The sequence below is a fragment of the Muscardinus avellanarius genome (genome assembly GCF_963383645.1).
Source record: "Muscardinus avellanarius genome assembly, chromosome: 7".
Lineage (NCBI taxonomy): Eukaryota > Metazoa > Chordata > Mammalia > Rodentia > Gliridae > Muscardinus > Muscardinus avellanarius.
Window position 1 is genome coordinate 45032211 of NC_137793.1, and position 72089 is coordinate 45104299.

The 72089-nt window shown below is 39.1% G+C and overlaps 1 protein-coding gene and 1 pseudogene across 2 annotated transcripts; one reads left to right on the top strand and one right to left on the bottom strand.

The window, feature by feature from the left end:
- Nucleotides 1–26279: 26279 nt before the first annotated feature.
- Nucleotides 26280–32139, bottom strand: FAM170A (family with sequence similarity 170 member A; the record flags this gene model as incomplete). The annotated part of the gene is made up of 3 exons (XM_080699338.1): nucleotides 26280–27052; nucleotides 28265–28405; nucleotides 32070–32139. 3 exons carry the CDS (start codon nucleotides 32137–32139, stop codon nucleotides 26280–26282), a joined length of 984 nt encoding a protein of 327 aa, XP_080555464.1.
- Nucleotides 32140–33786: 1647 nt separating this feature from the next.
- LOC308265544 (histone-binding protein RBBP4-like) lies at nucleotides 33787–37486 on the top strand (annotated as a pseudogene). The gene is made up of 2 exons: nucleotides 33787–33845; nucleotides 36482–37486. The product of its transcript is annotated as a histone-binding protein RBBP4-like (transcript).
- The last annotated feature ends 34603 nt before the right edge of the window (nucleotides 37487–72089 follow it).

Sequence of the window (72089 nt, forward strand, 5' to 3'; positions counted from 1 at the left end):
GAGATATCACACCATAGGAGAACGTGCAACCTGGCACCCCCCACAGTCTACAGCAGCCTCTATTGACTCTCTGGGTTGGAGACTCTGTGATACAACCCAGTAAAGGAGTAGTGGGGTCTGAGATACTACTGACTCGAGATCCAGAACACCTTAAGTGAAGTCATAGAGACCCAAGGGAAGAACCCAGAGAAGGCACAAACTTCCGAAATCATGGGAAAGAGGAATAATACTGGAGCAATGAATGCCCACAACCCCACAACATCAGAACCCGATAAAACAGAAAATCAGAGATTTCTAGAAGATCAAATCAGGAAAATAACTGTAGAAATAATAGAGCTGCTTCGAAAAGAACTCAGAGAGAGCCAAAAAGAGATAAAGGATGCAATTAATGAAGTAAAGGCCTCAATTCAAAGCACAAACAACGGATTAGAACACATGGAGAACAGAATCTCGCTCTTAGAAGATGATCATTCCAAAAATGAACGCATAGTTTCTAATCTAGAAAAAAATATCCAAGAGCAGGAATCTGACATTGAAGAAATATGGGCCCATTTTAAGAGAGCTAACCTAAGAATAATTGGAATCGAGGAGGGAAAAGAAAGTGAAACCAAAGGGATCAACAATCTCTTCAAGGAAGTACTAGCAGAAAATTTTCCAAACATAGAGCAAGAGGTTGATACACAGGTCCAGGAAATTTATAGAACTCCCTTTAGACAGGATCGGAGAAGAGGATCCCCACGCCACATAATTGTCAAAATGACCAATGTGGAAGCCAAGCAGAGAATCTTAAAGGCAACAAAAACAAAGGGCCAAGTGACATTCAGAGGCAAGCCAATTAGAATCACTCCAGACCTCCCAAACCAAGTCATGAGAGCCAGAAGGGCTTGGAGTAACATATTCCAAACTCTGAAAGAAAACAACTTCCAGCCAAAAATTTCCTACCCAGCAAAACTTTCTATCAAATTAGATGGAGAAATAAGAAGCTTCCATGAAAAACAGAAACTGAAGGAATTTATGTCTTCAAAACCAGCACTAGAGAAAATACTCAAAGAGATTAACTACAAAGAAGAAATAGGTAACACACACCAGAAGCAGAGAAACAAGAGTTTCCATCCAACAGTCAACTAAGATTGGTTATCTGTGGAGATTCATTACTTATGTTAGTCTTTTACCTATCTCTAAATGGTATTGTTTGCCTTTATTGTTGTTAATTTTTAGGATTTCTAGTTGGAATATTAATATACCTTCAGATATAGCATTTGGAAATATTTTATCCCATTCTATTAGTAACTGTTAACTCTCTTTACATTGTCTTTGGATATACAATATTTTTTTTTATTTTTTAGGAAGTTTGTATACTCTTCTGTTGCCTGTGCCATTGAAACTATATCCAAGAAATCACTGCCAATTTCAGTGTTGTGAGGTTTTTATGACCCAGATTTTCTTCTAAAAGTTTATAGTCTTAAGATTTATATTTAGGTCTTTTATCTATTTTGAGTTAATATTTGTATATGGGATTAGGTAAGGGTCCAACTTTATTCTTTTCCATGTAATTATTATGTTTCAACAATATTTAGTTAAAAGATTAATATTTCCACCACCAAATGTTCATGGAAACCTTGTCAAAAATAACTTGACAATATAGGGAAGAATTTAGCTCTAGGCTTTTATTTATTTAACTCCAATGGTTTATATATCTGCCTTTAGAATAGTACTACACTGTTTCAATTATTGTAGCTTTATATGGTTTGAAATCAGAAAATATATATCTTCTAGCTTTGTTTTTTTCAAGATTGTTTTGGGTATCTAGAGTCCATATTCCATATTAGGATAGAGTTTTTTTCTGAAAAATAAATATATAAATATATGATAGTTTCACCTAAAAAAATAGAAAAAAAATATTCTCTGGTAAGAAAGAAAGTAAAAAGAAATATTGAAATGTTATCTTTAAGTCATCAAAAGCTTGGTATCAGACAAATGAAACTGTTATGTGAGATTACCTTTTTTAATTTTGGATAAATTGCTATAATACTAGATGTCAACCACTAAGCCAAGCATGGGAGAGAGGGATGGGGAGAGAATGGAGTGGGGATCGGGTGGGGGCTGACTGGGCAATGTGTGCATGTATGTCTACAAAAGTTTGTATCCCACTATGATGTATGAATACAGTGCACCAATAAAAAAAAATTAAAAAAATCCAAACATTTTGACACTCAAAATTATGAAAATGGATGAGCTTTTGTTGGTGGCAAAGCAAAAATAAGAGAAAAAAAGAAATTAAGAATTATACTTTTTCTTGTCCATTCATATAAAATGTTGCACAAACAAGCCCTGTCCAAGATAGTATTCTTAACTGGATCATCTCTGAAAATGAGATGATTATCTTTGACTTGCATTGTTAAGTAGATTCACCTAGGGGATATCTACAATTGATTGAAGGAAATTCTAGGAACAACTTATGTTGTCCCAGGGCAACAAAATATTGATTTCTATTTGGCAATTATCAATTTTGGTTTATAATTTATGCATTGATAAAAGCATATAATACTTTGGCCTCTGGACATTTTAAAGATTTTCTCTTTGCACTTGGTTTTGAAAGACTTAATGTGCATGCATGTTTGTGGTTTACTTTGTAATTATTCCACTTAGGGTTCATATCTGTGACTTCATATATTGTTATCAGTTTGGGACATGTCTCAGTCAGTATGTCTTAAATAATGTATCTACTTAATTTTTCTTTCTCCTTTTGGGTTAACAAAAGTATTATTACTTTTAGCTATATACCATTTACTATTTACACATTTTTCTGTATTCTGCTTTATTTTTTCCAGACTGTGGATTATATATTTTTCTTTCTTCCAAGTCACTAATTCTCTCTATAGCCATATTAATACTGTTGAAACCCATATACTGATTCTAGAATTTCCATTTGGTTTCTTTTTATAATAGCTTTAGTTATTTACTCAATTCAATTTACCTGTTTATATGACATTTATCTTAATGCTCTTATCTCTGATTCCTTCAAATGACTATTTCTGTCACCTGGTATTTTCCTTAGGTTTATACACACTATTTTTCTCCTTGTTGCCTGATCATTTTTTTTATCAAATATAAATAGTACACATCAAAAATAGATAAAATTTGAGGATCATGATACATTATCTTCTACATGAGAGAATTTATATTTGTCCAGTTAACAACACTAGCAATTTCATTCCACTTTAATTCAATCAAAGGTTAAAATAATTCAAAATTGTTCTTCAGACCATATGAAAATGTTTTTTTCTTTTACTTTTCCACTGTTTTGTGCATCATATTGAAAATGGCATACATTCAGACTGTGCTTGGTTCCCTCTCCCATCCCCAACTTCCCCTTCCCCCTCCCAACAATGAGTGTCCAAGTTAACCATGCTACATTCATACTTTTACACATACTCAAATGTAGCTCCTCCATTAATCAACCTCAGCCTTCTTTGTCTCCTATCCTTCCATTTCAGCTTTGCTGAGGTTTCCCCTCCAATATCTGGAGTCCCTCTGGTATTCCTTATACTCCCTAGTTTGGGCATATTAGAGAAAACATATGTCCCTTCTCTTTCTGTGCTTGGCTGATCTCACTTAATATAATGGTCTCTAGGTCTTTCCATCTTCTTGCAAATGACATGGCTTTGTTCTTTATAGCTGAATAGAATTCCATTGTGTGTATTTCCCATCATTTTGCAATCCATTCATCTGTTGATGGAGACCTAGGTTGGTTCCATATTTTGGCTATTACGAATTGTGCTGCTATGAACATGGGTATGCATTATGTTACTGTAGTTCTCTGATTTCAACCCCTTCGGAAAGATACCCAGGAGTGGTATAGCCGGATCATATGGAGGATCCATTCCTAGTTTTCTAAGAAATATCCACACTGCTCTCCATAGCGGCTGAACTAGTTTTCATTCCCACCAACAGTGTAAAATAGTTCCTCTTTCTCCACATCCTTGCCAACATTTGTTGTTATTTGATTTCTTTATGCTTGCCACTGATTGGGGTTAGATAGAATCTCAGCGTAGTTTTGATTTGCATCTCCCTGATGGCTAATGATGTTGGATATCTTTTCATGTATCTATTGGCCATCTGTATCTCTTCTTTTGTGAAGTGTCTATTCAATTCAGTTGCCCCTTTCTTGATTGGGTTATTTGTTTTATTGTGCAAGGAATCAACTCGAGATGTATCAAAGACTTAGAAATTAGACCAGAGACTGTGAAGTTATTAGAGGAGGGCATAGGCTCAACACTACAACATATAGGCATAGGCAGTAACTTTCTCAACAAGACCTCCAAAGCGCAGGAAATTAAAGGAATAATTAATAAGTGGAATGGCACCAAACTAAAATTTTTTCTCGTCAAAGGAAACCATCAAGAACCTAAAGAGAAATCCTATAGAATGGAAGATCTTTACCAGCCACCACTCTGATAGAGGGCTAATATCCAGAAAATGGTTTTATTTTTAATTCCTACTTATTTCTAGAATGTCAAACTTTGCAGTCATGGCCCACTGTCTGGATGGTTTATCAGACCACAAAAATCCCCTTTTCAGCTGGGCATAGTGGCGCTGCTTGTAATCCCCGCTCTTGGGAGGCAGAGACAGGAGGATCGCGCAAGTTCGAAGCCAGCTGCGCTGGCCGAAGAGACCCTGTTTCCAAATAAAAACTATAAAATAGGTCTGGAAAGATAGCTGGAGGTAGAAGGGCTTCCAGAAACCCTCGTACCACCAAAAAAAAAAAAAAATTCCCTTTTCTGCCTTGGTTGGTCTAGGATTTATTGTTGACTTCTTTTAGTCTCATGAGTGTAAAGAAAGTTCTCAGCATTATAGTCTTTTCTATAATAGACAAGTATCCTTTAACACAAGCAATCCACAAATCCCAAGTTATCAATCTGGCTTTCCTTCTTCTCTTAGATTTTGTCACCATAAGTCTTTACTTTCTTAGTAGTTTTTTTTTTAAATGTCATTACACAGATACTGTTTTATTTTCTATTTTTCTTTTTTTCTTTCAGCAAGATTGGTTCAATTTATCTAGTATTTCATTACTAGATGTCAGTCTTCCAAATTTTATCTTTGAAACTTGTCACACTTTCATGTAGTTGCAACTTTTCATTTTTTAACCACCAGGATTTTTTTGTGGAGGAGGGAATTGCTGTGCATTATTTCCTCTAGTGATACAGAGCTACAGCATAGCTAAAAATAAATTTAACTTAGCATTTTTACTACATTTTTTCCAAGGTTTATAGGTAGAAATGTAGTAGAATCGTTGGAAGTCAGGAAAATTTGATATTCCGTATCAAATGAGTCTCCAAGACTCATTTAATACCAGGGTTGCTTCAGCAGCTATCATATGGTTTTTCTGAAAACACAAGTGATATTTTTACTTTCTGATTGAATATTTGTGTCATAGAATACATTTGGCAATTATAGAGTTCTTCTATATGAAGATATAATGAGCCTTGTATAACATTAACTGAAAACCTTTTACAAATCAACTTTTACATAATTAAAATACCTTATTTCCAGTTTTCAGAATTTTACAAATGAAAGCAAAAGTTATCTGCTATTCTAAATAATTATTAGTACATATAAACTATATATACATGTATATATTTCTTTGGCTGTGCTTTATGTACACAAATTGAATTACTCAGAATAAATTAGGTTTCATAAAACTACCACCTCACCTGAAAATTAGAACATTAACAATAACTCCTATCTACCTATTTGTTTACTCCATCCTGTTTTTCTTTCTTTTATCCTACTGTAACCACTTTCCTAGACTTGTGTTTAATGTATATCTGCCTAAACAACACATTGTTTAATTTTAGTTGCTTTAAAATTTTTAGAGTCTTGACCTTTAAAAAGTAAGAATGTCTTCCCAAGTGTTTATTGCTAAGCTAACTGAATAGAAGGCTAGTACTCCAGGCATCTCAGGTTCATTGCTGATTCCTATGCAAGAAAAAGAGTACTTTAACTGCTTGTTCAGGCTCATGTCAAAACAGTTAGAGCTTCTGCATACATACTTAATAAAATTTTGTGGTGGAATAATTATGCTGCTTTTGTTGTATTTCTTAGCCACGTCTATAGATGGTTTGCAAAGACAGCTAAGTCCATGTGGGCTACAAATAACTAGTATGAATTTTATGCCTGGCATAAAAATGCTGCACTTGATCAGCCGCCCCAAATTCCATTCCTATTTATGTTATTCTCGACTGCATTCAGCACTGAAGGAGGGAACTGTGGAGGCTCTAACTGAAAAGAATCACATGTATTGTGCTCTCAGAGTTTCAACTCCTAGCCAGCCTATTGGGCTCATTTGGCCTCTAAAAATGATAACTATATCAACTATGACAGTGTGTTATTATTTCAGAGCTCCAGATTTTGGGTTACCCATATAAGTTTGGAGAAATTTATTAAAAACAAATAAAAACAATAAATGCTCTTAGCATTCAGTGAATAGTGCCAGAAGCCAATCAAATTACTGTGAATCCAAAGCATAAAATGGCAATTAAAATAGACTGTGCTTCATATATTCTGTTTCTGAAATGGCTTTATTCAGAATTCAAGAAGAATGCCTTGGTTTAAAAATATGCTTTGGCTTTATTATTAGAACAAGTAATTTGGGAATCATGATGAAAAATGAAGTAGAACTGGCAAATTCAATTAGAAGGACACATTTTTCTCTTGAAGAAGGTTGAATTCTTAGAGGACTGACTAAAGAGTTATGACAAATTAAAGAAAGCAATCCCCAACTTAACTGCTTTGAAAGCAAGACAATAGAGATGGAATTGTTTTCGTTATAGGATTAGGAAGGATAGTTGGAGCCTAAAAACGAATAGTCCAAGCATAGTGTTAGTGTTACATAGGGTGTATTGAAATTGTTATACTGAAGGGTCTCAGTCCTAACAAAAAGAGTCTCATTAACAGTATAGACAGTGATAGACACAGTGATGCACATCTGTAATCCCAGTTCTTAGGAGGACTATAGGTTTAAGGCCAGCCTCAGCAATTTAGTGAGACCCCCAGACACTTAGTGAGACTCCTGTTTCAAAATAATAAAATAGAGCTGGGGTATAACTCAAAGGTAGAGCACCCCTGGGTTCAATTCCCAGTACCACAGAAACAAAATATTAAAAGTATCGATAGACTTTAATGAAAATTAACCATGCAGGTATAAAATATTTGAATGTATTTGAAAAAGAAAAATTGAAAAGTCATTCCAAATTACATACAATTTAAGTTCAGGGTGAGACAGTTATTGTGGATGAAGGTATTCCTTCTCTCCCAAAAACAAACATGAGTAAAGATTGAAGGAAAGTGATTGTAGCTGGGTATGATGGCCTTGCCTAAAACCTCAGTATCGGAGAGGCTAAGACAGGCAAATCACAGGTTTGAGTCCAGCTTCAGGAATTTAGCAGGCCCTTCAGCAATGTAGTTCAAATTAAAAAATAAAAACAGAGATGAGGGTGTCTCTCAAAGGTAGAATGCTCCTGGGTTCAATCCCTAATACCAGAAAGAACAAAGAAAAATAAAGGAAAGTGATAGTAAATAACACACCTTGAAAGGAAAACCAATATCACATCTAATTCAGCCTGAGTGAAGATTTGTCTGATGAGCTAAAGAGGCAATAATTGGGATGATTCAGCCCACAAGGCAGAGGTGGACAAGATTTGTTTGAACAGTGGACATTTTGGATGCACTGGGACTCACTGACTATTATTCTCTCTAGGCACCCTATTGAGACCAAGCCTGGAGACAATTATGTCATACAAGCAGATACTGAGCTTTAACAAAGGGAAAAGAAAAGAAAAGACAAGACAAGAAAGAAAAGAAAAAAAAGAAAAGAAAAGAAAAAAGAAAAGAAAAGAAAGGAAAAGAAAAGAAAAGCAGCCTCTCAGGTCTAGTGGTGGCTATGTATATGGTGGAGAAGGAAAGAAATCAATTAGAGGATGGTGCTAATCGAGAGTCTTTCCAAAGCAGAACAGAACAGTAGGAAGAAATAAAGCACTAGTGACCTTCCCTGTTGGAGAAACCTATGCTGCAGAAAGGATGGCATGCAAAGTTAAGACCACACAAAAGCTGAGGGCTGTAGAGTCTGACTGACGCAGCTGAGGACCGAGGGCCACTGCCCACAGAAGCAGAGTATTCCAGCCGATGGCATTCCTGCACAGGCAGGACTTGCATCCTGGACAGATTTCCCCTGCAAGTGCTTCTTGGGCCAGGGGCTCAAAGCAGAAAATTGATGTTTCAAAGATGAGGAGGAAAGAAACTTCAAAAAGACCAGATACATTTGCTTAATATACTATTCTTTCCCAATTGACAGTCTTCATGGGAAAAAGCTAAACTGGCTGGCAACAAAGCCATGAGCACTCCAAATTTTGAAACTGTCAAGAATTTTTCCCCACTTTCTGATGAAGGACAGAGAAGGCAAAAGTGGATTTTCTTAGCCAGGTGGGGTGCCGCACGCTTGTAATCCCAGCATTCAAGAGACTGAGATAGTACAATCGCTGTTCGCGGCCAGCCTCAGCACTTAGTGAGGCCCTTTGCAACTCAGTGAGACCCTGTTTCAAAATAAAGAATAAAAAATAGGGCTGGGGTGTAGCTTGGAGTTAGAATGACCCTGGACTGCGAAAAAAAAAAAAAAAAAACTGGGTTTTCTTCTCTTCCGTATATGCTAAGAGTGATTAATCTCCTACTAAAGACTGCAATTCACTGAGTTTTTGACCATGGACAAGTGAAACTGATCACCTGGGAGTCTAGTACAGCAGAAATTAGGTTTTCTGCATTGTTTTCTTTCCATACAGAGCTCTAAATATTCGCAGTGTTCTTTGGGGACACTACACATTGGCTTCTAGTTCTAGGATTTTTTTAATTGGAGATAATCACTTTGGAGCTAGGATTTGGTTGCTTTTAAGCTCCAATTATAATAATTTTATGTGTACAATTAATTTTTATACTTTCCTGATAGTGGTACCCATGAGGAAAAGAATTTAACTTCTGATGTCGGGAAGGTACAATACCCATTTCTATGAAATACAACTCAGACTATAACACAAATTGAGCCTTTTCCAGAAGATACACAAAGGACTTGAGGAATCAAATTCTTATGTTTGTTTACTTATTTTTCTTTTACTTCCTTTTTTCTTTTTTTGTGCTTTTACTGATGTATTATAGTCTCACATCATAATGTAAATCATGTTGACAATGACATACATGCACCCACTCTTGTTATACACGTAGTTTATGGTGGTATTTCTATTAATGAACCTATTTTATATTTTTTTATATTTTTTTATTTGGAAACAGGGTTTCTTAAGCTAGCACGGCTGGCTTCAAACCTGCCTGATCCGCCTGTCTCCGCCTCCCAAGCACAGCATGGGCCACCACACGGGGTTCTATTAATGAACCTAAGTCTTCCTCTACTTTTATATCTCCTCCCTGCTCTCCTGAGGTTTCTTCCTCATCATCTGGAGTCTCTCTTGTATTCCAATTACTCCATATCCTACACATATTAAAGAAAACATATGACCCTCACTCTGTTCCTGGCTAATCTCACTTTAACATTTTCCCCAGGTCCTTCCATTTACTTGCAAAGAATGTGATTTTATTTTTCTTTATTGCTGAGTAGAATTCTATTGTGTGTAATTCCCATAATTTTGTAAAGGCATTGCAGAAGGGATAGAGGCACAGACCAAGGGTGTTCATCATCTCTTCAGAGAAATGTTTAATTCTTAACTTTAATTTATAAACAAGAATTATATATCATTTGAGCTTTAATTTCTTCCTGAGAACTTGTAAGGGAGAGTACTTATATTCAAATTTGGGTAACTTATAGATTATTGGTACTATATTATTGGAGAAAGTTATACTTCTGCTGAATTTCATCAATGTAACCCCTAGTGCAGTATGAAGGATATTAAAGCTAAAACAAATTAGAATGTGAAACAAAACAAGGAGAATATTTTTAGTTTAGAGTATAATCGAACTTTGGAGTAAATTTACATAGTATTCTAGTCTTTCCCAGTTCATTTCTTTCATAGGAAAACTACATCTGCCAAAGTGGACTAAGAACTGGTATTTTTGGAGAAACCTCACAAGGAAGAAAGAGGCCTGTCCTGAAACTCATCTCCTTCCAGAAGGATGAAGCGATCATTTCCTCAATTGTTAAACCAAATAGGTGACAAGAAAGGAAAACAGGGACGCATGTATATATGTGTGGGAAATTTATTCCCTGGTCTCCATTTTTCTATAAATGGGAAGTCATACATATCTTATCGCTAGCAAGGAAACTTTTTGACTTCTGAGGTTCAAGAGATGACTTTTAGCATTAAAAACATTTGGGGAAAGTACTCTATAATTAGCTCATTTTATCTCTGTGACCAAGATACCTGAGGAGGAAAGGTTTGTTTTGACTCATTTTGGTTTCAGACGTTCAGTCCATGGTCAGGTGGCTCCATGACAGAAACATCACAGTGACAGGGTGCAGCAGAGAAAAGCTGTCTGGGCAGCCCAGGGTGAAGGAGAGGAAAAAGAGACATATATAGCCCCCAAGGCCATCCATGCCCCGAGCTGCCCACCTCTGAGCCCTTTTGCATGGGGACCATGCTTTCAATATATAAGATTTGGAGGATTGTTCAACCCTAAACTGTAACACGTACTGAACATGACCAGTTCTGTTCCACATGGTCTCCTTTTCTTGGTGTCAGCCTGACTGAAGTATGTACCAGAGAGTTTACCAGAGTGGGTTGGTGATACACACTTGTAATCCCTGCACATGAGAGGCTGAGAAAGAAGGATCATAGGTTTGCAGCCAGCCTCAGCTACCTTAATGAGGCTCTCCACAACTTAGTGAGACCATTTCAAAATAAATAATAAAGAATAGGACTGTAGGATGAAGCTCGGAGGTAGAATGCCCCTGGGTTCAACCCCTAGTACCAAAAAAAAAAAAAAAACAAAATAGCTACCAGAGACTACCAAATCTTATTTTTAAGAAAAGACAGAAGCATTTTTAAAGAAAACTTCTCATTTGTAAAATGTTGACCTAAATTTAGATAAATAAAATATCTGGGCAGTTAAAATGGGTCTATAGACAGGATATGGCTTTTGCATGGTTATAAGAGAATGATTACTGGGGGTTGAAACCAGATCCTTGTGCACAAGAGGTGAGTGCTCTACCACTGAGCTACCTAACCCAACCTACACTCCCCCTTTTTTTATTTTATTTTGGGACAAAATCTAATAATGAGATATCTAGGCTGCCCTCCATCTTGCAGTCTTCCTGCCTCAGCCTCCCAAGTAGCTGGGATAATAGGAGTGCACCACCCTGCCCTAGCTAGAACTAATATTTCTCTGAGCATGTTGGGAACCTGCCCCCTAATTCCCTTAGATTTGCATTTCTTTATTAAGAGTTTACTTTATCCCAATCGGCTAAGGTATTTTAGTTTCCTGTCTGTTTGCTGTATTTAAACTTCTGCTCTACCTCTTTTATTACCACTGATTTAAGAATTTATCATATACTGCCCTGGACCAAATGTAGAATTTACAACTCCACTGTTGGTGAGACTTGATCAGATCCAAGGAAGCACATATGGTGAAACGTGCCATCTCAACATTTTGTCAATTATGCCAGTGTACTTGTGCCAAGGAAAGTGATTTCTGCCTCCTAAAGACATATGAGCCAGAAAGAAGCTCTTTGATTTCTTGTTTTATGTGACATTCTGTCTGCAATTAGCAGGCTTCCAGATGTTCGTGAATTTTATATTCAACTTATATAGTCATTTATGTTTCCCACCAGAGTGCAGAGTGGTTTATGATCAAGAAACTCAATAGAAAAACATTTCTTCTAACCTGAACTTGAAATGACTAAATATTTCATGGTATAACTTCTAATTATAAATGTTCTGTGATATTACAGGACTTTTTGTTTATCTGAGTAAAACATTTGAGGAAAAAATTATTTCAAGCAGTTTTCACCTTTCACTTTTTCGTTAATAGGATATTCTGCTAAACTATCAACACTTTATTTGTAATTTTGAAGCCCATTATTAAAAAAAAGAAAAGCACAGTGGTTCTGTATTATAATTGTACATTTTACCTTTTTATTTTCTCAGGTCTGGGGAAGGAACCCAGTAGCATTCGACCTCAGAGCTACACCCCTGCCCTATTTTTTTTATTCTTTATTTTGAAACAGGATCTCACTAAGTAGCTGAGGCTGTCCATGAACCGCAATCCTCAGTTCTCAGCCTCCCTAATGCTGGGATTACAAGTGTGTGCCACATTTTACTTTTGACTAGGCTCAGAGATCACCTAGACAGCCCGTGACACTCAACACAGGACTTTCTTATGGTAGGTGCCCATCGTTTGTCCTAATTCTCTCTCCCTTAAAATTCAGAGAAAGGAGCCAGGCGTGGTGGTGCACTCTTGTAATCCAAGTGCTTGGAAGGCTGAGACAGGAGGTTCACATAGGTTCAAAGCCAGCCTCGCTGGCTTAAGATAACCTGTTTCCAAATAATATAAATATATATAAAATAGTTGTGGGAGTGTAGCCCGGAGGTAGAAGGGTTTCCAGGAACACCAGTGCCACCAAAATAAATAAATAAGTCTGGGAGTATAGCCGGGAGGTAGAAAAGCCCCTGGGTTCCACCCCCAGTACTATCAAAAAATAAAATAAAATCAGAGAAAGGTCAGTTTTTTAAGTGATTCGCCTTTTAAAATATGTGAGCAATCATCATCCATGCTTTAATGAAACTGAAATTTGCCTGGCCAAATTGGCTCAAAACAGGAATCCGTTTAGCATGAGGTCTTGTTGGATTAAGGCAGGAAAGTGATCAAATATACCACAATCCCTTGAGGAATGAGTTTTCTCTAAAATCAGTTTTATTTTCATAAACAGCAGTTTTAGTAAGCTAATATCAGGAATCATCAGATGCATAATATCACAACTTTGGGAGACATCTTGACGATAACGTACTATAGTTTTCTTCCTAGAGTGATTTAGTAACATTCTCTATAGATGATACTAATTTTCCAGGGCTAAGGAGCAATCTTACTATGTAAACCAGCTCATATGGCAATTACTCTGGCGCCGGAGAAGTGGACTGGAGCCTTGCACCGGTGCATCGGGAGAGCGGGCGTCTGGAGCTGGGGACGCTGGGGAGGCTGCTCCTGGGGCTGGAGGACAGCGTAAGGCTGGAGGATGGCGGTTCGAAGTAGCTGAACAGTAGTTGCTTCTTAGGAAGGAGTGGGTGCGGCATGTCTGCTCTCTGGGGTTCCTTGGTGAAGATAGCCGTTGGCTACTTTAGTAGCAAAAGAAGCCGGGTCCTCTAGGGAGCGGAGAGCTGAAACCGTAATGGTTCCTACTGTGTAGCTGGCACTGATGGCGCCCACTTTTCCTTCTCTGATGATTTCCATCTCCTAGAGTCTCCGTTATGGCGATCTCACCAGAGATCCTTATGAGGCCATTTTGATTGACTGACTGATGGATTGATTGATTGTTCTGATGTGTTAGCCCCTTTAGTTTTCCCAGAAATATTTTGGTCTGTGGGTGTCCCTGTATTTGTTTTTGTGGAGGGGAGGAGGTAGGATGGCATCTCCTAGTCTACCCTCCTGATGACCTCTCTTTAAGGAATACACTTTTGAATATCAGTTTGAATTCTTCACTTTTTCAAAATATATTGATGGCATGCTTAGGTAATGAATTAGGAAAGCTAATTTCATTCTGAATTTGTATTTAAAACTTTTCCATCCACTCCCTCAACTTCTTCTGTTTTGAGCTATTTGTATACTATTATAGAATCTGGGGGTCATCTCTATTGAAAATGTGTTTGCACTGTGAAATTCCCCTAGTTAGTTTTGGATTATTTATACCAGGAGTAGGCAAGATCTGATTTGTCAAAATTATTCCTTTTGAAAGTCTATCATTATTTTTTTAAAATTAAAAATTAGAACCAAAATTGCTTATGGTGAAGGGAATATATGTTAAAATAATAATGTAAAAATGTCCTTACTGAGATTAAGGGTATGTATGTGATGTTATTAAGTAAAAATTGATGTTTTAGTGTTTATAGCAGAGAGTAATCCCGAAAATTTATGTGAGCTGTTTATATGAGCTGTGTTTATATGAGCTGTTTTTACATACATACACATATACATACATATAGTTTAATTTACATATTCTTCCTCCTTCTTCCTCACATCAGCTGAATTAGCTTCCTTCTTAAGTTATTACCAAACAAAAAGGTTGAAGTTCCCAGATTGCTCCTCCCTAGGTACAACTGTAGCCTGTAAAATTGGCATTGAACCAGTATTGCAATAATTCATGGCTTCATTTCCAAGAATCCTGTGAATATCCACTTAGAGAATATCCACTTATATAGACCTCTCTATACACTGCATACAAAATCATGATAGTTCTTTTACTTGTAATAGCACCTATTTTTGCAGAACTTGTACTGTTCAAGGGTTTGTAATTTTATAATTTTGTCTAAAGCCTTTGATTTGCTAGTCTTCATTACTGCTATTAATGACCAGGTACCCAGAACTATAATTTTTAAATTGTATATTTCAGTTCTGCCTAACACTATTATATTATGCTCAATAGGTATCTGTGTGTTCTCAATTATTTTACAGATTGTAAATATGAAAAGAACCAGTGTCAGACATTAAACACAGCTAGGATATTTATAACTAGCTTCTATACGGCATTAATTTATCCATTCAAAAGTCTCTTATGAAATGTTTACTATATCTTGGACACTAGGAGAACAAAAATGAACAATGTTCTGTGTCAAAGCCCTCCAACCAAAGACCACCTTTAGAAACATACCAATAATCAAATGTCATTATATTTATTGACTTTCTCCAATAAAAGAGAAAATACATGCCACAGAAAACTCTGTGGATTCATAAGAGGAGAGTGTTAGGAGTGCTTTTCTACAGGATTTGTGCTTCTGTCAGGTGATTTTTGAGGAGCATTCAAGAAAATTGAGTGTCTCTGGATTGGGTACTGCCAGGCAGAAAGGTGACTATATAATATATTATATATAAAATTAGATATTATAATAAGTATTACCTAGATAGTGGGAGGAATAAATATGGTGAGCCTATATTTTGAAAAGAAGCAGTCATTTATGTCAGCTGGAAGAAGATAATGTTTGATAGTATTTGTTGTTTGCACTGTAATCCTATTTTCATCTGAGCTCTGACATGAACATGAATATCAGATAGTCTTCTTTTGGGGGGTAAAGTCTTACCTTACTACAGTCATAGAGCCGCCTTGCCTGATGTCAATGCTCTGTGTGGTTAGTTTCAACAGAAGCATGCCACAGCTTGGCTCTGAGTGTAAGGTTAGCTCCCAACAACATGATGTTTTTATGTTGGGGTCTGTTTTACTTTTTATTATCTGATTCATTGTCTAGATAAAACCATCCCTTAATCTGATAATTAATAGCAATAACAACAGCAGTAGCAATGACTAAAAGAATAGCTACTATACATTAAATTATTATATTCCAGACACTTATCTGAGCATTTTTATATGTTATTCATTTAATGTTTATGAAAATTCTATAAAATAGGTATTATTTCTATCCCTATTTATGATGTAGGAAATATGTAGATCAAATGACTTACCACAGATACATAGCTATGTTCTGCATGCTATCTTAAATGTATACTACGATGCAATCTATGTCACATGATATAGTAGTTCACTCTCCACCAGTTGCTAAGTGCTTTAGCTGCCAGTGACTCAAGGATACCTTTTTGTTCTAAGAATTGTCAACTTAAACAGGAAGGCATCTCAATAGGCACCTCTGTGTTCTCTCTCTTCCTCTCTGTCAAGCACTGATTAATTATGTCTCTGTGGGTCAATTCTGGACAGATTGTTGTTTTTGTAACATCTCTTAGTGCATCCACACTTAAGATTATTATCATTAGGTAAAACCAGCCTCATTTCATTAAATGGCACATATTTTTATCATATAGGAAACAAGATAAAATAAAAACCAATTTGAGAAACATAGTAAATACAGTAATGCATGCTTAATAATAGGGATACGTTCTGAGCAATGTGCCACTGGGCAATTTTATCATTGCATCCACATCATTGTATATTTACACAAACCTAGATGGCTAGAGGTCAATCACTTGATGTGGCCTCTTCATGCCATCAAGAGGAACCGTAAGCTGGGCATGGTGGCGCACGCTTGTAATCCCAGCATTCGGGAGGCTGAGACCAGAGGATCATGGTTCACTGACATTCTCAGCTACTTAGTGAGGCCCTTTGCAACTTAGTGATACCCTGTTTCAAAATAAAGAATAAAATATAGGGCAAGGGGTATAGCTCGGAGGTCAAATGCCTCTGGGTTCCATCTCCAGACTCCCCCAAAAAAAAAGAAAAAGAGGAGCCATAAACACAAGTGGTGTAAGGCTGCTGCTGGCATAATAGGGCATACTATTTTACAGTAGACACTTTTATAAATTGAAATACACTCTAAAATAATGATGAGTCTAGTACAGTATACATAAATAAAAAATAGAGTTGTTATCAAGTATTATATATATATATATATATATTGTATATAATTGAATGTACTATATAAACAAACTACCCAATCAAGAAATGGGCAACTGAACTGAATAGACACTTCACAAAAGAAGAGATACAAATGGCCAATAGATACATGAAAAGATGTTCTACATTATTAGCCATCAGGGAGATACAAATCAAAACTATGCTGAGATTCCATCTAACCCCAGTCAGTGTAGCAATCATAAAGAAATCAAATAACAACAAATGCTGGTGAGGCTGTGGGGAAAGAGAAACTCTTTTACACTGTTGGTGCAAACTAGTTCAGCCGCTATGGAGATTAGGATGGATATTCCTTAGAAAACTGGGAATAGATCCACCATATGATCTAGCCCCTGGGTATTTCTCAAAAGAGATTGAAATCAGAGAACTAGAGTAACATATGCATACCCATGTTCATAGGAGCACAATTCTTAATAGCCAAAATATGAAACCAACCCAGGTCTCCATCAACAAATGAATGGATTGCAAAATTATGGGAAATACACACAATGGAATTCTATTCAGCTATAAAGAAGAACAAAATCATGGCATTCGCAAGAAGATGGAATGTCCTGGAGAACATTATGTTAAGTGAGATCAGCCAAGCAAAGAAAGAGAAGGGACATATGTTTTCTCTAATATGCCCAAACTAGGGAGCTTTGGGGATACCAGAGGGATTCCAAATAATGGAAGGGAAATCTCAGCAAAGTTAGAATGGAAGGATAGGAGAGGAAGAAGGCTTAAGTTGATTGATGGAGGAGCTACATCCGAATATATGTAAAAGTATGAATATAGTATGGTTACCCTGGACACTCATTGTTGGGGAGAGGAAAAAGAGGGGTGGAAGGAGAGGGCACCAAGCACAGTTTAAATGTATGCCATTTGTTTTCAATAAAATACTCTAACCAGACTTAAAAAAGAATGTTGGCTTATTTTAAATGTCTTTAATATATTTAGTTAGATTCCTTCCCTACTTAATTTGTTCAGATTTTTATCATAAATTATAATAAATTTTATCAAATGCCTTTTCACATTTATTAAGATGATCATGTTTTTGGCCTTCATTTATTAATGTTGTGCATCATGTTTATTGATTTGCATATGTTAAAACATCCTTTCATTCCTGGCATAAATTCCACTTGATCTTTTAATATACTGTTGGGTTCATTTTGATAGTATTTTGTTGAGGATTTGCATATTTACCTTCATCAAAGATGTTGGTCTAAGCCAGGCGTGGTGGCGCACGCTTGTAATCCCCGTGCTTGGGAGGCAGAGACAGGAGGATCGCGCAGGTTTGAAGCCAGCCGCGTGCGCTGGCTTAGGAGACCCTGTTTCCAAATAAAAAATGTAAAAATAGGTCTGGGAGTGTAGCCCGGAGGTTGAAGGGCATCCAGGAACCCCAGTACCACCAAAAAAAAAAAAAAAAGATGTTGGTCTATAGTTTTTTCATTGTTTTGCTTTGTTTTGTTTTGGTTTTTACATTATGTTTTTACCTACTTTGGGTGTCACTGTAATAATAGCATTGAGTAAGGTGTTTAGAAGAAGTCCTTTCTCTTCTATTTTTAAATTATTTAAGGAGAATTATTATTAGTTCTTTTTTAAATTTTTGGTAGAATCCAATAGTGAACCAATCTGGTCCTAGGCTTTTCTTTGGTGAAAGCCTGTTTATTAAAAATTCAGTCTTGTTACTTGTTGGTCTGTTCAGATTTTCTGTTTCTTCAAAATTCATTTTTGATTCTATGCATGTTGTAGGATTTGTCCATATTTTAGATTATCTAACTTGTTGGTCGTTTTTCATAATACCCTCTCATTATCTTTTGTATTTCTGTCAAGTGTAAGGTCTCTTTCATCTCTGCTTTTATTTATTTGAGTCTTCTATTTTTCTTAGTCTAGCAACTGGTTTGTTTTTGTAATATGACATTAATAAGATATTATCTTTTCAAAGAACTATTTCTTTGTTTCACTGATGTCTTAATTTTTTGTCTCCAATTTCATTATTCTGCTCTGATCATTATTTCTTTCCTTCTAGTAACTTTAGGTTTGGTTTGTTTTTCTAATTCCTTGAGGAACTTGCAGTGATAGGTCATTTATTTGAGTTTTTTTATTCTTTTGATGTAGACACTATTCTATAAACTTCCATCTTAGTACTGCTTTTGTTGTATCCCATTAATTTTATTAGGTTGGGTCTCCATTTTCATTTGTTTCAAGAAGTTTTTAAAAAGTCTTATTTGTTTCTTACTTAATCTTTGAGTTTTTCAAAAGTAAGTTATTAATTTCCATATATATAGTTCCCAAAGTTATTATTGTTGATTTTTAGTTTTATTGCATTTTGGTGAGAAAAAACTCAGTTTTTTTTTTTTTTTTTTTTTTTTTTTTTTTGGTGGTACTGGGGATGGAACCCTTCTACCTCCGAGCTACACTCCCAAACCTTTTTTTTTTTTTTTTTTTTAAACAGGGTCTCTTAAACCAGCAAGGCTGGCTTCCAACCTACGCAATCATCCTGTCTCTGCCTCCCAAGCATGGGGATTACAAGCATGTGCCACCATGCCCAGCTATAATTTAGTTTTTTAAAAATTTGTTGAGCCGGGCATGGTGGCTCATGCTTATAATCCCAGCGCTTGGGAGGCTGAGACAGGAGGATCACACAGGTTCAGAGCCAGCCTCAGCTACTTAGTGAGGCTCTCAGCAATTTAGTGAGACCTTGTTTCCAAATAAAATATAAAATAGGTCTGGGAGTGTAGCCAGAGTTCTCCATCCCCAGTACCACAAAAAAAAAAAAAATGTTGAGACTTGTTTTATGGACCATCATATGATCTATTCTGGAAAAATTTTTTATGTGCTAATGAGAAAAATATGTCTTAGGTAGCTATTGGATGAATAATTCTATAGATGTTTGTTAAGCCCATTTGATTTAGCCATTAAATTATGTTTCTTTGCTGATTTTCTGTCTTGAATATCTGTACTTTGATGAAAACAGGGTATTAAGCTCCCAGCTATTACTATATTCAAGCATACGCTCTTTAAGTATACTAATGCTCACTTTATTATTTGGTTGTTCCAATATTAGGTACATGTATACTTAGAGTTGTTATTTGTTCAAATTTAATAGAGCTCTTTATCATTATGTAATGACTTTTTTGCTGTCTCTGTTTTTGATTTGATGTCTACTTTATCCGATATAAATATTCTAGCTTTCTTTGGGATTTCACTTGCATGAACTCTCTTACTCTATTACTTCACTTTCAGTCTCTGTGGGTCCTCAGATGTAAAATTAGTTTCTTGGGATTAGTAGGGGAAAGGTAGGTTTGAGTACCAGGGTTTGAGCCCAGGGGCATTCTACCTTTGCGGTACAACCTTCGCTTTTATTATTCTTTGATGTTGTTTGGGGGGGTTGTTGTTGTTGTTGTTTGTTTGTTTGGGTGGGTGGGTATGTGTTTGTTTGTTTGTTTGTTTGTTTGTTTGTTTGTTTTTGCAGAAACAGGGGTTGATCCCAGGGGCATTCTACCTTTGAGCAACACCTCCAGCCCTATTTTTTATTCTTTATTTTGAAGCAGAGTCTCACTAATTTGTCAAGGGCCTCACTAATAGCTGAGGCTGGTGTGAACCACAATCCTCCTGTCTCAGCCTCCCAAGTACTGGGATTATAAATGTGTGCTACCATGCTCAGATTGCTGAGGGTCTTGCTAAGTAGTTGCTGAGGCTGGCCTCAAACCTGCAATAAAATAAGTTCCTCTGATAAAATACATTTCAAAATAACACATAAAGTACAATACTATGTGTGTTTTTTAAATATTCAAAACATTTTATACGTATATATGTAATAGTGTAAAACATGCAATAAAGGGGAAAAACAAAGTAAGCATATGTATGACCATTGAACAGGGAACTTTGTTTTTACTTTAAAGCCATCTGAAGCAAAAGTGGTAAAATACTAAACTTAAAAAGTTCTAGCATGGGTCCATGGGTATTTATTTTACTTAATACAAATCTTTGCCCCACTTGAAATATCTCACAGTACAAACATATTCATATAGCAAGCAAAGTCCCAGGGCAAATTTTGGTTTCCAAGTTGATTATCTGGGAACCTGGCACCTAGAGTACAGTAGTGATTAGAGATGTGTCCTAAGTCACCTGTCCCACGGTGGAGAAAAACAGAACCCATATACATCTCACCATCTTTCACTCAAAGCTGTGACAGAAACCTTACCTCATATCTAAAAAATTTAAATCTGTTTTTTGTGTGTATGAAGTAGGAGAATAAATGCAAGTATTTTACCTCCTGAGAAAATTTCAATTAAACATTCTGATAATATGGTAAACTGTCCCCACATTAGTGGGAAAAATGTAGACAGTATCTGAAGTGAAAATCAAAATGAATTGGTAAATTAGGAAACAAAAACTGTCAGCTGAAAGAGAGAAAGAAAGAGGAAGAAAGGAAGGAAGGAAGGTAGGAAGGAAGTAAGGGAAAGAGAGAGAGAGAAAGAGGAGAGAGAGAGAAAGAGAAGAGAGAGAAAGAGAGAGGGAGGAGGAAAGCCACACAGGAAAGAAGGAAAGGGAGAACAAAGAGAAAGCAGACTCTACCCTGCCAGCCAGCATCTCAGGCACACAACAGCCTGCGGACTCTCAGTGCAGGCGTCCTCCTCTAGCACTCCCATGCCCCCGGGGGGAAGCATGCAGAGAAGAGAGGCCCTGAAATGACACATACCTCAGTGGGATTTGTGTGAACAGGAGACCCATGAGCAGGACCCCTGTCCCCCAAAAGTGTCTATCCAGAAAGCCACACTTGCCTGTGCCTCCTAGGTAGCCTGTGTAGCGTGGGTTGTAGCTATTGTCTCTTGGTGAGGCATCCCCAAACCCATTTTCACTTCAGTGGATTTCAGGGCGGAGAGTTTAGTTACATTTACTTTAGCTGAAGTCCTACCAATACCTCAAAACATGCACTCAAATATAGTTTCACTGCTCTGAGGTTACCCTATTCTGAACAGGGCTTCAGAGGCCTATTTGTTCTATCAGTGGTGCCACATGGAGAACCTACTGTGATTTATGTGTGCAACTGTCTTGGTCAGAAAATCACTCAACTAACAGGACTCTGGTTCCTGTCTGTTATAGTTAAGATACAGAATGTATTCTGTAAAATCTCATGTACTGGCAATACAAAAATATTCAGAGGTGCCAGGCATGGTGTCACACGCTTGTAATCCCCGTGCTTGGTAAGCTAAGACAAGAGGATCGCGCAGGTTGAAAGCCAGCTTCAGCTGGTATAAGAGACCCTGTTTCCAAATAAAATATAAAATAGGTCTGGGAGTATAGCATGGAGATAGAAGGCCCCTGGGTTCCATCCCCAGTACCAGCAAAAAAATAAAAAATAAAAATATTCAGAGGTAAACTGGATATAGTAGTACACACTTGTAATCCCAGTACAAGAGAATCGCAGGTTTGTGGCCAGCCTCAGCTACTTACTGAGGCCCTCTGCAACTTAGTGAGACCCTGTTTCAAAATAAAGAATAAAAATAGTACTGAAGGTGTAGCTTGGAGGCAGAATGCCTCTGGGTTCCATTCCCAGTTCCTCAAAAAAAAAAAAAAAAAAGTAAGTTAAAAAAAATGTTCAGAGGTGAAATGATTGAATCATGAGGCATCAGATCTCATCAGTGGGTATATCCATTGATGGATTAAAATTGAAGGAATTTAGTGGGTGGTAATGTAGGCAGGTAGGGTGTGGCTGGAGGAGGTAGGTCACTGGGGGCATGGCCTTGGGGACTAGATATGTCTTTTGAGAGTTTCCCTCTTCCTCCCTCCCATCCCCTCAGTTTGGTCACCTTATTTGATCCTCTAGGATCTCCTTCTTCATCTAGAGTTCCTCCTGTTACCCATTTCTCCTTAGCTTTTGCATATTGGGGAAAGCATCCAATTTCTTATTTTTTGTGACTGACTAACCTCACTTAGCAGAATGTCCTCCAGTTCTATCCATTTCCTTGTAAATAATGTAATTGATTTTTTCTTTATGGCTGTACTTATATATATAAAAATCAATCACTAAGCCAAGCATGGGAAGGAGGGAGGGGGAGAAAATGGGGCAAGAATTGGGTAAGGGCTAATTGGGTGATGTGTGCATGTATGTCTCCACCATCTTTTATCCCATTAAGATATATGACTACAATGCAGCAATAAAAAATTTTTAAAAATAGTCTTTTGCTCCCTTCTCTCTCCTCTCTCTTTCTCTTCTCTTCTTCTTCTTCTTCTTCTTCTTCTTCTTCTTCTTCTTCTTCTTCTTCTTCTCTCTCTCTCTCTCTCTCTCTCTCTCTCTCTCTCTCTCTCTCTCTCTCTCCCTCTCTCTCTCCTTTCCTTTCTCTCCTCTCCTCCCTCTCTCTCCTCTCTCTCTCTTTCTGCTTCTTGCCTTCTTGCCCTAAGGACCTATATATCCCAGACTACTTCTTGGCAGCTAGTGTAAACAGACTGTAGAAATGGACTGAAATATCCAGGACCATAAGAAAATAAACCTTTCTTTTTCTAAATGTTATGTGTCAGGTGTTTAGGTTAAGCAATGATAATTCTAACTAAAACACTGCCTCATGGGAGAGGAGGAGGGCTTGTCAATGCAGTTCTCTTGAGCATGTGAGCACATTAAAAATGGCCTCCAGCAACAATGACTCCTTCCTACAAGCTCTCCAGTGACCCACCTCTGTGCTCTACAGGCTAGCAATGAAAACTCTCATTGTTATAGCCAATATCCTGCCAACTTATGTAGAGTAAATCCTAGGTGTTTGAGACAGTTGTTGGAAAAGGAAAGAAAAAAAAATTGTAAGAAAAGGGCATAAAATTGTAGACCAAAGGAAAGAAGGGGGATGAGGTAGTAACTTATTCCTGGTGGTTTCAACAGCAGGTAAAATGCAAAAAAGATAAAAATTACAGAATATACAGTAGTTGTTATAAAATCTCCCAGAGGGTGGTGTGAGTAAAGACAGGTTAAGATAATCCCCCAAATATGAATTCTTTGGAATGACAAAAGGGGATCCTGAAGTAATGATGTAACTATAACTGATATCTCAGATAAAGAGGCTTAGATATCAGTTACAGTTACCATGAAACCAGCTTGGAAGCAGCCTTATTGTTTTTGGAATGACAACATACCAGTACCTTATTGATTCAATAAATTCCCATAGGAAATCTCTTATAGGCTGACAAAGAACCCATGGGATTTTTGAGCTAGATATTATTCCACTTAAAATAACAAAAATCTATGAATTTCAGAGTGGTTTCTAGCCCCATTAGTCACCTAAGGCCTGGCTCTTCCTCTATTTGGATTATGAAGATACATTACTCCCTCGTCACCTCTGAAAGATGGGGGACAGCCTCATACTTCAGAGTCAGTCTTCAGTGCCTCCCAGGCGCCTGTTGCTCTAGTGGGTAGTAGTGTGAAGATCATGCTCAGAGATGATGAGATCAGCTCTCATGAAGACAGAGTAAGAATATTAAAGTTGAATATTGATGTCAAACCTGGAAACATCAGAACTCATTGGCTCAAACTCCTCATACAGCAATTTTCCCCAAAATCAGGTTGCAGTCATCTGTCCTCTTCGGTACTACAATGGGGTCTCATTCAGTTCCACAGTTTCAAGGCTGAGAAACTCCCTCTGTCCTGCTATCCTTTGTGAAGCCAAAATTCAGTCTCTCTTTGAGGCCAGACATGGAGAGAAATGCAGACCATCCTCTAGGCCCCCAGAGCATCCTTTCTCCAGCCAAATCCTGCTCAGTGCTTTGAACCATCACCCAATTATTATAGTTTCCCCAGTGCTGAGTATTTCTCAATTGCTTCTGCTGACCTCGGTGGAGTTTGTCATGATCTCATGTGAAATGTGGTATCCAGCCTTAAGAAAATATCACACAGAAACCTAATATATCTAGGAATACTACTGCCTCTGGAAAAATGCTGGTATCTATCTTTAGTGCTGATGTGAAGAAGAAGAAGAAGAAGAAGAAGAAGAAGAAGAAGAAGAAGAAGAAGAAGAAGAAGAAGAAGAAGAAGAAGAAGAAGGAGAAGAAGAAGGAGAAGAAGAAACTATAGGTGAGCAAATAAGGTGACCTAATGGAGAGGGTGGGGGGGAAGAGGGAAAGTCCCTAATGTACATGCTGTACATTCATAAACATATCGATCACTAAGCCAAACATGAGAAGGAGGGAGGGGGGAGAGAATACGGTGGGAATTGGGGAAGGGTTAATTGGGTGATATGTGCATGTAAAACTCTACCATCTTGTACTCCATTAAGATGTATGACTATAATGCACCAATAAAATTTTTTAAGAAACTGCTAAAGAGACAGAAGGACAGACAGATAGAAAAAATTATTTTTTTAAGAAATAAAAAAAATTTTTTAAGAAACTGCTAAAGAGACAGAAGGACAGACAGATAGAAAAAATTATTAAGTAATATATCCAGGCAAGATGTGAAAAACAATCTTTATTGCATGTCATGTTTATGTGTTAAGAGTGCTGGTCTCTTCCTCCTGGTTTATATGACTGGCATTCTGTCAGATACTATCTCCATGGTCCTTTCTTCTTTCTGGGAGTGAGAAAAAGAATGAGGCACGCAGGAGGAGACCAGCAGTCACATGTGCTCTACTCTTCAGTCACCCTTCTATTTTATCTGAAATCTCGGCCCATCCACACCACAATCAGTTCATCTCCAGATCAACTGCAGCAAAATAAAGGTTCTAGAACATTTCCAGGTCTTAGGGACCTCACTTCCATGTGACTTTCTCTCCACACTCCCCTTTTCCAAAAGGGTTTTATCCAAGGGCCAGAGTGAGATCCCAGCTCATACGAAATACTTGCAAACACAAACCTCTAATCCTGCCAGCCCAGTCTTTCCAGGTCAGTACTGGCCCTGAGGTTAGCTCATCTCCTTGCTTAGAGGGGCCACAGAATTCCCTCCTAAAACTGAGACCATCATCTAGACACTGAGAAAGCTCCCTGTCAAAACTCTCCACCTAAACCGGGCATAGCAGTGCACGTTTGTAATCCCAGTACTTGGGAGGCTGAGATAGGAGGATGGCAGGTTTGTGGCCAGCCTCAGCTACTTAGTGAAGCCCTCCGCAACTTTGTGAGAGCCAGTTTCAAAATAAGGAATAAAAAACAGGGCTGTGGGTGTAGTTCGGAGGTAGAATGCCCCTGGGTTCCATCCCCAACACTGGGGAGGGGGGGGGGGCACAAAACAAACAAACAAACAAAACAAAACCTCTCCCCATTCTCATCTCAGCCATGGAGGTCGATTCTGCCAGAAGTACTCACGGGTACCACGAGCTAAATCAGCCCCTTCCCTCCTCTTCCTGAGGACCCTCCCAATGCAGGCTCAGAGAACTGGGCCTATCACAGACCTTACCTTCTCCAAGACAGGGCTGCTTCATCTTCCAGAATCTTCTGGCCCCTGAATCTCAGTGTCTGTGTGGAAACCAAAGTAGGATAGTTAATGGGGAAAGGAGCTCTGCCAGCCCAGAGAAGTTCTCCGAACTTCCTGCGGGAGCTGGAAAGCCAGGGAAAATCCCAGCTTACAGTCATGCAAGATGTCTGGGAAGAAGCACGGAGGTGGGGGGGACAGTTATCCCCACTTCCATTATTCTGGGAGCTGATGAAGCCCCTAACTCTCCCTCCTGGAGACGGGAGCCTGGGAAGGCCCAGCCCCGGCTTACTTCTGCTTCTTTGAAGAATGAAACGCGCAGCCCGGACACTGGCTCCAGGGCGTCTCCGGGCCCGGGCCTTCTCCTGAGGGCTGCTCCTCTTCCTCCTCTCCTTCCTGCTTTTCTTCTTCCTCCTCGCCCTGATCCTCCTGCTCCTCCTCTTGGGTGCTCTCCGACTCCGCGTTGCAGATCAGCTGGGACATGGTGAGATGGAAGACGTGGCAGCTGAAGCCTTCGCGGACGCCGTATTGCACGTGCTCGCGGAGACGGTCCACAGAGGCGAAGACGCGGCAGCAGGCCATGCACCTGAAGCCGCTCTCCACCGTCACCAGCCAGTCGGGCGTCTGCGCTCGGGGTCTCTCCTCCCCCGAGGGCGACGCTGGGGGGCTGTCCGACTCCGCCTTTTCCTCCTGCTCTTTCTCCTCCCCGCTGGTTTCGCAGTCAGACAGGAGGTTTCTGGTGGACACATCAGAGGGGGGCGTACCTATCCACACGTCCTCGGAAAGGGTCACTTCTTCCAACCTGGGCTGCTTTCCTAGGGACTCAGAGGTCTCGTCCGTCGCCCAGGAGACAGCTACACCTTTTTTCATTTGTACTTGCATGTAGTATATTTTCATGCCCCTTTCCTGTTTGTTTATAGACAGCGAGGTCACACAGGTCTTATAAGATGAATGGGATGAGAAAGAGACACGTTGTGAGGTTGGAGGCATCGCCCCTCGTTCCTGAACCTGCGCTAGGGGTGATCTAGGCTGGGGACTGTCTCTCTGTAATCTCCGGGTTCCTGGGAAAGGAAATTAAAAACATGAGAACATCACAGAGACTTCCAAAACATGGAGGGAAAGCAGGGTGAGTGTGTGTGGAACAGGAGAGAGGGGCCACGAATGATGCAGCCTATGAGGGGTCATATTCACTGTCCACGTTGTGAGGCAATGTAGCTGGTGTTACTGAGGCTGCTGGGGGAGCGCCTATGTTCAGGAGAGTAGAGTACTGTCATACGGACTGTAGTTGTGGGGAATGGGGATGGGCAGGCTATAAGGATGGGATTTTGTGACCTCGTTGGGATATCCTTTGTAGAACATGGGAAGTGGTAAATAAGAATGGTCTATGGGTCGTGCATTTTGGTTTCCCGAGAGTGCTAAGAATGCCAGTGTGAAGCCAGGCTTGGTGGCGCACACTTGCAATCCCAGTACTTGGGAGGCTGAGACAGGGGGGTCACAGGTTCACAGCCAGCCTCAGCTACTGAGTAAGCCCTCTGTAACTTAGTGAGATCCTGTTTCAAAATAAATAATAAAAGATAGGGCTCGATAACCGGGCGTGGTGGCACACACATTCAGGAGGCTGAGATGGAAGGACCTTGGTTCCCAAACAGCCTCAGCTACTTATCGAAGCTTTTGCAACTCAGTGAGACCCTGTTTCAAAATTTAAAAGATTAGAAAAATAGAGCTGGGAGTGTAGCTCAGAGGTCCAATGCAGCTGGGTTCCATCCCCAAATACTGCAAAAAAAAAAAATTTAGAAAAAATAGGAAGTGGAGTATGGTGTGTGCTGTGTGGGCCTGAGCAAAGGGGTCCTACTGCACCCATGGGGCCCTGTGTCAAGGAACTCTGCCCTTCTCTAGAAATCACACAAAGGGAGCCTGTGCTCCTCTGAAGGCTTCTGATCTACCACTGTGCCCTGACACCCCAGGCCCAGACCTCCTGGCCACCGGTCTCTGAATCCTCCCTGTGATCATGCCAGGGATCAGGACCTTGCACAGTTAGCTCTTATCCATGCTCCCCAAAAGCTCTGAATTCTATACAGGCCCATCCAGAGGGCCCTGATCACCAGAAGCTTCACTGGGCTTGCTCTCAACCCCACATTGAACCTATAGGCCTCCTGCAATATACCCAAGGAGCCACAGACACAAGAGGCCCAAGGGTCCTCACATCCAAAGAGCCTTACATCCAAGGATCCCTGTTCCCAAAGTGCCTCATACCAGCATCCCTGTGCCCTTACCAACATGGACAAGCTTCCATGGAGAAGAAACACAGGAGAAGTATTCAGAGGCAGAGGAGGCCTCCCCTACCCCCAAGCTGCAGATTTTGGCCCATCCAGTGGATCCAGGCTGAGGAGCATCCTCTTGTGATGTTGAGATTCCTGAGAAAGGTTTGAAAGTCACAGTGATATTATGGGTTGGGCATAATTGTACATCATTCACTTATACAACAAATATCTACTGAGTGTCTGACATAATTATGTCAGGTGTAGTGAACACACATGGCTTTGAGTTGGGTTCCTGGTGGGTACTCAGTGTGGAATTACAGTCAACAGTTATTAGTGTCTTGTTAAAAATGTAGGCCTGCGGTATGACTCTGAACATGTATAAGGTTTAATAATGATGTACTGCAGGTGATCTTGATTACTGTAGGTAATGAATATGACTATGATAACAATGGTGAAAACCTGTATCTGGCTTGCAGTATGTAGAAGGGGATTCAAAATGGCAACTGCAAGCCGGGCGTGGTGGCACATGCTTGTAATCCCCGTGCTTGGGAGGCAGAGACAGGAGGATAGCGCTGGTTTGAAGCCAGCCTCGCTGGCTTAAGAGACCCTGTTTCCAAATAAAAATATAAAATAGGTCTGGGAGTGTAGCCCGGAGCTAGAAGGGCTTCCAGGATCCCCAGTGCCACCAAAAAAAAAAAAAAAAGGCAACTACAGGACACAGCACATCTCAGTACCTGAAACAAATAAAGTTCAACTACTCAGAATGCAGTGTCTTGACAAACAAAACAAATAAAGCTCACAAAATAAAACAGAACCATGAGTCATGGTAGAAGGTGTACCAGTATTGGGGAAGATTTTCAATTTTCAGAATATACCTTTGGTAGTAAAAAAGCTGGGAGCTTCAGGGAAAGGGCTGCAGAATTCCAGGCACAGAGGGGGGATTAGCAAGGCAACAGAGATAGTCCCAGGGCCTTTTTCATTGTAAAGATAAGATTTCCCAAGGAAGTAGAAGGATGTCATAAACCTTCAAGAGACACCAGAATCCGATGATCAAATACACATTTTGAGGTGTAACAAAAGGCTTGGGATCGGTACCAGAAACAGGACAAACCAACAGGAAGGAATCCCCACATCAAAAGGCCTGGCCCCAGAAGGGACAGGTCTGGTTGGGTCAGAAGACTGGTTATAAAGATACTTTGTGTCCAGGAAACTGGTTTCAAATCATCCCACTATGTTACTTTGTGGCATAGTGCTTTATTCTAAGCTCTGCCTTTCCCTCTTTCTAATGGTGCCAATAACAGTTACAACCTGTATTTTTATCTTTGTAATAAAAAATTCATTTAAATCTTCATAGAGAGTCCAGACTACTGCATATCTATCCTTAGTCTGGACAAGAAACTGCGGTTGAGGGAAGTCTCCTGGAGCCTAACAGAGCTTGAAAGCGGCCACAGAGCTCCATCATCTTAAGTGGTGAGTGGTGAGCAGCGCCCAGCATCACACTTCAGAGACGCAGAAGATCCAAAAGCCCCTGTGCTCACCACAGACAGGCAGCACCTGCAGTGGCACAGGGAGCCCTCCAGAGACCCGGAGCAGGGCAGCCAGGTAACTGTGTGTGCCCAGAGAAGCCGCAGGACCCAGCAGGCTAGTCCAGTTAGAACTTCCAGAGACACAGGAAAGGTGCTCCAGGCATGGTACCTACACAGGGTTACAGGGGGTTGCTCCAAGACTACACTGGATGCCCTCTGCCCGTGTGAGTAGGGAAGCGTGGACCTGAGCCCGGGGTGGAGAGTGCAGAGGCCCAAGGGCACGGACCACAGGCTGGAAAAACACAGAACCCTGGACTTACAGGGAACTCATTAACAGTGACACCGGACGCCCTGACACCTAAACACAAAGCTGTCAGAGGAAAGAGAGGGGCGCAAACACTCCGAGAGTGGGTTCAAAAGCTGCAATATGTAGCTTTTCCTGATTATATGGTATGGCTTGTATTTATAATGTACATTTATTCATTCATACAAGCAATATTTAGTAAACAGATACTGTGTATTGGGCATTATTCCACTATTCTAAGTTCTGCCAATACTGAAAAAGACAAAGCTCCTTTTTTCATTGGACCTTCCATTTTAGTATGGGAAGACAGGCACTAAACAGAAAAACATATAAATATATAATAGGTCAGCTTATGGTGAGTATACAAGGTAGTAAAAAGTAAACCTGTTATATTTAACAGATTTAGCAAACAAAAATATCTGATATCCAGTTAAATTTTAATTTCAGATAAATCACAAATAATTTTAGCATAAATATGTAATATTCAGTATTTGGGACATATTCATACTAAAATATTATTTGTGGTTTATCTAAAATTCAAATTTAACTGGACATCCTATTATTTGGCAACCCTAATAAGAGTAGGGTAGTGAATCTGTTTTAGTTTTTACAAAAGGAACCTGGTAGTGCTACATATTGTGTTAGAGATGTGGCACATTATGATATGTGATGTTCTTAGACATTAAGAGATAATGTAAGGTAGCTGTGTTTGTGTACAAGTTCACACACACACACACACACACACACACACACACACACACCAGAGTTTAGTGCGGAAAGAGAGGACTGTCACACACATGGTTTGAGTATGCTTGTAGTAAAGGGATGGCATAAAGCAGTTGTGTATGGAGATCTTTGACTTTTTTATATATCAGGGTTATATGGGCATATGAGTGATGATCTCATGAAAGACCCTTAATGAGGATTCTGTATATACTGTTGCACGTACTGAGTACCATCCAGGTCTCAGAATGGTAATAGAAACTTTACCCTGCAGAGTTCACGATTGGCCACCACTCTACCCCCACCCGTATCCTCACTACTTCCTCTCCCAACACACTCACATGTAGACAAAAGATGCTAATGTATAAGTGTAGGTGAAGGAGAAGAAAACCATCACCTTCCCCTTCCAGTCACAGCTTCCATTCCCAGAGCTCTTCTGTACCTTAGGGTCCAGGGCCTAATGAAAGCTTCTGGGCTTTAATTTGAGCAGAAGCCTCCAGGGTAGGATCCATTCTGCCCTACCTCCTACATATGATTAGCCCTCTTCCAAGGCAAGTTGCTTGCTTACATTTCGTAGATGCAGTTTTTGCAGCCTGGGAAGTCAGTTGACAACTCTCAGTTTCTCTGCTTCCGCAGAGTCCTGATATGACTCTCTCCATCCATTATGGCCTCAGTCCCCACAAGGCCTTCCTTCCCCTCCCCTTCATTTCCTCTGGGAAGCCCCAACCCTGTCACTTACAAACCCCAGTATATCAATAAAATGCTCATGATTTCAATATGACACCATCCCTACACAAACCCTATACAAACTCTTAATTTACTTTTTAACAAACATGTCATTTCTCAAGACATTTTCAACAAAGCCTTTAACTCACTCAGCTACTTGTACCTCTTTCTTAAAAGGGACAGGATAACTTGTACATTTCTATCTGCACCCTTCACAACTTCCACTCAGTGACCCCAGAGAAAAACAAGTCTAGAGAATAAGGGAACTCAGAAAAGCTGCATCTCTAAGTTGTGTAACTGGATCTTCTACTTGCATGGAGTCCACAGCCCTCGGAGAGAGGACAGCAGAGCAGATGACTTCCTTGCAGTCAAGACTGCGTCTTGCACCACTGGAAACATCAGGAGAGACCAGACAGCATCAGCTTGGACCAAATCTCTTCCTCTACTTCACAGCCTGTGTTCTCCTCACTCCTCCTTCCCTAGAGGGAGCTCAGGATGTCTAGCACCCCTATCCCCAGGCAAGCTTCCCAGCACATACCTCCTCCCTTCTCATCAGTTTCCTGGGACCCTTCATTTTCCAGATGTTTCCTCTTTTGTCGCCGTTTCATGGTATCATCTAGACGAGTCCCTTAGACGATGCTTAGTATCCAGCTCCCCTTTCCCTACACGTGGGCCCTTCTTGGCTCTCAGGAAATCCGTTGAAGTGATTCAATACAAATAAAAATAGTCAAGTCTCCTAAAAGGCTGGAGAACTCAGACCACTGAGTGAACCAGCAGCTCTGCCCAGTGCTGACTACACAGCAAGGCTGTTAAGGTTCAAAGGTCACCAGGCCCACAGGAGGATTCTCTGACATCAGTGATGACATCGGAGGATTCTGTGGCCCCCAGTATCACACAGTCTCTGCAACTGTAGAAACCTTTAAGAACAATTCCCTTTTCCCAATTGAACCTCTCTAATGAATTCAACTCTCTCATCTTTCAAATGTGGCAGAATATTTTTAGATGTTAACATGTTTCTGTCTAATTTTTTTTTCTTTTCTCCTTTTACTTCACCCTTTCCTCTCTGCCCTCAAGCAGGTAGCAGGCTCTGTGCTCACTGCTTAGAACAGTGGTATGGTAGAGCTGAAAGCAACAGTAGCTTGCTAATAATGTAGATTTATTTCTAAAATCCCAAACTTCATGGAAAAAAAAGGACAAAAACTAGACAAAAGCAGGATTTTTGATTTACACATTCATTACCTTTTTACCCTATTAAAAACATCAAAAACTACTGACTTGGTCAGAGACAGTGCTGTTGCCAATGTAAGGGAGGGGACCTGAAATGTGGCCGGAGAGGTAGATGTGGCAAAAATTCCAAAAGGACATTCCTGCAACATGCATCAAAGCAGAATCATGGCAACCTGTTTCACATTAGAGCACAGGAGCCACCAAAACTAATGGAGTCATGGAAATAGAACTGATGGACATCCAAACAAAAGGTATATAATCAAATATGCAGTGACCACATTCTTACCTTGCCCTCCAAACCATGGCACTGTATCATTTACTAATGGGAACAGGTGGGAATCTGCACAGAACACCATTAGGATAGAGGTTCAAATATAAAATAAGTGGAATTATTAAAAATTGTATGCTATTTCTTACTTTAAGGTTAGCTATTCTTCAGAACTTAGGCCCCTAGACTCCTGCATCTGATACTCCATCAAATCAGCCCCTCTAAATCTACCCCTACATAGTAGCCTGAGGAATATATGGAGACACTGTGGATTAAAGAAGGAGCCTAGACTAATAACAAATCTATTGAGATCACTTCCTATCCTTGGAAACAGACTAGTCTTTAAGTTCTAAAGATTTACAAAGTGCTTTTGCTGTGCTTTGGAGGCTATGGTCTGTTACATCCACAAGAAGACTTCTCTGCCTACTAATGGAAAAGCATGTGAAAGGAATCACTAAAAGCCAGAGACAAAAGTAGATGAGAAATACAAGTCTACATTAGTTGGCACTAATTTTCATTCTTATGTCAAACATGTGTGTCCTAGAAGGACAAAGATATCAAGAATAGAAATGAGCATGGGGAACTCACCCTACATTTCCCACCACCTTTAAAACAAGGATGCTTCCCCCTCTGCCATCCTTCTGCTCCTCTCTTTGGTCTAAGTCCACCACCAAAGTTCCTTGTCACCTTTGAAGACTGTAGATAGTGTCCACTAGGCAGTCAGGTACGACTTAGAGGTAGGAGTCTCAGTTTTGTAAGGATGCAGGCCAAACTGTTAACAGTCTTATGGTCAAGGAATACAATGAGAGGGAGGGACAAGTAAGAGGGCAGTGGGGGAGAGTTTTACTCTTTAAATTTTATTCTCTGAATTGTTTGAATTCTACAACAACACTATATTAATACATAACTGTGTAATTTAAAACACACACCTATTGAAACTGATACTCCCAAGAAACTGACAATATCAAGAATAAACCAGAGCCAGGCGTGGTGGCATACACTTGTATTCTCAGTGCTTGGGAGGCTGAGACAGGAGGACGGCACAGGTTCAAAGCCAGCCTCAGCTACTTAGTGAGGCTCTCAGCAACTTAGTGAGACCCTGTTTCCTAATAAAAATATAAAATATGTCTGGAAGTATAGCCCGGAGGCAGAAAAGCCCTGGGTTACACCCCCAGTACCACAATAAAAAAAGAATAAACCAGAAGATACTACAATAAACCTTGCAGACATCAAGAAGGTAACAAGAAATTCCTACACATACTACATACATAAGTTTGGCAGTGCAGATGAAATAGACCAACTCTTCAAAAAGCACAGGCTACTACAACCCACACATTATGAAATAAATTGCATAGTTCTATGACTATGAAAGAAATGGAATTTTTATACTTTCATTGGTGCATTATAGTCTAACATCATAATGTAGTTCATAGTAATAATGACATACATGCACACAGTACTTGGTGAGGAAATAGAATTTCTATTTGCTAACCTTCCAAAGAGGAAACCCCCTTGACCACCATGGTTCCGCTGGAGAATTCTGCTAAATGTTTAAAGAAAAATTAACACAAATTTTACATATTTCTAGAAAATGAAAGAGAAGCCATCTCAATTCATTTTATGAAGCTAATAATACCCTGATAGTAAAATCAAGTAAAGACAATACAAAAAAAGAAAACTTCATACCAATATTTCTCATGAATATAGATGCAAAATCCTTAATGAACTATTAGCAAGCAGAATTCAAAAATACATAAACAGAATTACACTCATGGACAAGTAAGCTCTATTTCCAGATATTCAAGGCTGGTCTAGTATTTAAAAGTCACTCATTGCAATTCACTATATCAACAGACCAAAAAAAAGAAAAATGCCATGATCATGTTGCTATAGTTTTGATATCCCCTGAGTGTCCCCCTAAGGGCTATGTGTTAGTCTTGGGCCCTGAGGGAAGTATTTGGAGTGAAGGAAACTTTGAGAAGTGATGCCTAACAGAAGGTCTTTGGGGAACTGCTCTCAAGAGAGATTGAGATAGTTCTTAAGAGAGGAACAAGCCAAAAACCAGTCTCTCCTCCCCTCCCCTCCCCTCCCCTCCCCTCCCCTCCCCTCCCCTCCCCTCCCTTCCCCTCCTCTCCCCTCTTCTCTTCTCTTCTCTTCTCTTCTCTTCTCTTCTCTTCTCTCTCTCTCTCTCTCTCTCTCTTTCTCTCTCTCTCTCTCTCTCTCTGCTTCTTGGTTGAGATATGAGGCTTCCTCACACACACACTCCTGCTTTGACATGACACTATCTGCTGTTAAGCCTATACCAGAAGCTGACCAATAAGGCTACCTGATCTTGAACTCTGAACCTCCAGAACTGTGAGATAAGTAAACCTATTTTCTTCATAAATATTTTGCCCCAGACGTTTTGTTATAGAAATAAAAAACTGACTAATATACATATCTACTAATGCAAAACATCATTTTAAATATATATTGTGTGACAAAAACTCATTAAAGTATGAACAGAGAGGAACTTCCACAACTCAGTAAAGAGAATCTACATAAAATCTACAGCTACCATTAAACTTAAAATCTGAATGCTTTCTATTTAAGAATTCAAGCACAGCAAATCTGTCTGTTCTCACTGCTCTTAATAATACTGTTCTTAGTGTAAAACTGGAAATTCTAGCCAGTGCAATAAAGCATGAAAAAGAAAAGCTATACAAGTGAGAAAATAAGTGAACTGTTCTTATATTCAGATGATATACTTTTATATTAAGTCCTAGGAAATTAAGAAAAATGAGAAGGAAGTAAACAGAAAGGGAAGATAGAAAAGAAAAATGGTAGGAAAACTCCTAAAACTAACAAATTCAGCATGGACACAAGGCAGAAGATAAACTTACAACAAAATTATAATCATCTTTTAGTATCCATGGAGGATTAATTTTAGGACTCTCTACAGATTCCAAAATCCATGAATGCTCATTATATATAAATAGGTATAAAATTTTTATATAACCTGCACACATTTTTCTGTATACTTAAAATCTTCTCTAGATTACTTATAATATCCAATACATTAAATGCTACCTAAACATTTGTCATGCTATATCGTTTAGGGAATAATGACAAGGAAAGTCTGTACATGTTCAGTACAGATGCATTTTTAAAATATTTTCTAATAGAGGCCATGTGCATGGATTGAGCACCCACAGCATCCCTACCCCTTCCACAACACTTGAACCCAGGATCCCTGGCCAACCTGCCACCATGATGACACAGGAGAAGAATATGTGATCAACAAGAAGTACAAAATGCAGAAAAATAACACCCTTTTTCTGTACATATTGGTGATGACCCTGAGTGGGCCAGCCTAGCTGCACAGTGGCTCCCAAATGTAAGAAGGGAAAGATTTCAATATTCATTGACTTTTCCTGGGAACACACACATTGAACAAAATCATTCCATGAACGCAGCATTCAGCTCCCTAATGACGATGCTCAATTTGGTGCATCATACTAGGATAGTGAGTAAGGAGAATTTGGAGGCTTTGGCTCTGTTAGTGGGGAAATTAAAATTAAAATCAGGATCAACCATGAAGGAGAAGTAAACCAGGCCTGTTACATGCCTCAAAACCCTTGTATCCAACAAGTGACATTCTTGTTTTTGACTATACAAACATCCTTCTAAATCAGACCCTTCTGGAAAGTGTAACCCAGATTTACGTCTCCTTGGACATCAAAAGAAAAGCTACAGACTTTCTTGAAACCAAATATCAGTGGGCACTTACTTAGTACTTCAGATGACCATGTCATGTGCCTGGGGACATTAGTGCTGTTCCAAAGGAAGGAAAAGTGGTGGATGTGAAGACCATCTTTACAGGTCATACAGCAGTGTTAGAAGATTTTTCCTGGCATCCACTCTATGAATCTGTGTTTTGGTCAGTTGCTGATGATCAGAAATTTATGATGTGGAATACTCATTCAAACAATACTTCCAAACCAAGCCATTAAGTTGATGCTCATACTGCTGAAGTGAACTGCCTCTCTTTAGAGCCTTATCTTGCTACAGGATCAACTGACAAGACTGTTGCCTTAGGGGATCTGAGAAATCTGAAACTTAAGTTTCATTCCTTTGAATCACATAAGAATGAAATATTCCAGGTTCAGTGGTTGCCTCACAATGACACTATTTTGGCTTCCAGTGGTATTGATCATAGACTGAATATCTGGGATTTAAGTAAAATTAGAGATGAACAATCCCAAGATGCAGAGGATGGCCCAGCAGAATTGTTTGTTTGTTTTTTTAATTCATGGTGACCACATTGCCAAGATATCCAATTTATCCTGGATCCCAATATACCTTGGGTGATTTGCCCTGTATCAGAAGACAATATCATACAAGTGTGCCAGAAGGCAAAGAACATTTATAATGATAAAGATACTGAAGGAAGCATGGATCCAGAAGGACAAGCACCATAAATATGTCTGACCTTGTGATTTTAGACTTCACTTCCTTTCCTCTCATTCCTGAGATTGATTTAACACTGGTTTTGAGACACAGACTTTGTTCAGTGATGCCTCTATTATAAGTACCACCAGCAATGCTATTAGCCCAAACAGTGGATGTTTTCTTTTTCTTTCTTTCTTTCTTTTTTTTTTTTTTTTTGTGGTACTGGGGTTCCTGGAAAACCCTTCTACCTCCTGGTTACACTTCCAGACCTATTTTATATTTTTATTTGGAAACAGGGTCTCTTAAGCTAGCGTGGCTGGCTTTGAACCTGTGTGATCCTCCTGTCTCTACCTCCCAAGCACGGGGATTACAAGTGTGCACCACCATGCCTGGCACAGTGGATGTTTTCTAAGTACTAATTGGTGTCCTTGATTCAACAAAGCCAGACTTATATTTAAATTTTCTTCAGAAATTTTGTAGTAATGAAACCAGTTCTAAAGTAGCTACAGGAAATATTGTGTGTAGTTATTTTTTCTTAAACTATGTCTCCAAGTTTTTTAGACTCATCTAAATAAAGGCTGGATTGCATAAGGAAGAGAGCCAGGTGAGATGAGTGTCTGAGCCATGAAGTATAAATACTGCAAGATGTCAGTTTTATTCAGGAATTACGGGAGATTCAAGTCATATAAATTTCTACTCTAAAATCTTCACTTACGACTTGCCAGAATACACATTTTCCTATTAAAAAAAAAACACTCTTCTCTTGGTTTCTTCAGTTAAGTCAAAATTACACATTCCTCCTTTCTCATATATATTTATTTTTAGTTTATTTCCTGCTGTTTTAATATTATTTCTTTCTTGTGAAACGGTTTTTATGTTTTTTAACTTGGGACCACCAATTTGTAAAGAGATGTTTTTACCCCACAGTTATACCACAGGTGGACTGTCAAGTTGAGGAGAGTGAATTGATAAATTGTATTTGTTTTTAAAATTAAATTAATCCTTGATAACAGCTGCAATTTTTAGAGAAGTTAGTCCTTAACCACTAGGTTTGATACCATCTCCATGTTTGAATAACTTGTTTCACCAGCAGGCTTATTAATCTTCATGAATGTGTAAGTGCTTATAATGAAATAAATTTTTACATTAAAATGTATTTTCAGCCGGGCATGGTGGCACACACTTCTAATCCCCGTGTTTGGGAGGTGGAGACAGGAGGATCGCCCAGGTTCGAAGCCAGCCGTGCTGGCTTAAGAGACTCTGTTTTCAAATAAAAGTATAAAATAGGTCTGGGAGTGTAGCCCGGAGGTAAAAGGGTTTCCAGGAACCCCGGTACCACCAAAAAATAAAAATAAAAATAAATAAAAAATAAAGTGTATTTTCAATCTGAAATTGGTTGAATCCATATATGTGAAACCCACAGACATGGGGGACTGATTGTATATTCCTATGTATTAATAATGGACACATAAATCCAGGCAGCATAGTGGCACACACCTGCAATCCCAACACTTGAGAGGCTAAGTCAGGAGGATCACAGGTTCCCAGCCAGCCTTAGCTATTTACTGAGGTAAATTACAACTTAGTGAAACATTCTTTCAAAATAAAGAATAAAAAACATGGCTAGGGCTATAGCTCTGAGGTGGGATATCCCTGGGTTCAATACCCAGTTCCACAAATAAAATAAAATGAGATTAAAAAATAAAAATGGACACATGAACATCAAAATTACAACAGCATTTACAATTGGTTGAAATTTAGTTGGTATATATCTAATAAATCATGTGTAAGACTTGCATTTAAGAATTACAAGATACCAAATTAATCAAAGAAGATACAAGGAACTATCCTGGTTCATAGATGAAAGGACTTAACATCATAAAGATGCAATTCCCCACAAATTAATATGCAGATTTAGTAAAATTTCTATCAAAATCCCAGAAGGATTTTTTTAGCGATAGAAAAGATTGTTCTAAATTTTACATGGAAAAGCAAATGAACTAGAATAGCTGATACTGTTTTGGAAGAGAATAAAGTGGGAAAAAATTCTTCCCTATTTCAGTACATTATTTACTACAACAATCAAGACTGTGTGGTATTGGCCAATATATAGGAAAATAGATCAAAGGAATAGAATATAAATTACACCAATATATTTATATAAATATTCCAAAATGATTTTTTACCAAATTGCAAAAGCACTGGGCGTGGTGGCGCACGCTTGTAATCCCTGCGCTTGGGAGGCGGAGACAAGTGGATCACGCAGGTTCGAAGCCAGCCGCACTGGCTCAAGAGACCCTGTTTCCAAATAAAAAAGTATAAGAAAATAGGTCTGGGAGTGTAGCCCGGATGTAGAAGGGTTTCCAGGAACCCCAGTATCACCAAGAAAAAAAAAAAAAAGCAATTCAAGGGGAAAAAGATAGCTTTTTCAACAAATGATGCTGAAGCAATTGAATATCTCTAGGCAAAAAGGAAAAAAAAATTACCTAAACTTTATATCTTATATGAAAATTAACTCCAAATATATCATGGATTCTTAGTACAATTATAAAAACAGAAATATATTCAAGCTTTAAACTAGGCAAAGAATCCTTATATTTTAAACTAAACATGTAATAAAAAAATAAGAAATTAACTAGACCTCATCAATATTAAAATGACTTTCCATAAGAAAAATCCTGTTAGAATAAAAGATAAACTACAGATAAAATAAAATACTTGTAAGCCATGTTTCCAATAGTGTTAGTTTCTAAAATATATTTTTAAACTCAAAACTTAACAATAAAATTAATAATTTAATTAGAATGGGCAATCAATTGAAGAGTTGTTTTGCTAGAAAGAATATACAGGTGGCAAATAAGTACTTGAAGTGATAATATCATTAGCCATTGGGAAAATGTAAATTAAAACTACAATGGGACATCATTAAAGCTAAAATAAAAATAGCAACAATGCCAAATACTGATGAGAATGTGGAAAGACTGGATCACTCATATATCAAAGATAGGAATGTAAAATGATACTGTCCAAAGAGTTCAGCATCTTTAAAAAAAAAATAAATGCAACAACTGTATGACCCAGCAATTATATTCTTGAGCATTTATCTCAAAGAAATGAAAGATCTGTACACAAAAACCCAATAGGGAATGCTTCTAAATGCTTGATCATAATAGCCTAAAATGAGAAACAACCCAGGTGTTCTTCAAAGGGTGAATGGTTAAATAAAGTTAGCATTCATACCATGGAATATTACTCAGCAATAAAAAGTACTTGAATAAATCTTCAGAAAATTTGGCTGAAAGAAAAAAAGTTAAACCCCAAAAGTTATGTACTGTATTATTCCACTCATAAAACTTTTTGAAATTATAAAATTATAGAAGTAGAAAATTTATTAATGGTTGCTTATTAGTAGTTAAGGAGGCAGTGAGAAAGTGAATATGGCTATAAAAGGACAGCAGGAGAGATCCTTGGGGATGGAACTGTTCTGCATCTTGACTACATCAATGGTTTTTCTTGATTTTAATTGTGTACTATAGTATTTTAATATGTTCCCATTGGGCAAAGTGTAAAGGTTACACAGGGATCTCTATTGTTTCATACACGTGCATATGAATCTGTAATTATCTAAAACTTCAAAACTTAATTGAAAACACATCAGTAACCACCAAAGCACTTGTTTAAAGATAGAGGTCATGCCAGTGGGATTCAGGTAAACAATATTCTTGCTTTTGTTCCTAAACAAATTTTTCTTAGCACCTGTGCAAGTCTCCACAGAAGGCATAGGACAGCAAAACAGCTAACACCAAAATATGATTCAGAAACATACCTGCTGCACAAATAGAAGGCACAACAATGAACCTCAGGAGTTTCAAATCTGAACACTTTTAAACTACAATGGACCGTGATGTTCTATTATACAACCACTTTCCATTCTTCAATTTCTACAGCATCTACATCAAGGTGTGGCTAGTCCATATTTCAGTATTTTCAATGATAAGCAACTTATTTACCCTCAAAGCAGCTTTGACATCTAGCTGTGGGAAGGACTCTAAAACTTTAAGAAAAAGAAGAACCTTCTATATCCATCAAGCTTCCGCCCACTCATCACATTTATATTCTTTGGAGACTATGTCATTTAAGAATGACCTTAATTTTTCTATATTACAACAAATAATAACCCCTGCAAAAACAATATAATTTTAGTGGCTGAAAACAGTAAAGGTGCCTGCACCTAGTACATCCCAGCAGAAATTGGCTGAGAGTTGTCTCCTCATTGTACTTTCTCCTGGGCACAAGCTGACAAAGTCACCACTATTTGGAGAATTGTCGGGCAGCCCTTAGAGGGAAAAAGAATTTCAGAGTCTCACACTGGCCTTAAATGTTTTGGCCCAGAAGTCATTCACATCCCTTCCAGTCAAACATCATTAATCAGGAAATACAACTGATCAGGCTACACATTCACAAAACTAGTGCTATAATTCACTTTTTTTAGATCATAATTCAGAATCTTTTCCACCAGGCTATGTTAGCCTGTTCACATGGGGACAATATAATTAGGACATTTACTTTTGGGTTTTGTTTCTCCTTCCTTTGCTCTTTCTCTTTTTGTACCCAGGGATATTCTATCTATGTGCTACACTTCCCACCCTACTTTATTTTTTTTTATTATTTTGAAACATACCTAGCTAAATTGCCACCTGCTGCTAACCTTGAACCTGTGATCCTCCTGTCTCAGTCTCCCAAGTACTAGATTATACATGTGCACCACCACACTCAGCTTTGTTTTTCTTTTTTTTTTTTAATAGATTCAAGAGGGCAGGTTTGGAAGTCCCCAAAACACTTGCCTTAAACTGAAAAGAAATTGAAAAATATTTTTCTCCCTTTTGAAATGTCTGGCCTAGTAAAGATTAGGTATCTGAGAAGCTTTTTATATTCTGAATATAAAAAATACAAAAGAAACACTCTTTTTAAGATTTTAAGAAACTGTGAAAAAAAAATTAACTCTCACTTTGCTATTTCGATTATCTTGTTGACACACCAGGTCTTTGAGTAATAGTGGTAGCAGGAGCCACAGAGTTTCAGCTGAGGTAAAAGTATATATAATAGCATGGCAGCCCCTGCAGAACTATACACTATGGTAAATGCCTTAGCTCAATCCTATTTGCTCATAGATCTGTGCAAAGGAACAAATAGTTCTGAAATATTTATTCCAGTAGCTTTGTTCTTATTACTTCAAATATATTTTGGGCTCACAAATATTTGTTTCAAAAAGAAAAAAAGAACACATGTGTAGGAGAATAATTTATGCACTGAGTTATGCTGCTTATTTTGTTCCCTCAGATACACTACACATCTAATCGAGTTAGTCTTCTAATTGTGGACAAATGATTCTGTCATTCCCTTCATTTAATCCATCCTGTTCAGCGTCCTTTTTCAAAGAATAGTATTTCGCTTGCTCAAATCTTAAATGACTTTCTAATATGATAAGTAAAGTCTGAAATAGTTCACCAAACCCTCAAATCCCTGCAGGGCTGGGGTCCCTCATGAATTTTCCAACCTACAGCACAACACTCACCTTTTGGCGTCCACTCAACTTGCTCAAACTTCCCTCCCTCAAGCAGAGCTCAGGCCCTCGCTCAAGTCATTTCTTTCAGTTGTACAAATTTTCAAAATGCAGTTTGTTTTAAGACCCCACCTTTTAGAAGAACCAAGATGCCCCAGTGAGAATGGCCCAGCCTCCCGTGGCTTGGTGGTTGTTCCTTTGCAAATGCTCTTTTCATGTTGTGTTTTCTCCACACCACAAGACATGCATCTCTGAAAGTAGAGGCTATGATTCCTCTTCTCTGAATTCTAACAGTCCCTTACACTTAGTTTGAGTCCCCTATACACCATATACCCCTCAAAGAAGGAAAAAAGATTAAATATTCAAAGTACTGGGTTTCCTTTCCCTCCCACCCAAACAACATCCCAAACAATTCCTCTTTCACTTTTCTCCATTCCAGCATATAAGTGCCATCTCTTAGTACATGAGAGGCTGAGACAGAAGGATGACAGGTTTAAGGCCAACATGTAGCAACTTAGTGAGACTTTGTTCAAAACTAAAGAAGAAAAAAAAAAAAAAAAAAAACTGGGCATGGTGGTGCATGCTTGTAATCCCTGTACTTGGGAGGTGAGATAAGAGGATCCAGTTCGAGGCTAGCCCCAGCTACTTTGTGAGGCCCTTGACAACTTAGTGAGAACTTGTTTCAAAATAAAGAATGAAAACTTGGGTGGGGGTATAGCTCGGAGGTAGAATGCCCCTATGTTCAATCCCAGCACCATAAAAAAAAAAAAAAATTAAAAAGTGAAGTGTAAGCCCAGCATGGTGGCACATGCTTGTAATCCCAGCATTTGGGAAGCTGAGACCAGAGGATCATGGTTTAAGGACAGCTTGAGCTACTTAGTGAGGCCCTTTGCAACTCAGTGAGACCCGGTTTCAAAATAAAGAATAAAAATTAGGGCTGGGGTGTAGCTGTGTTCCATCCCCAGTACAAAAAAAAAAAGTAAGGTGTGAACACCTATAATCCCAGTACTTGGAAGACTGAGACAGAAGGATAGAAGGTTTGAGGCCAGCTTCGGTGTATAGCAAGATGCTCAGTAACTTAATGAAACCCTGTTTCAAAAAAATTAAATTAAAAGGGCTAGGGGTTCAAAGGTAGGATGCCCCTGGCTTCAGTCCCCAGTACCAAAAAATAAACAGGACTAGGAGTAAGGCAGAGTGTCCCTGGATTCAATCCCCAATGCCACACATAAAAAGTGTCACCTCCGCATTTATCTGAGAAAGGAGAGACTTCCCAGGCCTCTCACCTTACCCATGCACCTGGAGTGAGAGCCTCTCTCATCATTCCTTCAACTTCCTTCACCTTCATCAAAAACTATTTTTACTACCTAAAATTTAAATATAGATTTTCTTTAAGTATTTTACCTTCAAAGATTTTTTTTATCAAAATACATATACCTTTGTGAAAAGGGATAACTTAAGTTGAGCCATTGCCCACCAATGTATTTACAAAAACAAGGGAAGACAGGCTGCAAATCAGGCCATTTTTGAATGGGATAGGAGATGTAGAGAAAGAGCAAAGAAAAAATGGTGTTTGGTAAGGATGTAGATGGGGGGGGTACCAAAAACAAATATCCACTTTCCTAATAAATTTGCAACACACTAATCTTTCTGAGATGGTGCCCCTGAGTGAAACAATATATTAAAAACATGAAACATATATATCCATAGCCAAAGTACTAATGTTAAACTGAGTTGAAACCCATGGGAGTTCCAATAACTACAAGGTAATCAATATCTAATTATAAAAGGGCCCAGAGATTCAGGTAAAACCCACAACTGTAAAAGAAACACTCCCATTGGAGACTTAGCATCTGTGTATAAATTGTAAGCAAGCCTTACAATGCAGGTAGATGGTTGCTGGTGGCCAGGAAAACCCCTGGCCTAAAAGATTAATCTGAACTGAGACACATCTTTCTCTAAACTCGTTTTGTAGTGTTTCAAAAAACTCCTCCATTGGTCCTGATACCCTTCACATCAATTTAGGCAAATAAATGGGATTAACAGGCTCTGGACAAGGTCTCAGATCCCTTCCAAGAGACGGGCAGTGTATCCACAGCGTATTAACTGCTAGAAAATGCCATGCTTTAAATGTCTCTTGGTCTATAAATTATGCCTTCATGCTGTGTATAGTTCTACAAAGGATCAGAGAGAAACTTGCTTCTAGGTATGATAACTGAGATCACTGGATTAGATGCTGGCATGAGCACATGATATGTCTGAGGAAAGCAATAAATGGTCAGCCTCCTACTCCTTCTGCTGGAATGTTTACTACAGGTTTTAATTGACAACCAAAAACCTTCTGTCATCCACATTCAGTTCCTCACTAGGTTAAAAAAGGGGGTCAAGGCTGTGTAGCTAGGATATGGACATTTTTTAAGACTACTTTTAAGTATGTATAAAATCTTTGACTGGTTCTCTGTCTCTTGGGTTCTGAGATTTCTATCTCATTTAAATTTGGCAAATAGCCGGGCGTGGTGGCGCATGCTTGTAATCCACGCGCTTGGGAGGCAAAGGCAGGAGGATCGAGGCCAGCTGTGCTGGCTTAAGAGACCCTGTTTCAAAAATATAGAAAATAGGTCTGGGAGTGTAGCCCAGAGGTAGAAGGGCTTCCAGGAACCCCAGTACCACCAAAAATAAAAAATAAATAAATAAATAAATAAAAAATAAAAAAATAAATTTGGCAAATAATCTAAATTCTCTTTCCCCAAAGAAAGAAAGTAGCCACAAATTTTATATATCTAAATGTAGAGTCTGTACATGCAGACAAGTTAGACTTCCTCACTTGAACTGACAGTACTGGATATGTGATTGAACTAGTATCAAATAATATTTCTATGGATTCAGTTGTGCCAGGCATAGTGGTGCACACCTATAATCCCAGCACTTGGGAGGCTTAGACAAGAGGATCACAGGTTTGCAGTCAACCTCAGCAATTTAGTAAGACTCTCCACAATTTAGGAAGACCCTGTTTCAAAGTAAAAAGTAAAATTGAGCTGGGGGTGTAGCCAGGAGATACACTGTACCTGGGTTCAATTCCCAGCACCTCACACACACACAAAAATTCCATTCCATGAGACTGTGTGCTAAGTGGAAGATTACAAAGTAACAGTTATAATCTCAGGTCTGGTGGGACTCCATAGTCCAAGGAAGACCTATGCCTTCTACAGATAAGGAAAATTAAAATAGACAATAATTAGAATAGAGGAAGGAACTGTCCTGTTTTGGACTCTTTGTATCATCATCCCTCCAAAGGACAGCCCAATCCTGGAGAGGAACTCGGATGCAAAACTGCCAAGATGCTTGGGTTTGGAAGGACTAGGATGATTGTGAAATCCAATCTCTATGCTACCCTTGAATTTCCTCTAGAGTCTCTCCACCAAGTACTTACCTGGACTATCGAAAATTTGCCACAATCTTCAAGGGCTGCAAAATTTTCTAATGAAGAACACTAGGCAAATAGGGTATGGCTGCACATGCTTGTAATCCTAGTACTTGGGAGGCTGAGACAGGAAGATCATACATAGGTTCACAGCTAGCCTCAGCTACTTAGTGAAGCTTTCCACAACTTAGTGAAACTCTGTTTCAGTAAAAAAAAAAAAAAAAAAAAAAAAAAAAAAAAAAATAGGGCTAGGAGTGTGGCTCGGAGGTAGAATGTTTCTGGCTTCAATCCCCATTACTGAAAAAAAGAAGACCCCTAGAAAAGGGGTTAAACTCAGTGATAGAGCACTTGCCTAGCATGTGTTAGGTCCTGCCTGGGTTCAATCTCCAGGATCTCTCTCTCTCTCTCTCTCTCTCTCTCTCTCTCTCTCTCTCTCTCTCTCTCTCTCTCTCAGAATAACAGAAAATTCTTCCTTGTAGAGGACAAATCTACTTCCTCACATCTTATTTGTAGTTGTGTCTCTCAGAGTCACATAGGACAGATTTACATTCTTTTGTCAGAAGACGCCCTTCTAATATTTGAAGACCATCATTTCAGCCCTTTAAGTCCTTCCTTCAGCTACAAAGCCCTATTCTGTAAATATTCTGAATTCATTTCCCTTTCACCACCCACCTTTCTTCTAAACATGTCCCACTTGCTTATACTTGTCTTATTATAAAGTCTCTATAACTGATAAGAATAATGTTTTATGGTTATATCATACCATTGATTCCTGGTGAGCTGATCTAGCCATACTGAGGTTGCCAAGTCAAAATTCAAAGTCATTATTACCAAGTGTTGCAGGACAAACACCGAGAGATGAGGACCAAGATGCCAGGGTGGGAGAGAAAATTGTCTTTATTTCCACCAGCTGGGCCTAGAGAACTAAGGTCCAAAGTCTGCCCCCTCCAAAGGCTGGCATTAGCATACAGATAATATAGCCTCAGGTCTACAGGGCAGGGATTGGCTTGACAGGTGTAGAAGCTGGGGTTAGGTTTCAGTCCTGAGCCTGATTCTCCTTAACTGTTTCCACATGCTAAGTGTGTGGTTTCTATTCCACAGGGCAGGTGCAGGATGAAGCCATGTTAGGATCTTTCCTCAAAAGTAATGTAGCAAAATGATATATAGATCTTTCTATTTTCCACCCATGAGAATGGGCCTTGGAGAGGAAGGGATAGAAGAGGCACAAGAATAGGTGAAGTATTCCTTTTGAATATTCCTTTTATTTATTTTAAGATACTTTTATTGGTCCATTGTAACTACACACTGTAGTGGGAGTCAATGTGATATAAACATACATGCTATGGCCCCGACCCTGGGAGGGTGGGCGGGCGCGGGCATGGGCGGGACTTCCTTAGGTGAACCCCCCCACCCAAAAGGCCCTGGAGGTCCGGGCCGCATGGCCCCGACCCCGGGAGGGTGGGCAGGCGTGGGCAGGGCTCCCTTAGGAGACCCCCACACACACCCAGAAGGCCCCGGAGGTCCGGCCGCAAGGCTCTGACTCCGGGCAGGTGGGTGGATGCAGGCAGGGCACCATTAGGAGACCCCCCTCCCACCTGGAAAGAAAAAAAAATTTCATCGCTACCAAGTGCCTGACCCCACATCCTTCCCAAACCACACATACTATCTTCTCTTATTTTTTTTTAAAAAAAGGGAAACGAAAAAAGAAAAATATCCAGGAGGGGTTAATATGGCCGTGGCGACAGCTAAATATTGGAGATGCAGACAAAACATATCCATCTGAACTGGGACTTTTGGAAAAATTCCCCGGGAAGGAGGACTGCTGCTTCTCTACATCATTAAGAATCCTGGACATCACCTGTAAGGAGAGTGTCTAGCGGAGACCTAGGAGGAAGGCGGTGGCAGCAGCAGTGGCCAAGATGGTGGTGGAGACTTAGATTTGGGAGAGGCAGACATCTGATCCAGCCCACCCTGATCCTCTGAAGATATTACCCCAAACGTCGAATGCTACTGTTGCGCATGCTTAGGAATGCTGGACATTATGTGGTATGGGTAAAGAGCTTGGGAAAGATTTGAAATGGTGGAGGCAGTCGCACTGGCAGTGGCAAGTACTCAGGGGAGGCAGAGATCTGATGTAATACACCTGGAACTTTTGAAGAAATTACCTCAGAGGCAGAATACTACCACCACGCACCCTTGGGAACATGGGACAACCTGCTGGGTGAAGAAGGTGCTCAGATTGGAGCCTGTCGAGGGGTGAAGCTGGTGCCGGGGTCATTGAGGCCAGAATTGAAGCCTGCCGTGAGGCAAGGCTGGTGCTGGGGCCCCCGAGGCCAGGATCAGAGCCTGCCGAGGGGTTAGGCCAGGGCTGGGGCCAGCGAGGCCGGCATCGAAGCCTACCATGAGGCAAGGCCAGTTCTGGGGCCTCCGAAGTCAGGATCGGAGCCAGCTGATGCATTAGGTCAGTGCCAGAGCCAGTGAGGCCAGGATCGGAACCTGCTGTGAGGCAAGGCTGGTGCTGAGGCCTCCGAGGCTGGGATCAGAGTCTGCCAAGGGGTTAGGCCATTGAGGTCGGGATCGGAGCCTGCTGTGAGGCAAGGCTGGTGCTGGGGCCTCAGAGGCCTGGATATAAGCCTGCTGAGGGGTTAGGCCGGTACCGGGGCCAGCGAGGCCGGGATCAGAGCCTGATGAGGGGTGAGGTCAGTGCCGGGTCCAACGAGGCTGGGACCAGAGCCTGCCGTGAGGCAAGGCCGCTACTGAGGCCTCCGAGGCAGGAATCGGCGCCAGCCAATGGGTTAGGCCAGTGCTGGGACCAGCAAGGTCAGGATCGGAGCCTGCCATGAGGTAAGACCGGTGCTAGGATCTACGAGGCCAGGATCGGACTCTGCTAAGGGTAAGGCCGGTGCTGGGGCCAGCGAGGCCGGGATCGGAAACTGCTGTAAGGCAAGGACAGAGCTGGGACTTGCGAGACTAGGATAGGAGCCTGCCAAGGGGTTAGGCCGGTGCCAGGTTCAGCGAGGCCAAGATTGGAGCCTGTCGTGAGGCTAGGCCGGTACTAGGGCCTCTGAAGCCAGGAGAGGAACCAGTCAGGGAGTTTGTTCGGTGCGGGGGCCAGCAAGGCCAGGATCAGGGCCTCCCATGAGGCAAGGCTGGTGCTGGAGCCAGCGAGGTCGGGATCAGAGTCCTCCAGGTGGCCAGGCCACTACTGGGGCCATCAAGAGTGGATCAGAACTTGCAATGCAGCATGCACAGAGAAATAGTACAGAAAATAAAATCCTGATGCTTCCCCTAATTAGCAAGAAATAGGAGGAAAGGGGTAACAGGAGGAGGTCGAGTAGTAGAAAGGGCCCTATTGAAAAGCAATTAAGGTGACCAATCAGAGGGGAGGGGATGAGGAAGGATTGAATCTCTTTAAAACTCATGAGGTGCGTAAACAAATATATCAAAGATAATCACCAATTAAGCATGGTATTGAGGGAGGGAGAGGAATGGGATGGGGATTGGATGAGAGCTTATTGGATGATATGTGCTTGTATATGTTAAGTCTTGTATTCAAAGTGATGTATGATTACAAAAATAAAAATAATAATAAATAATTGCCACAAAAAATAAAATAAAATAAAAAAGATTAAAGCAGGATTGTATGTGAATACAAAGAAGGTACACTGCAACTAAAAAATATTAGTCAGCAACTTCCAGGAAGATGGCGAGGGAGAAAAGCGGGGCTTAAGAGCCCCGCTAACAACCAATCTCCATTAACACAAAATCAGCGCCTTTCATAGCCAGAAAACACCATCACCAGAGAAACAAAAAATCACCAGGCTCCAAGAAAAAGCAGACTGAGAACAGAGCTCAGAGCCACAGAGGAGATACACCAGCCTCATGCCCGAGGACGCGGCAGCAGTGCCATACTGCCAGCGGCAGCGGCAAATTCACCAGAGGGCTACAGCAAGCCGAGGTGAGCCGCTACAGAACAGCCAGGCGGGATTTCTCGCCGCAGGTAAAATCTAAAGCTCCCAGTGGCTGAGCTCAGCACACGCCGCAGGGATTCAGAGTGGAAATCAAAACCAAGAAGAAATAAGTCAGCCTCACGGCCAAGGGCATGACAATGGCGCCATATTGCCACCGGCGGCAGCAGCAGCGAATTCACCAAGTCCAGTACAGCTACATCTGCGTACTCAAGAACAGTGAGTCAAATTGCAGGCCACAGAGGAGAAATCCCAGTACTGTACTCCCTGGGACTTGACCCAGTGGGGGAGTGGCAGTGGCAGAGATATCACACCATAGGAAAACGTGCAACCTGGCACCCCCCACAATCTAAAGCAGCCTCTATCGTCTCTCTGGGTCGGAGACTCTGTGATACAACCCAGTAAAGGAGTAGTGTGTCAGAGATACTACTGACTTGAGATCCAGAACACCTTAAGCGAAGTCATAGTGACCCAAGGGAAGAACCCAGAGAAGGCACAAACTTCCGAAATCATGGGAAAGAGGAATAGCACTGGAGCAATGAATGCCCACAACCCCACAACATCAGAACCCGATAAAACAGAAAATCAGAGATTTCTAGAAGATCAAATCAGGAAAATAACTGTAGAAATAATAGAGGTGCTTCGAAAAGAACTCAGAGAGAACCAAAAAGAGATAAAGGATGCAATTAATGAAGTAAAGGCCTCAATTCAAAGCACAAACAACCGATTAGAACACATGGAGAACAGAATCTCGCTCTTAGAAGATGATCATTCCAAAAATGGACGCATAGTTTCTAATCTAGAAAAAAATATCCGACAGCAGGAATCTGACATTGAAGAAATATGGGCCCATTTTAAGAGAGCTAACCTAAGAATAATTGGAATCAAGGAGGGAAAAGAAAGTGAAACCAAAGGGATCAACAATCTCTTCAAGGAAGTAATAGCAGAAAATTTTCCAAACATAGAGCAAGAGGTTGATACACAGATCCAGGAAACGTATAGAACTCCCTTTAGACAGGATCAGAGAAGAGGATCCCCACGCCACATAATTGTCAAAATGACCAATGTGGAAGCCAAGCAGAGAATCTTAAAGGCAACAAAAACAAAGGGCCAAGTGACATTCAGAGGCAAACCAATTAGAATCACTCCGGACTTCCCAAACCAAGTTATGAGAGCCAGAATGGCTTGGAGTAACATATGCCAAACTCAAAGAAAACAACTTCCAGCCAAAAATTTCCTACCCAGCAAAACTTTCTATCAAATTAGATGGAGAAATAAGAAGCTTTCATGACAAACAGAAACTGAAGGAATTTTTGTCTTCAAAACCAGCACTAGAGAAAATACTCAAAGAGATTAACTACAAAGAAGAAATAGGTAACACACACCAGAACCAGAGAAACAAGAGTTTTCATCCAACAGTCAACTAAGATTGGTTATCTGTGGAGATTCATTACTTATGTTAGTATTTTGCCTATCTCTAAATGGTATTGTTTGCCTTTATTGTTGTTAATTTTTAGGATTTCTATATACCTTCAGATATAGCATTTGGAAATATTTTATCCCATTCTATTAGTAACTGTTAACTCTGTTTACATTGTCTTTGGATATACAATATTTTTTTTTATTTTTTAGGGAGTTTGTATACTCTTCTGTTGCCTGTGCCATTGAAATCATATCCAAGAAATCACTGCCAATTTCAATGTTGTAAGGTTTTATGACCCAGATTTTCTCCTAAAAGTTTATAGTCTTAAGATTTATATTTAGGTCTTTTATCTATTTTGAGTTAATATTTGTATATGGGATTAGGTAAGGGTCCAACTTTATTCTTTTCCATGTAATTATTATGTTTCAACAATATTTAGTTAAAAGATTATTATTTCCACCACCAAATGTTCGTGGAAACCTTGTCAAAAATAACTTGACAATATAGGGATGAATTTAGCTCTAGGCTTTTATTTAACTCCAATGGTCTATATATCTGCCTTTAGAATAGTACTACACTGTTTCAATTATTGTAGCTTTATATGGTTTGAAATCAGAAAATATATATCTTCTAGCTTTGTTCTTTTTCAAGATCGTTTTGGGTATCTAGAGTCCATATTCCATATTAGGATAGAGTTTTTTTCTGAAACATAAATATATAAATATATGATAGTCTCACCTAAAAAAAATAGAAAAAAAATATTCTCTGGTAAGAAAGAAAGTAAAAAGAAATATTGAAATGTTATCTTTAAGTCATCAAAAGCTTGGTATCAGAAAAATGAAACTGTTATGTGAGATTATCATTTTTAATTTTGGATAAATTGCTATAATACTAGATGTCAACCACTAAGCCAAGCATGGGAGGGAGGGATGGGGAGAGAATGGGGTGGGGATTGGGTGGAGGCTGACTGGGCGATGTGTGCATGTATGTCTACAAAAGTTTGTATCCCACTATGATGTATGAATACAGTGCACCAATAAAAATAAAAATAATAATAATTAGTCAGCTACAATAAAAAATTGGAGATAAAAAAAGAATAAAAAATAAACATACATGCACACAGCCCTTGAAGTGATTCCCTCCAGAATTCCCCCAACCCCCACTGAGCCCCCCATACAGATTAGTAGGATTGGTAATGATACCTTCATATATGGAGATAACATTATTTGAACTGTTTCCTTTATCAAGCCACCTGTTTTCCCTTCTCACCTTCCTCCCCCAATCCCCTTCCTCTATTCTATTGATATCTCTCCTCGTTTATATGAAGTCCCTTTGTTTCCTATTTTTTCTCTAGCTTCCACATATGAAAGAAAACATATACTACTCTTAAAAAGCTAAATATTATTTGATTTGCTCAATATTTTTCAAAATTTCTCTAGATCAAAATGGATATCTCAAAATGGTGTACAACTTGGTGAACTGACTACAAATTTTAACTCCCAAGAAAAGATATATAATAAGTTAAACCATTAATTGTCAAGTAGCATCCTGTTGGTTAATTAGAATCATCTGGGTTTGAATCACAGCTGCACTAATAAACAGTTGTTGGCCCAGGATACCTTGGTTTCCTCCTCCAGAAATAAAGATAATACCCTCTGTCTTGCCAAATCTTTAGAATAGTGTTTGTCATGGTGCCTATAAATAAGCAGAAAGTAAGTAATTAAATAACAGTATATTTATTCACATCACAAATTATTATAGCTTATATCTTATTTCTTTTAATAGATTACTAGCTCGTAGAAAAAGGGACTAAGACTTCCTTTTCTTCATATCCCACATATTCCCAAGACCTCTCATGAGTAGACATCCACATTCTTCTAGAATACAAATGTATGCATGTGGCTTTAGATTTCAGCTATGCACCATCTACACATAATCACTTTTCTGCTCTGGCCTCTTCTCAAGAATGTTTGAAAATTCCAAGGGAGTCTAAGATGAAGGAAGGAAGGAAGGAAGGAAGGAAGGAAGGAAGGAAGGAAGGAAGGAAGGGAAGACTGCCTTCCTTGATTCCCAGGCAGTCATGTCAAATTGATACTCTAGGTATCATTTATGTGGAAAACGGGTAAGCACTAGCATTATATTTTTAATGTTGACCCATTTTTAAGCTCTATTTCTCTTCTAATGTAATAGTGTCCAAGACACAGCTAAAACAAAAGGAAGAAAAGGAGCCTGTTGGGGAAAGCCAGCATCTAATATATCCAATTTCTGACCTATGCCTCAGCAAGTTAAAGGAAAATATTATTGGTCTCCAGGGTCTACCCTGAGCAGTAAAATTAAGAAAGTTTCCTCCCACACTGCTTCAACCAGGCTGAGGTAATTGTTACTGGTATGGCTTCAGCAACTTGAGTGGGAGAAGATGAGAATTCTGAAAGAGATTTATTTACTGCAATGCATCCCAAATATCTCATTAGTCTCCTTTTCATCTGGCAAACTTTTCTTTCATTAAAAGTGCCATGCTCTGCAGTTTAGGAAAAAGCAAAAATGCCTCTGGGAAGGTAAAACATCAGTGTAGAAATAATGCAGCTCTGAAATAAGGTAGATGCGAATGTGGTGCATCCACCTGCCCTGTGACCACAGACAGTGTTCCATGGTGTTTCAGAAACTTGACTTCCTAAAGTATAAAGAGGAAAAAGTGTTCATCAACTTTGAGGTCAGTTCTAGAACCCTGGGTTCTTCTCTTGTTTGTGTTTGTTTCTTCAAGGTTCAGATGGTCATCTACAAAATGAAGATCCTAATAGTACCAACTTTGTAGAGTTTGTACTAAAGATTTAAATGAGCAAATATGTGTAAACTGATTAGAACAGTGTCTAGCACAGAGCCAATGGTCCATATATGTCATCACCAAGAATTAAATGACCCATGGGAAGAGTGCCTGACACAGTGCCTGGTCTATAAAAGGTGCTCAACAAAAGCGAGGGGAAATATCTCCCCTCACACCTGGAAATTTCCCACTGGAATCTGAAGAAACTCACTGAGTGTGAGAACTCAGTCCATGACATGATCACAAACTCAGAATTTTAGAGAAGGAAGGCTCATATAGATCAAACTTGCTTACAAAGGAACCAACTGAGGGAGGTACGGAAGGGAGTTGCCCTGAAAAGGTGGCATAGTTAATACAAAAGAAAAATGCCAGATTTCCTGATGCCTGGTTACTGCATTATTTTCCCACATTATTCTGTTTTTCAAAAGCATTACCTGGAGCCGGGCGTGGTGGCGCATGTTTGTAATCCCCGCACTTGGGAGACAGAGACAGGAGGATCACGCTGGTTCAAAGCCAGCCTTGCTGGCTTAAAAGACTCTGTTTCCAATTAAAAAATATGAAGTGGGTCTGGAAGTGTAGCCCAGAGGTAGAAGGGTTTCCAGGAACCCCAGTACCACCACCACCAAAAAAAAAAAAAAAAAAAAAAAAAAAAAAGCATTACCGGGTTGGGAAACACCTTCCTGCAAATAGGTTGCATAATGTCATCCTTTCCTCAGTGTGGATTTGTGGGCTCAGGGTCATTTGAGAAGATGCTGAGACCACAAAGGGAGTTTCCTAGGAGTACCAGTACCAGTTCAGAAAATGAAGTATTCACCTCACTCTGAAAACAGAAACAGTGCTCCTAGATGCTGGCCACCCACAAATGCAAATTCAGAATGCTCTGCCTCCCCTGGTTAATTTTATCTTTATTTTTTTACTTACTTATTTATATTTCATGTGATACTGGGGTTCCTGGAAGCCTTTCTACCTCCAGGATACACTTCGAGACCTATTTTTTATATTTTTATTTGGAAACAGGGTCTTTTAAGCCAGCGAGGCTGGCTTTGAACCTGTGCTATCCTCCTGTCTCTGCCTCCCAAGTGCGGGGATTACAAGCATACACCACCACGCCGGGCAACTGGTTAATTTTAAACAGTGCTTCTCTATCTTCTTTTACATTGCTTCATTGCACATGTACAATATAACTGAGTTCCAGATTCTTTATTTCTTAGCCTGAGGAAATGAGGAGCCTTTTCAGCTAATTTGATGTCACTCACTACCAGAGAAAAATAGAATGTTCCTCTTCTGATTGGAAATACACAACTGCTTCAGTAGGCTTTCCTTCATTTCCTTCATAGATCTGACCTAAGGAGTTTTGCCTTTCAAAACAGTTTTTACTTCATAATTTAAAAAGAACAAAAATCCAATTAATTAAAGGAACAGAATTCACGAAAATAAGGTGGAAAAAAGAAAATAGAAGAGGGGAGGAATTAGCCCTGAGATGAACACAAGTGTTGATATTTTTGGTTTCTCAAACTTGCGTCTAGTTTCTTTTTAGTGCTAGGATTCTGGACCCCTCTAGAAGACGAATAGGATAAGCAGGGCTAAAGTCTATTTGCATGAGGAACCAAGGACAAGACAGGTTGATGTTCTTGGTTCAGCATTTAATCTTTTTCCCATATTTGTCCACGCTTTATCAACTATTATAAACTCAGATCTCAGTACTAAAAAGAAAGCTGTGCATCTAAAAATAAAGAGAAAATATACTAAAAATTTTGCCCTGCTTTGAAATCCATGCATACCCCTAAATCAAGAAGGAGGCATCTCCCTTCTTCTGGTTGGCTAACATCAAGAAAACCAGGAAAGAAATCAGAGGCAGAGGCAGGCATGGTACCAAGGGAGGCCACTGACTGAGAATACAGGCCATGTCCCTCTGAGAGCAGCCAGCTGCCATTATAAAGGCTCAAGCATGGGAGGAAAAAAAAAATATTAAAAACCCACAGGCAGTTGATAGAACTAGCCAGCATTCATCAGACAAGCACTGGAGATTTCACTGGGTCGCATACAGAAGACAGGAAGGTTTGTAGTGGCCAGAGGGATCAAAAGCTAAAAATGTGGGCTATTACTATTTATATCACCCCTTTTAAAATCCAGGCTCATGTGACCTGAGAAAAGGTGCTTAGATTAGAAATATCACCTCCTGCTTTTCTTTCTCTACAATTTAAACTGCATGCAGCTTTATAATGGGGACTCCTGGGGGTTGTGTTCATCCAAACCAACTCCCTTCTGATGCAAGTTCTCCCAGTAAAAGAAATGAGATTCTTAATGCTTAGAGTTTAATTATGTGCTGCTCTTCACATATTAAAGAAATTTAAACAATTATACTATTAAGGCATGTGATTTCTGTTACTTTTCTTACAAGTGGAATGGGCTGGTACTGGATCACCCATTTTTTCATTCAGCTCCCCTTGCAACTAATCATACACGTTTGAGAAGTCGTAGGTTGAGATTAAGGGCATAGTCTATGTTCATAAGAGAATATTTCTGCAAAGAAGCAATATAGTATAGAGCACTAAGTGACACTGGTACAGAAGATAACAAAATATCCATTATTATCAGTCTAGCCTTAACCTTTTGGGCCTCAGTTTCTTCAAGAGTTTTTAAATAATTCTTGCAGATATTATCTCCCTATGACTCCCCTCAGGGTTCTCAGGAGGGTCAAAGAAATCATTTGAAAGCTTGTTTACCTATAAGGAATTGTAAAACATAAGGAGCATTCTTGAACATGAATAATAAAATCATGTTTTCTTGCAAATTAAGCTACCTGCTGCTCTAACTGTTGGTTTTTAGAACTTAACAATTTATCAAATAGAGCACTCCAGTTCATAATTATCATGAGATTACATGAAATACAGAAAAAATAAAGACCAAGTTTTCTCTCATCAGTTTCTGGGCAGTTGTAGATCCTATTAGAAATCTTTGAGGAATACTGCATCCTAAAATCCAATACTAAACTTTCAGAGAATAAAAAAGTGCCTAGTTTCTTCCACCATCATTCTCTTCAGCATACATAGGAGCCTTCTTAAGGTACTTTGCAAATCAGTATGCCACCAACCTAATAAAATATGGTCACATACACAAAAAAACATGACTAAAGAGAACTATCTCTCCCGTAAAATATCTAGTGAATTTCAGTGAAGATAAGAAAAAAAATTCATAGAAGTCTCTAGCTGTTGATGGTGCAAGAGAAGTAGATCAAACTTTTAAGCATATTTTCTTCAAAGGTTCATGTTAATAGAAGCCCAGCCTTCAAAATGTGATTTTCATATCACCTAGGGGTAAATGATGTCAAAATAATTTGAATGTTTTTAAATAACTTTCCTTAATACCATACACAACTAGGAAATCCCACAGGCCTATAAATCTTAGCAAAGCCATTGTTTTTCATGCCAAACCCCGCCTTGGGTTTGGCCTTTCTCATCATCATTCATGGATGAATAACATTTTCAATCAAGTTGTTTTCTTGTTACTCTGGAAACCAGGCTCATTCTGCATAAATGTAAGCTGCGTTTCAAACTCTGACCCTAACTTCTCTTCTTCATCTCAGCTAAAACAGGCAGATTTGAATTCCAGGAACTTCCTGGGGTGGAGAACAGATGCTGTAGAGTAAGACAAACTGCCTTTGAAATCACAGTATCAGGGCCACTAAAGAGAGGATACTCTGCCTATCTGACTTGGGTTCCTCTACTGTCAGCATGGACAATAGTAACACTGACAATAATCAAGTAAGATTGGGCTCAAAGGCCCCTCCTCTAGGAATGCTTTCCTGGTCACTTTGTCCCCCACTAGTGAAAAATGGTGCCCCTCTGCTTAGTGCCCTCACTGTGATGTATACAGATTGTGATCATGAAAATTTATTCCACTTACCTATTTATATTTTTGTCTCCTCCCACTATATTGATTTCAGAGAGCAAGACCTTTGCCTTATTTATCTTAGGAAGCCCCAAATCAAGCATGCCGATGTTTCTTACGTAATGGTTTCAAAGAAATTTCTATTAAAAGATTAACTTGTTAATTGACTAGTTGATTGATTGAACAAATCCTGCAGATAGAAGCACCTTGTAAACCTCCAAACACTAGACAAATGTAAGGCATTCTTATATTCAATTTCGTGAATTAGCTTTGAACTTAAGATAATTAGGCAATTGCTCAAAGTCAAATGGTAATAAAACTTACAAGCGGTTTTACTTCATAATATCCTTAGTTTTTGTTTAATCCAGACAGCTGCCAAGATTTACGCACCCTAAAGTAACACCCTATAAAAACAGTCTATGCAATAAATATATTGAAAAAAAATTGCTAGTTAAATCAGTGTTGCCTCTTAGAAACACAATGATGAAATAACAGCCGTATTTTAAGTGTTTCATTGTGTACAAAATGGTATCTTGGTAAGACCATCAATGCTAAGCGCAACACAGAACACTCAGCGGGACTGTCCTTGGATGTTTATTTTGCTTTAGTAATTGTTGTCTGTGTGAGGGCTTTTTCCTCAAAATTTGATACTATAAATATTAGATACCAGCTGTATGCAGGCAAGTACAAGGCAAATAAGGATTGAAGATGGGGTGTGGGTTTTAGGATAGAGTCTTGACAAGAACACAAATACCATAACCAAGCAGCATTCAAATGCCATAAGACAAACAACTCCCTAGCACTATGGGTCTAGAGACAGACACCTAACAGGCAATTATAAAAGTCAAAAAGGACTTCTTGGAAGAGATGGCATTTATAATAAAAGTGAGGCTTTGGGCAATACTTTACCCTGCATGGTAGTACCAGAGGAGAGTAGGAATTCTTCTCTTCCGAAGAAAGGTGGTACACATGATGGTACACAGAAAGTCCACAAGGGAAGAGAAGCTCCCATGACTGCCTTTGATCTTCATTACCAGATATCACTTACTTCTGGTATTCTAATTTGATTTTGATGCAAATCAATTTTAGATTAACTGCATTTATGTAAAATAACACTAAGAGCCACACTGATAAATATCATTCTGAAATAACAGGTCAAATACTACATTCAGAGACAGATGTGGTGGTTCATGCTTGTAATCCCAGTACATGGGAGGCTGAGACAGAATCACAGGTTCACAGCCAGCCTCAGCTATATAATGAGGCCCTCTGCAACTTAGTGAGACCCTGTTTCAAACTAAAGAATAAAAAATAGGGCTGGGGGTGTAGTTCAGAAGATTACCCTTGGGTTTAATCTCTAGTACTACACAACAACAACAACAACAACAACAACAACAACAACAAAAACAAAAACCTACATTCAGGTAATATTTCTATCAAATTTTTCAAAATTCAAGATACATTTTGAACAAACTAATTATATTTTCTTCTGTTTTATTAGAATTCAAAGCAAATATTTCTGTGTTTTCCAAAAATGATCTGTGTCTACCATGGTGAAAGACAGCAAAGTACTCAACTATAAAATATACCATTTTGCCATAAGGATTATTTTGAACTATTGAGAAAAAAAGGGAAAGAAAATTTCTGTTCTCCTCTATTTGCCAAAAAGAAGGAAATAAATTTACAAATTTATCTAAACATCCACTCTCTACCAGGAAGAGCAAAGTTTGATCACTAAGATTGTTACAGTTGTAATGGCACTGAGGGCTTTTTTCAATTCAACTTAAATTTGTTGAATTGAGAAATTCAAACTAATACACATCTTTATTATAAATTCAATAGGGAAAAGAAGAAAAGCAGTTCCTGGTTAGACATGCTGAAGAGCCCCAAAATGGAACTCTCCCCCTCTTAGACCTAGGACCTTAAATACAATTTTCTTATTGGTATGTTCTTATCAGCATTACCAAGGCAAAGGGCTAGAAACTTATGTCTTAGCCAGGTGGTGTCTTCTTATCTCCTGATAGTGCACGGGTCAATAATGTACCTTACTTTTACCTCTATTGTATCGGGCTATATTGGTTGCCCATCAACTATGGGTGTTTTGAAGTAACACAGAATTTACCTCGCTGAGGCCAGGTCCCAAAGAATAGGAAAAAAAGAGGCAATCATTACAGCCAGTGTAGCTGTTTGTAATATCTAAGAGCAAGGCATAAAGCCCTTGATAGCTTTACAGCAAGGCAGAGTCGCTGTGCTCTTAGGGCTTTTAGTTGTTTTTACATAATTGTAGGACTACAAGCTCTAATTGCCTTTACATTTTTCCTATGGGTTAATCATTAGAACAAAGGGCAGAGAGAGGGGAGCTCTGTAGTGTAACAGCTGCACCTCTCCCTGCCTGAGTGCTATGCAGCACCCAGACTCTGTTTTTTACACATATTGCAAATCATAACTGGAGCAATTTTTCAATAATGGTACAAGATGACTAGAATTTACCAGTCTGGAGACCACCAGAGAAATCTACGTAACAAACTTTACTAACCAATATTATCTACTATTAGTTTGTCATATATTTGCTTTCCCCACATTTTGCTGTTACTAGAAACTCAAAGTCTCTTTCCCTTCTTTTGTTACTTCACTAAATTTTTTTTCTTTGTTGAAGGTGCTACATAAGCTAGAATTCTAAGCTATCTCTTTGGGAGTTACTCTTTCTCTGAGAGTTTTTGCCCTGTGTATATAAAGTATACATTGTTAATAAACATATTGATTTTTCTCTTGTTTGCCTGTCTTTTGGTACAGGGATTCTAGTCAAGAACTTAAGAGGATAGAGGGATATTATTTTTTCTTTCCCCATCATTCAAAAAAAACTTTTAATTCTTATAGTATTACATCTTGTCAACTTTGACATCATTCCATCTTTACCAAATTCTTATGTCTAAGTGTTAGAATTGGCTTCTTTGGAATGTTTTAAGAGTTGGTATGTGAACATGTATTACTGTGAAATGTTTCTTAACTCTATCAAATTTTAGAGCAGTCTCTTCCTTCAGTATGTGATAAATAATTGGTTCAATAGAAGGTCTCCCAAAAGGTTGTTCTGCATAATGTTAATATGTATTTGACAAAAAACATGGGATGAAAATAAACCAAAGTTAATAAACAAATTTTTGTTTTATTTATACCGCTTCTCAGAATCTTTAATATGTTCTTATAAATTGTGATTCCCCAAAGAAAGAAAAGTATCCACATTTATTTACCAATTACACATGTTTAAGCCACATCTATTAATTTTTAGAATATTGTTTCAGGAAGTACCATTCTGAAAAACACTTGTCTAATGAATTACTCTAGCTTAAAGATAGTTCAAGTCACCTTTGGGAGTAAAGTTAGCCAGCACAGAAAATTTTCTCTTCATTAAACAAAAAGCATGCTTAGTAAAAAAAAAATAGCATTATTAACATCAACAACAACAATATTTAAGTGGAAGCCAGGCATAGAAGTGCATGCCTGAAATTCTAGCTACTCAAGAGGCTGAGGCAGAAGGATCTTGAGTGTGTGGTCAACCTAGGCAACTTGGTGAGATCTTGCCTCAAAATAAAATTTATAAAGGACAATGCATGTAGCTCAGTAATAGATCACATCCCTAGCATGCACAAGGCCTTAGTTCAATCCCCAGTACCACAAAAAAAGGAAAGAAAAAATCATACGAATTATGCCATGGATTTCACTCTAATCAATTATTTTAAGATATAAAACTGAGTCATTACTATCAGAGCAATACAGATTTCCATGCTTACCACCACTTACTATCAGAATTTCTACTTCAACAACTTTAGAGTGTTTACTCAGAATTCACTATCCAGAGCCGGGCGTGGTGGCGCACACTTGTAATCCCAGATTGGGAGGCCGATACAGGAGGATTGCACAGGTTTGAAGCCAGCCTCAGCTACTGAGTGAGGTTCTCAGCAACTTAGTGAGACTCTGTTTCCAAATAAAGTTTAAGATAGGTCTGGGAGTATAGCCCAGAGGTAGAAAAGTCCCTGGGTTCCACCCCCAGTACCACACACACAAAAAAAAAAATTCACTATCCAAATCAAAAAATTACTCCAATAAATCTGCACACGCATGGCAGAGAAAAAAAAAATCTAGATGGCTAAGCTAAGAGCCTTAGTGAAAAGTAGAAGTCTTAGTCTCAGCTCTTCTCCAGGCAGGGCAGGGGATGGGGTACTTTTTGGTGAAAAGTGCACTGTCACTGTCTCCTTCCCTACATCACTAAGAGAAAACATCCATGAAACAATAGAGAGGAGCAAAGGTCCATGAAGAAAGTAGGTAAGTCCAAGAGGTGTAGGGAAGCCTTATATCAGAAGAAGAGAGAGGTGCATGAGGCACTGAAGGGCAAAGCCATGAAAGATACAGACATGGCCAGGCACTGGTCTCTATCTGCCAAGTCTATGCATGAAAATATTCAGATAAATTGAGGTTGGTCCAGAAAGCTTCATTGTGTTTCACAGGTATGTAAAAGTGATTTAGTAATTTTAGGAAATCATTTTGTATTTCTGGGTGGAGTAGAAATGCATTATGATTTTCTCCATTAAAAATAATGGGATAGCCGGGCGTGGTGGCGCACGCTTGTAATCCCCGCGCTTGGGAGGCAGAGACAGGAGGATCGCGCAGGTTTGAAGCCAGCCGCCCGCGCTGGCTTAGGAGACCCTGTTTCCAAATAAAAATGTAAAAATAGGTCTGGGAGTGTAGCCCGGAGGTAGAAAGGCTTCCAGGAACCCCAGTACCACCAAATAATAATAATAATAATAATAATAATAATAATAATAATAATAATAATGGGATATAGGCTGCCACTATGAAAAAATTTGACACACAAAATATTTCCTTTGATTTGGATAAAGAAGTCATAAATATATATTTGAACTTTTCATTAAAGAGGTAGTTTGATACCTAAATAAATTTCTGTAGTGTTATAAAAAGAGACACATATTTGTTTTTGTTTGGTTTGTTTTGGTGGTACTAGGGGTGGAACCCAGAGGCTTTCTACCTCCAGGCTATACTCCCAGACCTATTTTATATTTTATTTGGAAACAGGGTCTCACTAAGATGCTAAGAGCCTCACTAAGTAGCTGAGGCTGGCTTTGAACCTGTGCGATCCTCCTATCTCAGCCTCCCAAGTGCAGGGATTACAAGTGTGCGTCACCACACCCGGCTTGAAAAGACACATATTTGAAAGCAGCCTGGGAAGGGGAATTATACTTACTGGATCCTGCCACCAGTAAGTCAGGCATGCAGGAACAATATGGCAGAAATATGTGAGGTGTTTTATTCCCATTGCAGGGCATCTGTGCTGTGCTTCTATTGGTAAGAACATACCCTCACAATCTTTACACTTGACATTAACAATTTCCAGGAAATGCTATCTTTATTAAAATACAAGCACACATAACATTACACAAAGACAATTTTACGAAATATAGCCTAAGTGAAGCTATTCCGTTGATAGAAAATATCTAATTATATTCTCATAATTTCCCTCTCTTTTTAATACACTACTACTCTTTTATTCAAATTCTGTTAGTACACAATAACTTCTGGGTTTTTTGGGTGTGTGTGTGTGTGTGTGTGTGGTACTGGGTGTAGAACTCAGGGGCTTTCTACATCCAAGCTATACTCCCAGACCTATTTTATATTTTATTTGGAAACAGGGTCTCACTAAGTTGCTGAGAGCCTCACTCAGTAGCTGAGGCTGGCTTTGAACCTGTGTGATCCTCTTGATGGCATCTTAGGTATAGTTGACAAATCTCTGCTGATTGTAATGCAATTTATTTTACAAAAAATAAAACAGCATACAATTTAGCATAGAGACTACTATTACCCTATTCATTAGTGCTAATACTTTGCTTATTCTAAGGGTTATCTACAACTATCTGCCTCTTGTTCTCACATATTTGGCAGAGCTATCTATAAATCAAGCATCTTGTTTTTTGTTTTGTTTTTTGTTTTTTTAGGTGTCTCGAGGGCCTATACCTGTAAAACCTAAAAAGAGACAGGTTTAGTTTCATAGTATCTTAAAAGGACTCCCTGAGTATAACACTTTCCTTATATCTCAAAATAGCACACTTATTTTTGGTTATACTTTCCTTCTGAGTATTCAAGACCAAGTAAGTAATCCTATGTTGGGCAAACATAAATTTTTATAAAATTATTTTTCTATTAAGGTCAGTTAAGGATCCTCAAGCTTATTCTTAGGGATTTTGTGAGGCTTTCCTCTACCAAATGTGCCATCTGTCAGGATGGGTCATGGTTTTACTGACCACATGGTGCCCCTTGAAGTAATGGGGATGTTTCCCTCCTTAATGACCATCATTTTTGGGGGGTGGTACTGGGATTCCTGGAAACCCTTCTACCTTAGGGCTCACTCCCAGACCTATTTTATATTTTTATTTGGAAACAGGGTCTCTTAAAGCCAACACAGCTGGCTTCAAACCTGCGCAATCCTCCTGTCTCTACCTCCCAAGCGTGGGGATTACAAGCGTGCGCCACCACGCCCGGCAATGACCATCATTTTTACAGAATATTCACTGGTGGCTCTTGGTCTCTGGGGTCTTTGCTTCCCCCCTAATGAGGGGATGGAGTGACATCCCAGCATTTTAGAGGCCTCAGAAGTCACATCATTTGCCAAGGGCCAGAATATTGGCTGGTTTTTTTCCTCAACTCTTTTATTTCTTGATTATTCTCCAAGACCCAGTTGTTGAACAAACAGTAGGTCAGTTCCATCAATCCTTGTTAATGGATAGGGGTCGATTGTTTACATTATTTTGTTAGAAGTTGAACATCCATAATGTTAACAGACCATTACCAAGATATACAAGGAAAATACAAAAAAAACTATTAGGGACAAAAATAATCCAGATTGTATAATAGTTCTGACAATATTTAATAACATAAACAAATCCCCATTTGAATTTAACTTCAAATATATATACATACCCAATCTTTAGTCACAGTGGCATGATTTGGAATGTACAGTGTTTGAGCACCTCGTTTATTAAAGGTAGTCATAACACAATTATAACCCTGAAAAAGCCTATCACTAGCACTGTTAACAATTTTTGTTTAGAGGACACCAGTTTGGTAAAGTGTTCTCTTAAACTTTGCATTTCAGAGGATATTTGGATATTATAGTGGAGTATGAGATGGTATAGGCAAACATGCACACATCACCCAATTAGCCACCCCATTTCCTCCCCCACGTCTCATGATTGACTTTGATATGTTTGTTAATGTGCATCATGTACATTAGAGAATTTCCCTCTCCCCTCTCCTATTCCCCTCAGTTAGTTTGCCTTATTTGCTCATCTGTAGTATCTCCTTCTTTGTTTAAAGTCCCTCCTATGGCCCATTTTCTCCCCAGCTTCCACATATTAGGGAGAACATCCAATTTCTTATTTTTGTGACTGACTAATCTTACTTAGAATAATGTTCTCCAGTTCCATCTATTTCCCTGTAAATGATGTAATTGTGTTTTTCTTTATGGCTGAGTAAAATTACATTGTGTACACACCCCATAGTTTTTTAATCCATTCATCTGTTGATGGACATCTTGGCTGGTTCCATTGTTTGACAGTTGTGAATTGTGTGTGGCTATGAACATAGATATGCACACATTAGTGTGCTAGTTCGGTTTCCATTCTTTTGGCTAGATACCCAGAAGTAGAACTGCTGGATCATATGGTAAGTTCGTTCCATTCTTTTGAAGATCCTCAATACTGTTTTCCAAAATGGTTGCAATAATTTGCAATCCCACCAACAATATATTAGAGTTCTCACTTCTTCACATCCTCACCAGCATTTGTTTTTATTTGTGTTTTGAGTGATTGCCATTCTATTTGGTCTTAGGTAAAATCTCAGGGTAGTTTTGATTTGCATCTCTCTGATTACTAATGATGTTGAGCATATTTTTCATGTATTTATTGGTCATTTGAATTTATTCTTTCATGAAGTATTTATTTAGTTCACTTGCCCTTTTTGTGACCAGGTTATTTGTCTTTTTAGTGCTGAGTTTCTTGAGTTTTCTGTATATTTGAGATATTAGTCCTCTATTGGAAGAGTGGGTGGCTTTAAAGTATAATACAAAGCCATAGAAATAAAAACAGCATAGTACTGGCACAAAAACATACATAGACAAATGGAGCAGAATAGAAGACTCAGAAACAAATTCACACACTTAAAGCCAATTGATTTTTGACCAAAAGGCCAAAAACATACACTGAAAAAAAGATATCCTGTTCAACAGATGGTGTTTGCAAAACTAGTTAACCATATGCCAAAAAATGGAAATAAACCCCACTTTCTCACCCTGCACAAGAGTCAATTCAAGATGGATCAAAGGCTTGTTAATTAGACCAGGGACCTTGAGGCTCCTTGAAGAGGGCATAGGTCCAACACTTTAACACATAGGCACAGGTAAAAACTTTCTCAACAAGATCCCAAAGGCAGAAGAAACTAAAAGACAGATGAATACATGGGATTGCATGAAACTAAAGAGCTTCTGTACAGCTAAGGAAACTATCAAGAACTTCAACTGAGAGCCAACAGAATGGGAGATTTTTGAGTGCCTTACTTTTAAATCAACCCCCCCTGCTACCATGGTTATCAATGTTCATGCTTTGGACCTTTTTATGCAAAAATATGTAAATGCCCTAAATTCAATCCTTTCTTTGCTTCTAATCAAAGCATTAAACCTTTATTCAGCCATCTGACTTTTTATTTTTTTGGTAGCACCATCTCTCTGCTTTGTTTTCCACTCTTGAAATTTTGTGTACAAGCAAACATTTTGCTGTTTGAGATTTTCTCTGCCCATTTTATTAATCAGTCCATCACCTTTAAATTCAGAATCACAGCCAGAAATGGTGCATGCTTGTAATCTCAGCATTTGGGAGGCTGAGACAGGAGGACTATGGTTCACAGACAGCATCAGCTACTTAGTGAGGCCCTTTGCAACTCAGTGAGACCCTGTTTCAAAATAAAGAATAAAAAAATAGGGCTGGTAGTGTATCTTGAAGGTAGAATGCCCCTGGGTTCCACCCCAAGTACCACAAAATAAACAAATTCACAATCACACAAAGTTTCATACAGATCCTAGCAATGGACATACTTCAACACTACACTGAAGCAAACAATACAATTAGTTGGTTAGCCTATGTTTACTAAAGATTTGTAAGTCACTAATACTTAGTGCCTTCCCGTGATACTTTCTTTCCACTGGCTGTATGCAGTTACCTGGTCACCATGAATCAAAGCCAGAGCCCCTTTCCTGCATGTTAACATTCTGCTTTCTACTCAGGGTCCATTGTCAGCAAGGAATGAAGGTGTTTTCTTTCCTAGGGCTGCCACCAACTCAGCAGTGGGATGTGTCTCCCCAGAAAGGAACCCCTGAGACCAGCTAGCAACAATTTGGTTTCTATATAGGCCACCAAATTTTCAAAAATAAATTTCTATGGCATTATAAGAAAAGATACATATTTGAAAGCAGTTCAGCAAGGCAAATTTTGCTTTCTACAAAAAAGGATCCCACCACCAGTAAGTCGGGTGTGCAGGAACAGCATGGCAGGAGACTGGTGGACATTTTATTTTCAGTGCAGGGCTTCTGTACTGGGCTCCTATTGGTGGGAACACAGCCTCATAATCTTTACGCCATTGGCATAAAGCACAAGAAAAGTAGGATAAAACAGGAAGATAACAGATTCAAGACAAGACTTAGCAACTTAGTAAGACTCGCAAGACCTAGCAAGACCCTGTTTCAATTAGACCCTGCTGTTTATTTTCTTTAAACAAAAAATTTAAAAAGGATGCATGTATACCCTGGAGACAGAATGCCCCTAAGCTCAATTCCCAGTACTACAAAAATAAAAATAAAATAAATAATGTTACTTTCTCTTAACTGTTATTTGATAATTTCCTTATCTATTAAATGAGAATACTAGTTTAGACTAAAAGATTCTAACCATAGGGATATATTTATTGATAAAACCTTATCCCCCACCCTTTCTTCAGTAGTAAAAATCCCTGACAGACTACACCAAAAGGCAGAGAGTTAACAGTCTCTTCCCTTCACCTAATTACCATCTAGATTATCAACAGGAATATGGCTTTCATAAACTCAAGATTTCCCAGAAATAAAAACATGTAAAGTGGGCAGAAACTACCAATTGCTTACTAAATACCCAGTCTTTCCTTCTCTCTTACTAACAGAACTCAATTTTATTGGTACCACAAACTTTTCAGCTAAAACAAACTAGAAAATATTTTCCAGCCTCACTTGTGCATGCTGTAATTATGCGACACAACTCTGGCCTAAGAAATTAAGAATGTTCACTAAAAGACAAGTATAATCAGGTGACTGTGCTGCATCCTGCTGGGAAATTGTGTACAGTACTGAGATACTGGAAGTGAAACAGCCACTTTGCAACCTCAGGTACACCAGTTAGACCAAGATACACGCTACGAGCTGGGACCTTCAGGAAACACAATGAGATTGAAGTGGGAGAATTTCACTGGGAGGGTAAACATAAAAAGGAGGGTGAAGACAAGGGAAGGATTAGCCAAAAAAAAAGGCTTCAGACAATGATGCTGATTTGATACCTCTGGAAAGAAAAGGAGGAAATGGCAATATTGGGAAGAAGGCAGTAGTGGGCAGGGTGAGCCTTAAACCATGATGCAAATCTACCACTTTTCATAACCCAATGGGAAGCTCCAAAGCATATTTCCCACTACAGGAACCCTGCATTGGGCAGATAGGGCCATGCCCAAGTGTCTCCCGTGAGACTCCATTACTGCTTGAGAGCTCCCTAAGGAAAGTATGGCTTTGGATTGAACACAAAGGCAGATCCTAAAGGCACTTAATTTGGAGGCTCTCAAGATGAAAAATTCTTCCATGAAGAGAGATCCAGAGGGCATGGCCACCAGAGCAGTGATGATCTTAGCCCTGGTATGCTTCAGCCAAAATCACTGCCAACAACCCCCACCTCTGGTGTCTCACTTTGTGAGAAAAATCAAACCTTCATTTTTTTAGTCTTCCGTATAAGGTTTAAGATCTCTGTGCTTCTATGAATTACTGGACCAGATTCCTTCCACAGATTGAGTCCCTAGTTAATAGTAAATTGGGTGTCTAGAGAGATGCATTCACCATTCCAGGCTATGAGGGCTCTTTTCAATGAAATAACAGTATGAGAAAACAGTCATAGACAAATAGGAGCACCAATATCCCAGAAGGCTTTGGTAGTGACAACATGAATAAAAATTGCTTATAACAGAAATCACAGGCTGAATGGTGAACTTCTCAGAGGGCCCAATATATGGGTATTGGTCCAAAGATTTTTTATAGCTACTCACATTAAAACATTATACTTTTCTTACTTCTAGATTCTTCACTGTATTGTCAAGGAGTAAAATATTAGAATTCTGTCTTCCAGATGGCCTTAGGAATCCCACTTTAATCTATGGGCTTCAAATGCCTTCTATGCAAAATGACCAGGCCATATGCAAAATGACCAGGTCAAATTAAGTATAGCTGCAAGTATTTATAACAGAAGAAATTTAATGTACCAAGCAAGTTACACAAATGATAGAGAAACTGAGAGTCAGACAGGATGATACAGTAACCCAAATATCAGCAACAACAAGAAGCCAATACAACTGTAGGCTAGAGAACAAAGAGAGGAGGTGGTGTTGCTGAAGCTTAGGAGAGTTGATCAACCAATAAAAGGCCAGGCCCACTGTGGGTCTATACAGTAGGAGATGAAACCATGAGATAAATTCACCTGCCAAAGAATCAGCCCAATTCGGGAGAGAAAAGAAACACCCCGATTTTTCCCTCTCCCCTTACCCCAACCTATCTCCAATATCTAGCCATTGTCTTCCACACACTCAGTGAGAAGTTGGCTCCAACAGGAGTTTGGTACACCACAGCCTGCATGGGCGAGCCCCTCTAAGAACAACCACAACAGAGAAAGACAAGAGGCCAAGCGGATCCTAGACCACCATGGCTGAGAATAGAAGCATCCACATTTTTGGTTTTGTTTTCAGTAGCAGGTCATATGAAAATAAAAGCACATGGAGGGAGACTGCTTGAACTGATAATAATTATAGAGAAGATCTAGGATTGACATAAAAATATGCCAAAGGGCAAAAACTCACGTGTAAACCAAATAAATACCAAAATATTTTACATATTCATAGTCTTTTTATTTACCAAATGGATCTGGTAAAATTTTAGCTGAATTAAATGGTTCAAAATTATATAATTAGCCAGGCGTGGTGGCGCACACTTGTAATCCCCGCGCTTGGGAGGCGAAGACAGGAGGATCACGCAGGTTTGAAGCCAGCAGTACTGGCTTAAGAGACCCTGTTTCCAAATAAAAATATTTTAAAAAATAGGTCTGAGTGTGTAGCCCAGAGCTAGAAGGACTTCCAGGAACCCCAGTACCACCAAATATATATATATATATATATATATATATATATATATATATATATATATATATATATATATTTGTTATATATGTTACAAAATATTTCTGTCACATCTGCTAATACTATTTCTGACAGCATTGGTTCTAGTCACTGTGGTCTCTGTTTCTCCTGGGTAATAATGGTATTTGGGCCATACATGAAGAAAGGCTCCTGAAGGCTCAAAGAAGGCGTGTATCCATCACACTGGTCACACCAGCACTGTTAACCTCTACCATGCCATAGCACACTGGTTCCTGGTGAGGAAACTGTTATTGTGTGCATCCAGAAAGTCCCCAAGGGCTTATGTATTTTAAAAAAAATTGACCCACACTCTATGGAACCTTTTAGAGGTGATACCTAGTGGGAGGTATTAGTTTTGGGAGTGTAACCTCAAAAGTAATTGTGAGATCCTGGTCTTTTTTTCTCTTGCTCTTAGCCATGCACTTCCACCATCATACACTGTGTTGGCATCGACCCAAACTAACAGAACCAACAGACCATGGACAGAACTCTCAGAAACTATGAGCCAAAATAGACCTTCCCTTTTTAAATATGATTATTTCAGGTATTTGTTATGGTAACAGAAAGCTGATTAACATAAAAGTTCTTTATGTCTAGTCCACATCATTCAAATGATTCCTGAGATTCCCCAGGACTATTGAGATAAACTTCCTAGAGTAATAAGCACTTACCTAATCTTTTAGGAATAGATTTCCAAAGTAAAGTATTTGATTGTCACTTAGAACTAAGCTGAAAGTGAAATTCCTTACCAATTTTGGCACTATTATTGTGCCTTTTATCTTGAGAAGCTAGGCTGGCAGTATAGTCAGCCCACTGTGCAGAAAGGTATGTTGTTGAAGCCAAACATTGGTTCTGTTCTGTGTATATATCATTTTATGTTCCAAAAACCAATATAAATTTAAAATGACCCACATAAACATTAACCTGTGTTTTTTTTTTCCTCTTGGCCAACAAAATGTTATAATTCTATGAACCAAGAGGCCCTGTTCCGATCCCTGAGATTTTGCCCCCAAAATT